General features: G+C 35.1%; 2 protein-coding genes across 2 annotated transcripts; both read right to left on the bottom strand.

Moving 5' to 3' along the window:
• Window positions 1-9,375: 9,375 nt before the first annotated feature.
• On the bottom strand, window positions 9,376-27,835 carry LOC133337332 (kazrin-A). The gene is made up of 7 exons (XM_061545565.1): window positions 27,628-27,835; window positions 14,502-15,425; window positions 13,418-13,478; window positions 13,148-13,341; window positions 12,593-13,087; window positions 12,335-12,496; window positions 9,376-9,524 (listed from the first exon to the last, which is right to left on the bottom strand). Exons 1-7 carry the CDS (start codon window positions 27,833-27,835, stop codon window positions 9,376-9,378), a joined length of 2,193 nt encoding a protein of 730 aa, XP_061401549.1.
• Window positions 27,836-41,396: 13,561 nt separating this feature from the next.
• LOC133337333 (dual specificity protein kinase splA-like) lies at window positions 41,397-48,650 on the bottom strand. The gene is made up of 3 exons (XM_061545566.1): window positions 48,570-48,650; window positions 41,923-42,811; window positions 41,397-41,401 (listed from the first exon to the last, which is right to left on the bottom strand). The coding sequence occupies exons 1-3, from the start codon at window positions 48,648-48,650 to the stop codon at window positions 41,397-41,399; spliced, it is 975 nt and encodes a 324-aa protein (XP_061401550.1).
• Between the last annotated feature and the right edge of the window lie 21,028 nt (window positions 48,651-69,678).

The following is a 69,678-nucleotide window of genomic DNA, read 5'->3' as shown; positions in this document are numbered from 1 at the left end:
TTTAATGTTAAACCTTTGGTCCACAAAAACAGTTATACAAAACGGGAAGTTTTATCAACTATCGCAAAATTGTTTGACCCCATAGGCTGGTTAAGCCCCGTAATTGTAGTGGCAAAAATTATCATGCAACGCATATGGTTAGATAAGATTGATTGGGATGCTTATCAGGGAGTCAATTTAATTCAAATACCTCGTTGGGTTAATTATACTCCTGATGTGGAAGCCGAACTTCATATCTTTTCTGATGCCTCTGAAAAGGCATATGCGGGGGTAGTATACATCCGTATCATTACTCCAAATGGTGAAATTTTTACAAATATTTTATCTAGCAAAACCAAGGTAGCACCCATAAAATCAATTTCGCTCCCTCGACTAGAATTGTGCGGTGCAGTTTTAGCCTCGGAATTATACAAAGCCATTGCAGCTGAAATTAATATTGTTTTTAAAAAGGTTTATTGTTGGACTGATTCTACGATCGTCCTTTCCTGGCTAAAGAAAACCCCTTCTACTTGGTCCACTTTTGTTGCAAATAGGGTTTGTAGGATTCATGAAAATGTTGGTCAGAGTAATTGGTATCATGTTCGATCGGAAGACAATCCTGCTGACTTAGGCAGTCGAGGGCTTTCGCCTTCAGAGCTTTCTTCGTCACAAATTTGGTGGCATGGGCCACAGTGGCTTCGTAAGGATAGTTCCACATGGGTTATTCAAGACTCGTCTGAACTCGATACAGACATTGAAAAACGCGCTATCAAGTGCCATGTATCATTCTTTTCGCAATATCAGGATGTTTTAGAAGATTTTTCTAACTTGGATAAAGCGTTACGCGTTATAGCGATGGTCTATCGCTTCTTTTATAAAACTCATCCATCCCATAAAGGTCGACATACATTCCAAGAAAAATATCCAACGACCTCTGAAATAAATATGGTTAGGTTACGCCTTGCTATGATAGCGCAGAAGGTTCACTACGCGGAAGAATATGATTGCTTATTGAATGGTAGGTCGATAGATTCCAAAAGTTCACTCTTATCATTGAATCCTTTTATAGACAATAAAGGAGTTATGCGACTCAATGGCCGATTATCTCAATCGCAAACTCTGTCTTATTCCGAAAGACATCCTATTTTGTTACCTTACCATTGCAAATTTTCTACTCTTTTGGTACAACAGTTGCACAGTATTTCCATTCACGGTGGAATTCAGTTAGTTTTGCGCATGTTACGCATGCAATATTGGCTACCTCGAGCAACTTCCTTAATTCGTAAAGTTGTAAGACAATGTAAACCTTGCATTTTAGAGAAAAAAAGAACTTGTTCCCAAATTATGGCATCTCTACCTCCGGAGAGAACAGCCATTACAAGACCATTCGCCACTACAGGCATAGATTTCGCTGGTCCCTTTGATATTAAGTCATTTACAGGTCGATGTTGTAAAATTACAAAGGGTTATGTGTGTGTATTTGTTTGCTTTTCTACAAAAGCAGTGCATTTGGAAGCCACCTCAGATTTATCAACGGCAACGTTTTTGGCCGCCTTTAATAGATTTATTTCTCGTCGTGGTTGCCCTAAGACTATATTTTCGGATAATGGTACCAATTTTGTTGGCGCATCCAGAGAGTTAGGGCGTGAGTTAAAAATGGTACTTCGTGAAAGTCAAGATAAGGTTTGTTTACAATATAGTTACCAAGGACTTTCATGGAAATTTATTCCAGCTGGAGCTCCACATATGGGTGGTCTCTGGGAAGCTGCGGTTAAAAGCTTCAAGCTCCACTTTAGAAAACACGCAACTAGCTGTAAATATACATTTGAAGAGTTATCTACGATACTCTCTCGAATTGAAGCGTGCTTAAATTCTAGGCCTCTTTGTCCAATGAATGACGGTCCCGAAAATATTGTAGCGTTGACACCAGGTCATTTTTTAATTGGGTCTCCTATCCTTGCTCCTCCAGAGCCAATAATTGATGAATCTCCCTTGCATATCGTGAATCGGTATCGTAAAGTTAAAGCGCTTACTCAACAATTCTGCTTACGGTGGAAAGATGAGTATCTCAAAAGTCTCCATAAAAGATATAAATGGAAGTATCCCGAGCGCGATATGCAAACGGACGATATTGTAGTAATTCGCCATGAGCAATTACCTCCTACAGCGTGGAAATTAGGTCGCGTAATAAAAGTTTATCCCGGAATCGACGGTCGCGTTCGTGTCGCCGATTTACAAACGGAAAACGGTATTGTAAGACGACCAGTAGTCAAATTGGTCATTTTGACCAATTAAAATTGCACTTCCTCTCTTAAATTCGTAGCCTCTCTATTTTTTCACAGAATGGAAAATCTAAGTAAGATGGCTGCATCTCTTCCTGATGTTGAGGATGATGTCCCCATGTCAGATGAGGAAAGAGGAGTAACTGACCAGCCAGAGGAATTCATGAAGGATGCGATTCCCAATACAAACGATGCTCCATCCACTTCGCATACCACTATTGAAGTGGTCAACGCTGCCGCTCCAGTACAGGAGACTATGTCAGCATCACCAAATAAACTTAATGAAGATAGTAACGGGAGCACGGTTTCTGACGCTCCTCCAATGGAGATTGCACCGTCAGGTTCCGTCGCCAAACCTATAAGCGGCAGTCAATTGGTTTCGCCGGGCTCACAAGCGACAAAAGGAAGCACGGGCTCGAAAAGTGTAAGCAAATCTTGCATTTTGTGTCGACGGTGGCATCCGCTACACAAATGCAAGCGCTTCATCGCCATGTCGCTGGGGAAGAAGATGCGCATGTTGGAAAAGCGCAATAGCTGCACGAATTGCCTTTCCGCAACTCACACTCTGCGAGAGTGCAAAATTAAGTCCACATGTCAAGAGTGCAAGCAGCGACACCACACCCTTCTGCACCCCTACCCATCACGTGCTGAATCCCAACAACTCCAAGTCCGTCCGTTTAGGTCAAATAGTCGGTCCGCTGTTTCACGTCCGATCGGTCCGTCTGTTCCAATTCACAATCCCATACCTATGCTCGCCATTCAGCCCATTGTGACACTAGGGCCCACTCTAGTTGCACAACTGGTCCTGGGTGAGCGACGCATTCCAATTCGAGCCCTATTGGATAATTGTGCTGGCAATAGTCGCATATGCCAATCATTTGTCCGATCTCTGCGCCTGACTCCCTTAAATGTGGGGCCAGATCAATATTGTCAAATCACTTTGGAGTCAATATACGACCGCACACAACGACTTCTCTTATCGGCTCGTGTAATGGATTTACGGCATGTTGTCTCTCCATCCGAGTCCGCGGCCGAAACCATAAAGGATCACTATGGTGGGATGATGTTGGCTGATCCACAATTTTTCCGATCCGGTCCTATTATAATGGTACTCGGCCCTGATGTGTACCCGAGAATCATGAAGTCCCAAACATACTCGAGCCCGGGTTTCCCATGGGCCCAGCTCACCATATTTGGATGGGTAATTTCCGGTTCATGTCCAATGTGAGCCTTTGACAACCGCTATACGGTACCCCGGCTTTCACTAACCCCTTTTTTATTTTGTATTGGTCTCGAGGGCAATCTTCAATTGCCTTCGCAGCTTTACGAGCGCCAATTTTTTTATTATTAACTATAAATTGTTTTTGAAAAAAATGAATTAAATATATATACATTGAAATTAATTTCTATCATTTATATTGCATTAAATTTTAATTTACTTTTTTTTGCAACATAGCTATATGTTGCAACGCTGGCGGCAATGTTTAATTTCAAAACACATATTTCATTGGATTCCTATCCAATTAATTTTAAGCTAATTGTTGTACAATTTGTCTACGTTAGAATTTGTTACTACCCTTAAGTACAGCTTTGTGCTTGAAGGACTGTCAAATTCTAACGAGTTTTTAGCGCCGCTTTGCATCATATATGCTAGTTACATTGTAACTATTGTTAATTCGCTATCTTGGATTACGTCCACACAACACCACTACAACAAAGGTAATATTATTTCCGATAATATTATAAACAATAAATAAAACCCCACAAGTCAATATTGACAAAAATTTTAAAACCATTTGTTTTTATTTCTTCTCTTTTTTTTATTATTTACGTTGCTACGCAATCAATGGCTCCTTTTGAGAATATGCATAGAATCACTTTCTGAGTCGATTTACACATGTCCGTCTGTCCGTCCGTCCGTCCATGTATTTTTGTGAACAAAGTACAGGTCGCATTTATGATCCGATTTGGATGAAATTTGGCATAGGTATTTTTTCAAGGACTTTTTGGCCAAAAGCGTGAAGTTTCTCAATGGCTATAAGACCCATCGAGCGTAAAATCTTCTGGAAATCTTATAAGGCAGGATAACTACAGGGTCATTTCTAAGCCACTCGTCCGAAAGCTGTTAAAATTTTTCCAGTGACAACTGATTAAAGTTCCGTTCTAGAACCTAAAATAATCTACTAATTTTACATGTTTTGCAACTTTTTACTCGAAAACTGCTGCTCAACCCACAAAACTGGTAAAACATTGACTCAAATTTAAGAGAGCACAAAACAAAATGGCGTTCTCTTTGTAAACTTTTTACTCGAGAAATTTGGTCGAGTAAAAATGATAAACAGGAATACCTACTTCTGATTGGCTGTTATGTTGATTTTGAAGTACTGCCATCTAATTCTGGCATATTTACTAGATTTGTGTTTCCGAACTTTTCAAATTATTTTGTACTCGATGAGAAAACATTCGTTGTCCAGCAGTTTGTAAACAAACAAAATGATCGTATTTACTTGCCAAAGAGGTCAACTGAAAATGTGAACCTTCGGTTGGCCACCAAATCTCAAGCGCCGGCCATGGTAATGGTGTGGGCCGCCATAACAGCCCATGGTAGCTCTTCGCTCGTATTATTCGAATATCATCAGAATAAATGCTGAACATTATCGCGAAAATATTCTGGAGGTTGTATTAAAACCTTGGGCATGCAAACATTTCAACAGGAATGTGGACGCGCCACCCAAGAATGGTTACAAAATGACGTTCCTCGCTTCATTTCCAGCGCACAATGGCCACCAACATTCCCTGATACAAATCCGTTGGACTATTGTGTCTGGAGTATTATGGAAAGCAAGTTTGACACTAAAAAAATACCAAAGTGTCGATCACCTCTACCAAGCGCTTCGCCGGGAATTGGCCAAAATACCGCAAAACAACATTCGGGCAGCGTGTGATGGTTTCATTGGTTTTTATGGCCTTCAACATAATTCGCACCAATGTTGACCAATTCGAACAAGTCTAAACTTATTCTAAAATGTTACGCTATTTCCGACATTTTTGCAATAAAATTTGAAAAAATGTGTAATAATTATGGCGCTTGACTTTGTTGCAGTTTTTTTATCTCACCCCATAGGACTTCTGTAGATATAAGATCTCCTATAAAACGAAGAATTTTAAGAGACAGAATATCTTCTGTAGACTGTCTATTATCGAAAAATCGTCAAAGGTCTGTTATATACCAATAATTGTCCTTCTACTGGAATTTTATATACAGAAGAATTTCTATATGTCCTCTATAGGCAGTATATCATGGTGCAGGTCTTCTACAAACAGAGAACATTGGATAGATCTTTCATGGACTTAAGATCTTCTAGAATTTTTATATTCTTCTTCAGGATTTTTACAATTAGTTTTATAGACATTAGAATATATTTTTCGTAAAAATCTGCGTCTGTTTTTTTTAATCCACACTTGTTTGATTCCTTGAAAAAATATTCTTTAAAAAAAACACGCCTTATGTGAGTCCTTGAAAAAATATTCTTTAAAAAAACCACACGTGGGAATGGTCATTGAAAAAATATTCTTTAAAAAATCCACACGTGTTTGATTCCTCGAAAAAATATTCTTTAAAAAACCCACGTCTAGAAAAGGTCCTTGAAAAAATATTCTTTAAAAAATCCACACGTGTTTGATTCCTCGAAAAAATATTCTTTAAAAAATCCACGTCTTGAAAAGGTCCTTGAAAAAATCCAAACGTGTTTGATTCCTCGAAAAAATATTCTTTAAAAAATCCACGTCTAGAAAAGGTCCTTGAAAAAATCCAAACGTGTTTGATTCCTCGAAAAAATATTCTTTAAAAAATCCACGTCTAGAAAAGGTCCTTGAAAAAATACTGTTTGTCCTCGAAAAAATATTCTTTAAAACATCCACGTCTAGAAAAGGTCCTTGAAAAAATCCAAAAGTGTTTGATTCCTCGAAAAAATATTCTTTAAAAAATCCACGTCTAGAAAAGGTCCTTGAACAAATATTCTTTAAAAAATCCACGTCTAGAAAAGGTCCTTGAACAAATATTCTTTAAAAAATCCACGCCTAGAAAAGATCCTTGAAAAAATATTCTTTAAAAAATCCACGCCTAGAAAAGATCCTTGAAAAAATATTCTTAAAAAAAGCCACGCCTAGAAAAGGTCCTTGAAAAGATATTCTTTAAAAAATCCACGCCTAGAAAAGGTCCTTGAAAAAATATTCTTTAAAAAATCCACGCCTAGAAAAGGTCCTTGAAAAAATATTCTTAAAAAATATTCTTTAAAAATCCACGCTTGAAACAAAAATTCTCTTTGAAAGTTCCCCCATTTAATGATCCGTGATTTTATATTTTAAAAAATCGAGTTTTATCGGATATGCATAGAATTACTTTCTGAGTCGATTTAAACATGTCCGTCCGTCCATGTATTTTTATGACCAAAGTACAGGTCGAATTTATGATCCGATTTGGATGAAATTTGGCACAGCTCACTTATTTGGCTCAAGGACGAACCCTATTAAAATCGGTTCAGATTTAGAATAGCTCCAATATATAGTTTCGTCCGATTTTAGGTAAATGGTGCACCAAACTCCCAATATTGGTCCGAGTGAGACAAAATTTTGCACAGAGTACTGAATTAAGTCCAGAATGATGTGTGCTAAGTGTGTTAAGTTTCTACAATATCGGTTCAGATTTAGATATAAATCCCATATATAGTTTCGTCCGATTTTATGTAAATGGAACTCCAAAGGGTCAAATTTCTGCCGATTGGAACAAAATTTTGCACAGCGTACTGAATTAGGTCCGAAGTTATGTCTGCGAAGTTTTGTTGGAATCGGTTTAGATTTAGATATAGCTCCCATATATTGTTGCTCAAAAACATCCATTTATATATATGTCTTATACATATTTTTTTCTCGATAATTGACATTAAATTTTTTCATTAATTTCAGAGTTTCAATTTAGCTGTTTCAATTTAGTTCAAATATGTATGTACTTCACGCAGTTATTTTCGTACGATCCCATTTCAATGGTACTCTAAAGATGCTATGTCTATTCCAGGTAAAGGATATTGTACATATGAACATCTGTTGTATATACCCAAAAGTGGTGAAGGGTATACTAAAGTCAGTCCCGTCCGACTTTTGTACTTTCCTACTGGTTAAAAATACATTCTTGTGATAATATGTTTTCTTAAAGATGCAAGTGTTATAGTTTTTAATGGTACTTTTAAAATGATTTTGTTATCGTCTTTTAATAAATATTTTTTTAATAAATTTCGGCTTACAAATATTTTAAATAAGCTTGTGATAGTCCATACAAATATGCAAAATAGATACGCTTGTGAAAAAATTAAAATATCAGCCATTATGAAAACAACTTTTCACAAAAACGGATATTAGGATATTCCTTGAAAAATATTTTTAGGAAAGTTTTTGGTTTCTAGAGAGTTCTCCGTATATATAAGACCTTTGTATTGAAAACCAGTGAGCGGAGCAGTATAGTCGGACGGGGCCGACCATATGATACCCTACACAACTTCCACGAAAATCTAATTTTCTATGGTTCGATAGTCTGAGATTGGGCAATATTTAGCGATATTTGTACCCCCTTGACCGACTAGACGTCTACAAATATTACTAATATTCAGTACAGCTCTTCTAATTACTTTTACTTGTCCAGATCCCCTTCATCGTGGGTTGTGTTGCGATGTCCGGCTTTCAAAGCGATCTGCGATATATTTCCGCCCTCTAGTGTGGTAATGCGTTACTAAATAATATATGAATACGAAAGGACCTGTAAATATTTAAGTGTAACTCCCACATCCGAGTACACACGATAATGCAATTGGTATCAATGTAAAGGTAAACCACTCCTCTTGGATATACTATCAACTTCTCGGGTCTATGTGCTTTAGAAATAAATATATACGCCATAGAATAAGAATTTTGTCATTTTCCACACAAAAGTCTGGGTCCATTTGACCCGCTAAATATTGACCAATCTTTATCAAAATAGGCATGCTTATTCTTTGGCCCGATCCCCTTCTCCATGTAAACATTCGCGAAGTTCGGGCCATAATTGCGGCCTCTGGAGCGACCAGAAAACCTGACAAAAATAAAGTTTTTGGTCCATTTCATCCCCTTAATATTAACCGATCTTTTCCAAAAACAATAGGGGCCTTCATTAGCCAGATTGGTTCATAACTGTGGCCTGTATCGTGTTTACAAATTATAATGGACAGGCGGACGGACACACATGTCTAGATCGACTCTGCTAGTCGAGATATGACGATCGGTATACTTAAAGGTGGGTCTAGGACCAATATTTCGCGGCGTTACAAACTTTTGGGGCTGCACAAAGCTATAATACCCTGACAACATAGTTGTGTAGGGTATAATAACCTTCTGTATTGAAAAACTCTGGAAAACCTCTTCTATATATTGAAAATCTCTTAAAGCTTCCCGTTTCTTCAGCTCCATTCTAGAAATCCTCTATTGAATGAAGAATTTAAATAGGTCAAATATATTTGGAATTGCCCATTACGTTATGAAATTATGAGTATTAGATATAATTATTACTACTCACATCTTGACTAAGAATGAATACAAACACAATTCCTTTCATACACTCGTACACGCATACTAACACACACACCCACATTCGCACCACACACAATCATCCAACTAGACACAGATGAATAATTATGGATGGAGCACGGATTTCATTTATTCCCCATGGTAACCATACAAACATTCATTCCTTTCATTCACCCACTCACATACACACTCACACACACGCACAAAATTATGAAATACACATATATACGTACAATTATTATACATATTTATGAACATGAAAATAACAAAAACAAAAAGAGAAACGGTTAGTAGTAACTTATGTGCAATTACAAAACAGAAAAAGGAGGGAGAGAAAAATTCGGGTTGAGTTTCACAATAATACATACAGATAATAATAATACAAAAACCTATACATAATCCTACATACATATTGATAATTTAATATTTTTTGGTATGATGTTTTTATTTCATTACTACTAGTAGCATTATTATTATTATTTTGATTGTTATGTAGTTTCGCTTACCTGGCGGGTAAAATTAATGCATCAAATTCCGTTGATAAATGTCGTCGTATGATATTCTTTGAGGGCGGAATACCCAATGCTGTGGCCATTGTATCGCCCGAAAACGATGGTTCCAATACAACTAAGCCCCCATGTACGCCGCTATCTGTAAAAGCGGATAATAACAATCAGTATAGTAATAATAATGGAAATAAATAATAACAATTCAGTTTTGGGTGTGATGATGCCTGTTGTTGTCGATGTTGCTGTGGTTATTGCCTGTAAAACTGGACATTTTACATGTGTGTGTGTGTATGTGTTCACGAATAATACATAATTAGACATAATTACGATGACAGCAATTATGTCAGATTATATGATTGAGGTATTGCATTACAATTATCATTATACGTCATGATATTGGATAGGTTCGACAGTTTGTGGAGAACAAAAAAGGGGGCTGAAGGGTGTTATTGACGTGATGTCACTAGTCAGCATATATACGTTAATGATGTATAATTGAATGTTGGATTCATATTGTTGGCAATTGGCACTTTAAACGGGAGACAGAAAATTTAATTTGGGAAAATTATTCCTCATGGTATAATAATAAATATTGCAGGGAACCTTTGACATTTGGGAGAGAAAATCTACTGTGTGAACCAATGAAATAATCTCCAAAATTGGGATAACCCAAATTGTCTGTAATTTTTGGTCCTTAAAATATGTATAATACGCGAAGCACATAAGCGGGGATATATGAAACTATTTTTTTTTGTTCAAAGTCAATACTCTTAAGTTTTAAAATCCCATGTGATAGATATAGTCTCGACTGAAACATGGAGTGTGTTGTTCATTTCGTTTGTAACAATTCAAATTATTTGTCGTAGACGAAAAGTATTCTTTCCTTTCAACTCCTTGGAATGGAATTATTCTTTAAAAAATCCTTAACTTGAAATTATCCTTTTTTAAATCCTCCCCTTGGAATGGTCCTTGAAAAAATTCTTTATTTTGACATTTCGGGTTCTCCGAAACGACGTTATCGCAGAAAATTTCGAGTTCTTATTTAGATGTAGCCCTCATATACGAATATATCCCCATTTAATGCACTATTTTAAGGCATTTAAGTTTCTTGGAGGGTCAAATAACTCCTGGCGGAACATTCTCTGGTTCTCTCGAAAAAAAAACTTCTTTGCTAGGTGTATTGAAGGCCATAGGAATAATAGGAAATGACATAGCAAATATACTCGCCAGAAGTGCTACAAACCAACCTGACGGAATGTAAATAATGTCAAACCTTTTAGTGCAACGTATGTAAAACTGAGAAGCCCACGGGACGGAAACCCAAGGGGATTGGGGAAAACACAAACATTCAAATGAGGATATGACACATCGGATCTTAATGCTAAACAAAAAAAGAAATCAGCAGACTGACAGGACATAAAAGCTTTCAGGCCCACTTACACAAGATTGGGTGCGAGGGAAGCGTCTGTTGTAGAGCTTTCGGACCCAATTGACATCTTTCGTGAAATAACATACCTAAGGGGGTGTGAGTGAGAGTCAAATCCTAACATGACTTTTTCCAACATCCTTTCTTTTCTAGACCGCACAGTAAGTTCCATAACAGGTTTAAGTGTATGTCCTAATATTGGACATGTGATGGTACAACAAACCCTCATTTCAACCTAACCTAAGGCCCTAGAGGCAGCATGCGAAGTTCTCGAAGGCTAAAATACTGTCCTAATATTGGACATGTGATGGTAAACCAACCCTCTTTTCAAGCTAACCTAAGGCCCTAGAGGCAGCATGCGATGTTTTGGAACGCTAAAATACTGTCCAGCCCCTGATTTTACATTGGCCCCCAAATACACCCTTATTTTTTGATTTTCAGGGGCTAAAAAATCGCATCGCGGAAAATATGGTATTTTTACATAGTTTTCGAATAAAGGTTTCGGTTCATTTTAGGTGTTGTAAGGGTCCTAGTCTTGTGTGCTTACATCTGTGGCTGTAATTTGTAAAGTTCATATAGGTCCATGTTTTCACAGAGCCCTCATATATAAAAACCGTTTTTTTAGTTTTATTAAAGGCCTTACTCCGATTTTCTTTCCGACGCATGACGTGACAAAATACCAAATACCTTCTAGAGGTGTTCCATAAGGGGAAAACCTTATACAGGTCTCATAAGAAGGTCTTTTAGAGTATGAGGTTATTTGAGAAGCTTGCTATAGAAGATAAATCTTCGATATACTATTTATAGACCGAAGATCTTCGCAGGGATTTCAATTTGCAGAATTTATTCCAGAGATCTCTCCGAAGAACCTATTGAGATTTTCTAAGAAGACCTTCAATAGGTTTTGACACTATATCTTATTTTTACCTTCTATATCGGGATGATTTTCAAAAAGTCTAAGTAGACAGAAGTTCTTTTAGAGATCACAATAATATAGAATACCTCTACAGAGATATTTTGTGTGTCGGAGACATTTTGAAGATCACACATGTGTCGAATAAAGTCTGGAAATATATATGTTAAACGTGATTGAAAATCTACTCAAAAAACAACTACGTTTTTCGATTGACAGAGAATTTGATATGTTGGCTTAAAGTCGGTATCGATTTAGCTGTAGCTTCCATATTAATATTTTTTCGTACCGTTTTATGTAAATGATGCCCCAAAGCATTGCATATTCTTCCAACGTGGCCTAGAATGACATTATTTTGCATATTAATGGTGCTACGTCCACCCGATTGGGACAACATTTTGCAAAGAGTGCCGAATGGAGTCTGAAATTACTATGTCAAGTTTGCTTCAAATTGATTTAGATATTTATTATTCAATTCCAAGGCACTTTTTAACCTAAATAACCAACAACACCGATTAAAAAATCCTATCTTAAATAAATATGTGGACCTTAATTTATAAAAAAACAAGCATTTTTCATGGAGAAAGGCTGTTTAGTTATGGCTATAACTTACCTTTAAGATTATCGGCATATTCGCCCAAATCAATGGAGCGTGCCCAACGTATGAAACGTTGATTGGTCCATACTATTGGATCGGTATCCACATTTTCCGATTGGACTCGGCGCATGGCCAAATTTTGACGATCATATTTTACAATGCGCAAGACATGAATACCTTAAAAGAAAACAACAACAACAAACCAAAAAAATATTAAATAAATTTCGTTACATTTTGAGACAATTTTCTACCCTTATCCTCCCTCCTCCTTACCATGCACAATACTGGCCTGATGAAATTTCCTTGTTACACCCAAAAACTTTTCCAACTCCTTTTTCGATAGGGTATCCAACATGCGGGCATCAACCAGGGAATGCAGGAACGATTCAGCATACTGGGGTAAACCAATATCGGGTAGCCATTCGGAGGCAACCCATGTATGACCCAATTGGGTTATCATTGGATAGCGTACCATTTCAGGGCGACGTTGTTCTTCAATGGCCAGTCGTAGTTTTTTACGATGCATTGGGTGGGCCAAACCTAAGCCAGCTTCTAACTCCATATCGTTAAGTTCCAATAGTACCTTACCGCTTTTAACATTTTCAGCACAACGTGAACTGTATTGAGGCATACCAAGTGCAACCTCCAACCATGCTAGGACCTGAGAGGCACGCCATCTTTCCATGGGTAGTTGGGAGGCTTCACGCAATAGGCGTAGCTTTTCTGCATAACCCTCTTCGGAGAGGGGACTCCAAGCGTAATCATTAACTGTAAATATTTTATTTTTCAATTATTTTGTTCAGTTTTAGTGTTCCTTTCTTCACTTACATTCATTGGCCCCATCTGAGGATAAAGCCTTGTTTTTATTCCTTGATCTGGCGAAGACCCTTGATATACTACCCCAAGTGCCACCACGACCATTGCGGGCACCCAATGTTGTACCCGAAGTTTTGGGAGGATATTTACGAGCCACCGCTCCTGGTCCCTCGGAATCAACTGGTGATCCTAATTGTTCCACCGATCTTTATGGGTGTGATGCCAAATTCGGAAATGTGAGATTAAAAAATTGAGAATAAGACATAAATCATTTTTATTTACCTGGAATATGCTGCCGAATTCAGGGGAGATAAAGTTGGACTTCTTTCTTTGGGTGTACCATCTGTGGGAGGAAATAAAAAAGGTAATGGATTAAATTTCCGACGCAAGGTTAAAAGAGCTATCTGAATTTTAAACAATTTAATATATTATAATCAACCAGTGAGCGGAGCAGGTTACTAATAATCAGTACAGCCCCTCTAATTACTTGTCCAGATTCCCTTCACCGTAGGTTGTGTTGTGATGTTCGGCTTTCGACTCGAAAAGTACAAATAATTAAGTTTCGGCCCACTTCAACATTTTAGGCGTTGTCGTTGCCCATAACTGGAACCTCATGGAACATTTCAAAGCGATCAGGCTATATATCTGCCCTAAAGTGTGATAATAGGTTACTAAATAATATATGAATACGTAAGCAACTGTAAATATTTAAGAGTAACTCCCGCATCCGAGTACCTACCACAATATGATTTGTATCAATTTAAAGGTCAAACACTCCTCTTGGATATACTATCAACTTCTCGGGTCTATGTCCTTCAGGACGCCATTGTTCACAAAAAACTCAGGGTCCATTTGACCCGCTAAATATTGACCGATCCTTATAAAAACAGGTATGTTTATTCTTTGGCCCGACCCCCTTCTCCATGTGAAAATTCGCGTAGTTCGGGCCATAATTGCGGCCTCTGGAGCGACCAGAAAATGGGACAAAAATAAAGTATTTGATCCATTTCATCCCCTAAATATTAACCGATCTTTATCAAAAACAATAGGGGTCTTCATTGGCCAGAACCCATCCTACATGCAAAATTTCGTGAAGATTGGTCCATAACTGTGGCCTGTATCGTGTTTACAAATTATAATGGACAGACGGACGGACACACATGTCTAGATCGACTCAGCTAGTCGAGATATGACGATCGGTATACATAAAGGTGGGTCTAGGACCAATATTTCGTGGCTTTACAAACTTTTGGGGCTGCACAAAGCTTTAATACCCTGACAACATAGTTGTGTAGGATATAAAATAAAAATAAAAAACTGACCAAATTTTTATAAAAAAAATTACAAAAAAAAAACTATCACTTACATTGATACATATTTTGACTAGACACTAGCGATATACTATCCGGATCGACGGTAATGCATGGTCCATTATCCGACACACCATCGCTGAAATTCATATCACCACCGGTACTTTCACGATCACTGTTATTACGCAAGGCGGAATCATTTGAACAGGAATTACGATCACCCGCAGTATTACCCGAACTATTACTGAACGCGGATAGGGAATTTGAATTACCACGCCCACTGTCATCGTTACGATATGTGGCCATATTGGAACCACCACTACCCGGACCTCCACTACTACCGGCACCACTATTCATTTGTGCATTCATTAGGCCCGATGTTGCTGAGGGTGGGGTGAGTGGGGCAAATGACAACAAACTCTCCTGATCGGACATACAACCTTGGCCAGCCATTTGCCTTTGCAGTTGTTCCTGCAACTTCTGCAACTGCATATCTCGGGCACTCAACTGCTGGGCCAAGGACAACGATCTTTCTGCCTCATCTCTGGCCTGTTTCAATAGCTGCCAACGTTCACGTTCACGATCACCCGACAGCTTGGCATTATTCGATTCGGATTCTCGTACCCGCTCTTGATAGTTACGTATGAAATCTCTCAGTTCTTGTTCTTTTTCTTGTAATGAGGCACATAACTGCTTCACCTGACCGACTAGTTCATTTTTATCACTTCGCAGTTTTTTCCTTTCGATGCGTAAATTCATTAATTGATTTTTAGCCGATCGTAATTCTTGTTCCAAACGATCGATACGTTGTTGGGTATTTGAACTACTGCCATCTGTTGATTGTCCATCGCCACAACTATTCGAATCGGAGAGATCAATACCGCCGACAGCACCCTCGGGAGAGGTTTCGAGTAGCTTTCGCAGTCTGTGGAGTTCGGCATTTAGTCGTTCGTTTTCCTCACGTAATTTTGTTGGGGAATCTGTAATGGAAGAAAATTCAGAGGGAATTTAAAATTAAAGTCTTAATTAGCAGTTTGATATATTTATTTTCTTCAATATTTGTAATCTATTTAATTTTTTATTATATGCACATAAAATATAAAATGAAAAATAAAAATTAAAATTCCATGCAAGGTATCAAAATGAGTTACAAATAAAAGAACAAGCTAGCCAATCCCTGGTGGAGAAGGTAATAAATTTGACCATCCCATCTATTTATATCTTTCCTCGTGATGAACAAAAAATAAAAATTCAGGAGGAAGGACTATATGTACATTAGTTAAAGATTCGTATATAACTGTGAGGACCTATGACCCCATATTGAAAATTGTCTTTAGAGAGTACATCTGACAAAATAACAATAACAAATCGGAAGGGAAAAATATCTTTGGTCCCACCGTTGGAAAATTCAGCCTTCATGAAGAAACATCCGACAACGACATGATTTTGATTGACTTCGCGGCAGCAAAAAACATGGTAGTTAGCAGCATCAGATTCAAGCATATCGATATACACGAAGCCACCTGGATTTCTCCTGATAAAGCAACGAGAAATCAAACTGATCATGTTGTGATAGACGGAAGGCATTCATGCAGCGTATTAGATGTTCGATCGATACAAGGAGCGGAGCACTACCATGCACCAGCTGCTTAGTATAATTCGGCTAGAGGAATGCATGCCCAATGATTGGAACCTCAGCAGCGTGAACAAAAAAGGAGACAAGACGATATGTGCCAACTATAGAGGAATAAGTCTCCTTCCCATCGCATATAAAGTGCTATCCAGCGTGCTGTGTGAACGACTGAAGCCAATGGTCAATGACGTTATTGGACTATACCAATGCGGCTTCAGACCTGGCAAATCCACACGTACCACCTATTCGGCGACTATAAAACAGCATTCGACAGTCCTATCCGTTCAGAGGTGTTTAAGGCAATTCCTGCAAAATTAATACGGCTATGCAGGACAACTTTAAGTGGCACAAGATCAGCAGTTAAAGTAGGAAAGGACCTACCGGAGCCCTTCAATACCGAACGAGGATTCAGACAAGGTGACAGTTTGTCGTGTGATGTTTTTTAATATCCTACTGGAAAAGTCCTACGAGACGCAAAGATGAACAGAAATGGTACTCTGCACACCAAACAACACAAGGTACTCGCCTACGCCGATGACAGCGATATAATGGGTCGAACATTGCGAGCGGTAACAGCCACCTTTGAACAAATTGAAAAGGAGTCTGCCACAGTGGGTCTGGCAGTAAACGGCGAGAAGACAAAAGCGCAAGGCTAGTCTTCTGTAGCTTCGAGGTAGTTAAAGACTTTATATACCTTGGTACCGCCATAAATAAAACGAATGACATCAGTTTTGAAATTCGGAGAAGTATGGTGATGGCCAACAGATGCTACTATGGTCTAAGTAAGCAGTTTAGAAACAAGGCCACTACCCGCCAAACTAAACTCATACTTTACATGATGCTGATACTACACGTGATGTTTTATGGATCTAAAGCATGGGTACATGCGCAAGCAGATGAGGCAGCTTTTGGGGTGTTTGAATGAAAAATTCTCCGAAAGATGTACGGGCCAATCAGCGTCAACGGTGAATATCGGCGTCGTATGAACTACGTGGTTTACAATTTATACGCGGACATGGACAAAGGCAGTTTCATGTTGTGCGACTGAATGAGAATGCCCCAGCTCAAAAGGCATATAAAACGAGCTTAGAAGGGAAAGGCCACGAATTAGATGGAAAGACCAAGTAGAAAACAACATCTTGGAACGTGGTCTTTCAAATTGAAGGAGATGCGCACAAGACCGACGGGCTTGAATATCTTTTTTAAGCTCGGCTTGTGGAACAACCGTTTTGTAACAAGCCAGCTAAGTAAGTACTCCAAACTCCCACAGTTTGTCCGATTGAGACGAAATTTCTCAACACTTTTATGTGGTTAGTTTCTTTGGAATCGGTTCAGATTTAGATATAGCTCACATATAAACAGGGTGGTGCATTTAGTGGTTTCAAAATATAAGAAAAGTATACATTTGTCAAACTAAGTTGATAAATCAATTTTTCCTTTAAGTTGAAGGTCTTATTTTGACAAAAAGGGTCGCTTAACTATTTCACAATGAATAAAAATGATCAGACCCTACTATAAAAACGTCGATGGTGTGGAGAATGTTTCGATTGCTCTTTGTTCTCAGTGAGACAGGCATCTGTCCCTGTGGGTATGTTAATAAATAAAATTGTCGTAATTGTGGTTCTGAGAATCCTCAATTAATAGAAAAATCATAAAATTCAGAAATAGTCAATGTTTGCTGTGCTTTGTGGTCCGAAGGCGTGATTGGGCCTACATTTTTCGAAAATGAAGATGTCACTGTCACCGTTAGTTCGGATCGTTGTGATAATATGATTACCGAATACTTTATTGCCTGCTGTTGAAGGATACGACATGGAGAATATATGGTTTCAACAAGACGGAGACACATAACTCGAACGAATATGGCTTTATTGTAAGAGACATTTCCTGGACGCTTAATTTCTCATCGTGGCGATATCAAGTGGCCACCGAGATCATGTGATTGACACCATTAAACTTGTTTAAAGGTCTACTAATAATCCTTCAGCTCTTAAGGACTTAGAAACATTCGTCAAGTTTACGGAGGTTTTCTGAATTACACAGAGGTTTCATAAAGTATATCTATATATATAAAAGAGCTTAGTGTTAAGTGAGTGAGTGACTGACTGACAGATCATCGCCCAGACGAAACGGCTAAAGCTAGAAGCTTGAAATTTTGAGTGTGGGTTGGTGTTGGTGTGTAGGCGTGAGATAAGGCTGGGTTTTTGGAAATTCGAACTAGAAGGGTACGAAAAGTACTTAAATGTACCAAATATGGTACCCTTTGTATTAGGCGAACGGGAAGAGCTAGAATTCTGAAATTTGGAATGTGGGTCACTGATGAAAAGTTGGGAAGATGTACAAAAGCGTTTTTGGAAATTCGTACTAGAACGGTACGAAAAGTACTAAAAAGTACTAAATGTGATACCATTTGTATTTGGCGAACCGGTAGAGCTAGAACTCTGAAATTTGGATTGGTGGTCGCTGAGTGTAGGATAGATGTACCAACGGGTTTTTGGAAATTCGAACTATAAATATCCGAAAAGTACTAAAATGTACTTAATTTTGTACAATTTCGTAGCATGTGAATTGATAGAGCTAAAAACTTGAAATTTGGAATGCGAATTAGGGATGAGATGTAGAGTCCATTTAAGGAGATGGTTTTGGAAGCGTGGACTCATGTGTACGAAAAGTACTATATGGTACTATATTTGGTACAAATTTAATTTGGAGCTGGAATCCTGAAATTTGAAATTAACATTACCGTCGGAGTGTAGGATTGGTAATGTACGTAGTTTTGGAATTTTTTTCAGTAATTTATATTCATGGGTACTAAATGGTACTAAATTTGGTACAATTTGAATTTTATGCGAACCAATAGAGCTAGAATCGTGAAATTTGGAGTCAGGATCACTGTTGGGGTGTAAGATCGAGATATGTAGGAAGTTTTAAAAATTTTTACTAATGTGTACTAAATTTGGTACAATTTGAATTGGAATCTTGGATTTAGGATTACTCTGGGGGTGAAAGTTTGGGTTAAGTGGGACGTTTTGGAAATTCGTACTACTGTGTACTAAATTTGGTACAATTTGAATTGTAAGTGAACCGAAAGAGTTGTAATCCTAAAACTTGGATTTAGGATCACTGTGGGGGTGTAGGATTGGGGTATTTAGGAAGTTTTGGAAATTGGTACTACTATGTACTAAATTTGGTACAATTTGAATTGTGGGTGAACCAATAGAGCTGGAATCCTGAAACTTTGTGTTAGGATCACTGTAGTTGTGTAGGATTGGGGTATGTAGGAAGTTTTGGAAATTCGTACTATTTATGTTAATGATTGAGCTATACCGAGAGACATATTTGGAAATTCGTATTTATGTGTACGAAAAGTACTAAACGGTACTAGATTTGGTACAATTTGGATTTGGGTGAACGGGGAGAGCTGGAAACCTTAAATTTGAAACAATGGTTGCTGTTAAAATATATAATTGAGATATGGAAGCATAGTACTAATGTGTTCTTAATGGTACTATATTTGGTACAACTTGATTATTTATGAACGGATAGAGCAGTGTACTAAATTTGGTACACATTGAATTGTGGATGAACCGATAGAGCTGGAATCCTGAAACTTGGATTTAGGATCACTGTGGGGGTGTAGGATTGGGGTATGTAGGAAGTTTTGGAAATTGGTACTACTATGTACTAAATTTGGTACAATTTGGATTGTGAGTGAACCGATAGCGTTGGAATTCTGAAACTTGGAATTAGGATCACTGTGGAGTGTAGGTTTAGGTTAAGTAGGAAGTTTTGGAAATTCGTACTACAGTGTACTAAATTTGGTACAAATTGAATTGTGGATGAACCGATAGAGTTGGAATTCTAAAACTTGGATTTAGGATAACTGTGGGTTTAGTAAGAAGTATTGGAAATTCGTACTACTCTGTACTAAATTTGGTACATTTAAATTTGAATTTGAAATCATTATGAGGGTGTAGGATCGGGGTATGCAGGAAGTTTTGTTGGAAGTAGAAGGGTACGAAAAGTACTAAAATGTACCAAATATGGTACCCTTTTTATTAGCGAACGTGAAGACCTAGAAATGGAATGTTGGTCACTAATGGAAAGTTAGAAATATGTGCAAAAGGGTTTTTGGAAATTCGACCTATAAGTGTACTAAAGGTACTAAACTTTACTGAATTTAGTTCAGGTTGGGAAGTGGTGTTGATGTACGGAAATGGTTTAAGACATTCGTACTTATGTGTATAAAAGTGTAAAATTGTACTAAATTCCGTACTAATTACTCTCAGTTGAGTGTGTAGAGATGGAATCGTGATAATCGGAATTAGCTTTAAAAAATAGTACTTATTTGTACGAAAAGTACTAAATGGTACTAAATTTGGTGGAAGTTGGATTTAGGTGAACAGATTGAGCTGAAGTCTTCAAATTGGGAATTAAAATGACTGTTGGAGTGTAGGACTGAGGTAGATTATGAAATTCGTACTTATTGGTACGAAAGGTATATATGGTACTAAATTTAGTACAATTTGGATGTTGCTTGAAAGGATAGAACTGAAAACCTGAAATTTGGAATTAAGATTTCTGTTGAAGATTGAGCTATAGAGACATCTTTGGAAACTCGTATTTATGTGTACGAAAAGTACTAAACGGCACTAGATGGATTTGGGTGAACGGAGAGAGCTGGAAACCCATAATTTGGACTGATGGTTGATGTTTGAATATAGAATTGATATATGGAAGCATATTACCTATGTGTACTAAATAGTACTTTATTTGGTAAAACTTGATTACGTGTGAACGGATAGAGCTGGACTCCCGAATTTTTTAATTAAAATTACTGTTCAAGTGTAGTATTGAGCTATGGAGACAACTTTGGAAACTCGAATTTATGTGTACCAATAGTAAATAGAATAGAAAATTCACTAAATTTGGAATAATTTGAATTTGGGTAACGGAGAGAGCTGGAAACCTAAAATTTAGAATGTTGGTCATTGACAGAGAGTTAGAAAGAAGGACCAAAGGGTTTTTGGTACTAAATTTAGTGGAGGTGACGGTATAGAGGTAGTCTTGAAAATGTATAATTATGTGTTCCAAAAGTTCTAAATGGAATTACATGTGCAACCTGTACGTTTTTGCTAATGTGTGAATTTCGGAAAATAGTGCTTATGTGTATGAAGAGTACTTAATGGTAATAAACTTGATATTAAATATACGAATAGAGGTGGAATTCAGAACTATAGTACAACGATTTCCATATGAAATATTTTTTTATTCCTGTTCCGCATACGAAGTAGCGGGTACTTTGCTAGTATATATATATATATATATAAAGTATATGTGTTTATGAAAGAGATTTCGGATTTAAAGTTCAAATGAAATTTAAAAGTTTCTAAAAAATATTGACACTCTTTTGGAGTTACCAAAAGGAGAGAACCCATGGGTCCCACCTTTGAACTTGATCTAGTTTTGGTAAAGCTAATAGGTCGTGCAAAGATTGGTTAAAATCGTTCGCATGATTTTATAAAATTAATTTTTTACTGGAGGGGATTAATGGATTCGAGCTTAATCTAAGTCAGGAAAGAAATGTGCAAAGCTTGGACTAAAACGTTCCCTTCGTTCTCATCCCAACTGTACCCAATATTTTGATGAGTCCCATTTTCGATCATATTAAACTGTATATACTTTTATTCGCCTTAGAGCGATAATTTAAAACGTCATCGTTGCATGATGTTGACTTAAACAAACACAGGAAATGTGTTTCATTATTTACAATTGTTTTAATATATGTGCACTACATTTCATTTGTAATATTCTACGTGAAATTCATATACAAACATATATTCCTTAATATAACTACTTTTTATACCCTTCACCACACTGTGGTACAGAGTATTATGTCTTTGTGCATATGTTTGTAACAGGCAAAAGGAATTGAGATAGACACATGGCTCCTTTTGATAATATGCATAGATGCATAGAATCACTTTCTAAGTCGATTTACGCATGTCCGTCCGTCCGTCCGTCTGTCCATGTTAAATTGTAAACAATGTACAGGTCGCATTTATTATTCGAATTGGATGAAATTTGGTACAGCTCATTCATTTGGCCCAAGGACGAACCCTATTGAAATTGGGAAAAATCGGTTCAGATTTAGATATAGCTCCCATATCTAGTTTAGTCCGATTTCATGTAAATGGTGCACCAAAGACCCTATATATCTTTCGATTTGCACGAAATTTGTCATAGCGCACTGAATTAACTCTAGAATGGTGTGTGCAAAGTTTCATAAAAATCGGTTCAGGTTTAGATATAGCTCCCATATATAGTATCCTACGATTTCATGTAAATGGTGCACCAAAGTCCCTATATATCTGCCGATTTGCACGAAATTTGGCATAACGTACTGAATTGAGCGTAGATGTCTGATGTTTGCCAAGTTTCGTGAAAATCGGTGCAGATTTAGATATAGCTCCAATATATAGTATCATCCGATTTCATGTAAATGGTGCACCAAAGTCCCTATATATCTTTCGATTTGCACGAAATTTGGCATAATGTACTGAATTGAGCGTAGAGTATTGTCTGCCAAGTTTCGAGAAAATCGCTCCAGATTTAGATATAGCTCCCATACATAGTTTCGTCCGAGTTTATATATAGTGTGCACCAAAGTCCCTATATATCATTCGATTTGCACGAAATTTGGCGTAGCGTATTGAATTAAGTCTAGACTGATGTGTGCCAAGTTTCGTGAAAATCGGTCTAGATTTAGATATAGCTCCCATATATAGTTTCGTCCGCTTTCATGTAAATGGTGCACCAAAGTCCCTATATATCCTTCGATTTGCACGAAATTCGGCATAACGTACTGAATTGAGCGTAAAGTGATGTCTGCCAAGTTTCGTGAAAATCGGTCCAGATTTAGATATAGCTCCCATATATAGTTTCGTCAGATTTTTCCAAATTTCGATTTGCACCGAATATGGCATAGCGTACTGAATTTAGTCCAGACTGATGTCTGCCAAGTTTCGGTTGAGATTTAGATATAGCTCAGTTATATTATAGATTGATTTTAAGTAATTCGCGCACCAAGGATCCAATATATGGCTGATAGAAACAAAACGTACTGAAATAAGCATTACCAAAGCTGTGACAATTTTCGTTGAAATCGGTTCATATTACGATATAACTTCCATATGTATTTTCGCCCGATTTTAAGTAAATTAGACATCAGACTCCTCATGTTTGTCAGATTGACACCAAATTTTACACAACGTACAAAATTGAGCATAGAATTACTTTGTTGCGTTTTCTAGAAGCACAGACCTATTGATGACCTATTGAAATTTGTTTGAAGTCGATTTACATACTTTTGTCCGATTATAATAATCGAATGACATGTTTATAGATAGATCTAAGTCGATTCACATACTGGTTTTTAAATATATAGTTTATTACAAATGTGTTTAGCCGGAAGTCATACAAAAACTACGGTTTTTATATATTCCATCTGGTGTTTTTAATTGTATGGCATAATTGTTTTTATCTTGATTTTTTTGCTTCACCCCAATTTTCTTGTTTGCCTACTCCATGTGGTGCGTATGATTTATATTGATTTCCTGCTCAGCTTTGCTCTCAATAATATTCATACGCCACAGGGTCATTACGAATGCATAACTTCAATTGCAACAGAAATCCTTGCAATGTTTCTTTTTTTTTAAATTTCACAGTTTATGTGAATGCACAGAAGTATGGAATTATCGAAATAAAAAAAATATGTATATTCCGAACTAATAATCCTGACGTTTTTTGCTGCACAACATAAATATTTAATTAAAAACTTTATTTATTTTATGTGAACAGAAAAAAAGCGAAACTAGTGATGGAAAACAAAAACACGAACATACACACAAACAAAGTGCAATGAAATGGACAATAGAGCAATAATAAAAAAAAAACACCCAGCAAAACAAAAACATCATTCACAACCAGCACAATAGACAACGAGAGACACGTACAGAAAATTTAATAAAACTCTTTACATTTCATGGCAAAATAAACATCAGCATTGTAATTAGAGGCAAGGAAACGCAATGCTGGATTTTTTTTCGGTTCCTCGCTGAATAAAAACAAAAAACCAAATGAAAATCCAACAAAAAACCACACAAAGTGAAAAAATTAAGCAGCAAAAAATGAATATAACAATAATTATAAAAAACTACAACAACAGCAGTAACAACTAAAACAAGTACAGAAAGTAATTAACAATTTGTAGAATAATGAAAGTTTCGTAGGAAGTGTAAAGGAATTCCAGGAACAACAACAGAAACAAAGTGTGTCGCAACAAGTTCGAAATTTTGTTATTTCGTAAGTTTTGTCGGTTTATTTAACTAATTACTGAGTAATTATTTGTAGAAGCGAAGACAGTGGAACTGGAACTTCTGCGAAATAATAACTAAGCAATTGAAGATAACTAAATGTAATATTTTCGGGGAAAAAAGTTTAATTGTGTAAACTTTTGTCAAATTAAAACGATCACATTGTGACAGTAACTAGAAAAATTGCTTAAAGGGCAATAGAAAGTTGAGGTTAAGTGATGGGACGTAGTACAAAGACAAAACTTTACTAATTTTATTCTAACATGAGCTTTTATGTTTTATCGAAATTGCAAATTAAAAAAGAGAGAAGGAAGGAATTAAAGTAAAACCAGTAAGGAAAGTCGTAAAATCGGACGGGACCGACTATATGATACCCTTCACCACTATGGGTATATTAAACAGGACCATTAACATGAAATTGGATGAACTAAAATATGTAATAATTATGGAAATGTGAATCGACTAAGATCAATCCATAAACATGTCATCCGTTTGTTACGCTATTCTATGCTAAGTTTTGTACGATGTGCAAAATTTCTTGTCAATCTGAAAAACATGAGGAGTTTAATGCACCATTTACCTAAAATCGGACGAAAATATATATCACTTGTCACAGGTTAGGTTATACTAATTATGTTTCTATCAGCCATATATTGGTTCCTTGGTGCGTCAATTACATAAAATCAATCGATAATATATAAGGGAGCTATATCTAAAAGTCCTATATATCTTTTGATTTGCACGAAATTTGGCACAGCGTACTTAATTAAGCCTAGAATGGTGTGTGCTAAGTTTCATAAAAATCGGTTCAGATTTATATATAGCTCCCATATAAATTTTCGTCCGATTTAAGGTAAATGGTGCACCAATGTCCCTAAATATATTTCGATTTGCACGAAATTTGGCACAGCGTACTGAATTAAGCCTAGAATGATGTGTGCTAAGTTTCGTGAAAATCGGTTCAGATTTAGATATAACTCCCATATATATTTTCGTCCGATTTAAGGAAAATGGTGTATCAAAGTCTCTGTATATCTTTCGATTTGTACGAAATTTGGTACAACGTACTGAATAAAGTCTAGAATGATGTGTGTTAAGTTTCGTGAAAATCAAAAATGCGACGTCTGTTAAGATTCATCTGTTGAATTTACCCAAAATGGTGAAGGGTATCATATAGTCGGCCCCGTCCGACTTTACCTCTTTCCTTACTGGTTTTTAAACTTGGGTTTTGGTAATAAATCGGTGATTTTCCAAAAATATTTTTTCAATGGTCCACCATTTTGTTAATTTTAGAGCGAAGTCAATAATCCTAGTTCATACGAGAGCCAGATATGTACTCTTTCTAACACCGTTGGAATTTTCGGATTCCGATATTCCAGTGAGGAGTTATCATGCCCGCCATCAAAAATAAGAACTTTTCTTTAATTACAAAAAACAACAACAAAATTTTTTTGTAAATTACACTGTGCTACAAAATAACAAAAAAAAATTTTTAACGGTTCTAATGTACCAATTCTGTTTAGTTGGAGTCCCTGGATCACGAAAATACCTTTGGTTTTTCTGGGTCACTTCGAAAATTAATTTTATAACGGTAAATATAGAGAAAAACGTGGTTTCATGGATTTTCCATTTTAAACTTGAATAACTTATTGACTTTATAACGGATTTATATTATTCTTTTTTTATTTCGAAGAGTACAATTTTTCCTTTCAAACAAGATATATATTTGGTAAATCGGTTGAGGATTGGCTGAGTTACAGCGGTTGAAATGTGAAAAAATACGCATAAAATGACAAAATTTATTTTTCTTCGGACTGTACGATGAAATTATGATATCAAGCCATATAAATTTTATTATATTACGGGGAAGAAAATTAAGTTAGCTTTCGAAAATGATAAAAATCAAAAAAATCGGTTAAAAAATGGATGACTTATACACATTTTTGTATTGAATCTATGCATATTCTCTAAAGGAAATATGTGTCTGTATCGTTTCCTGTTACAAACCGTTATGATTGTAACAGGCAAAAGGAGACGAAATAGAACCATATTTCCTTTAGAGAATATGCATATAATCAATACAAAAATGCGTATAAGTCATCCATTTTTTAACCGATTTTTTTGATTTTTATCATTTTCGAAAGCTAATTTAATTTTCTTCTCCGTAATATAAAAAAATTTATATGGCTTGATATCATAATTTCATCGTACAGTCCGAAGAAAAATAAATTTTGTCATTTTATGCGTATTTTTTCACATTTCAACCGCTGTAACTCAGCCAATCCTCAACCGATTTACCAAATATATATCTTGTTTGAAAGGAAAAATTGTACTCTTCGAAATAAAAAAAAGAATAATATAAATCCGTTATAAAGTAAATAAGTTATTCAAGTTTCAAATGGAAAATCCATGAAACCACGTTTTTCTCTATATTTACCGTTATAAAATTAATTTTCGAAGTGACCCAGAAAAATCAAAGGTATTTTCGTGGTCCAGGGACTCCAACTAAACAGAATTGGTACATTAGAACCCCTGAAAAATGTTCGTGTCGCACAGTGTTATTTTTCTTCTCTTTTAAATTTTCAAATATATATGGGCGAAGTTGCAAACCTTAACAAGCATTGGTATTGATTTACCAGCCCATTGAAAATCTTGAAAAATTAAAATCGAGAATGGTTGGGGTTCACTTAAATCGGACGAAAATATATATGGGTCCTATATCTAAATCTGAACCGATTTTTCCCAATTTCAATAGAGTTTGTCCTTGGGCCAAACAAATGAGCTGTGCTAAATTTCATCCAATTGTGATCATAAATGCGACCTGTACTTTGTTTACAATTTAACATGGACAGACAGACGGACATATATAAATCGATTTAGAAAGTGATTCTATGCATATTCTCAAAAGGAACCATGGGTCTATCTCGATTATTATTGCCTGTTACAAACATATGTACAAAGACATAATACCCTGTACCACAGTATGGTGAAGGGTATACAAATTAATAAACGCAAACAATATGTTATTTTCATTAGTGAAATCTCAGCAACAAATAAAATACAAAGCGGTAGCCAAATAAAAAAATTCTATATCCTTTTATTATGTTACATATTGTTGTTTTGTTCAAATGGCCTCTACCCCGACTCTACTCGCCATCCATCTATATCTCTTACCTGGATGTTGTTGAACCGACTTCATCATATCATTATTTTGATTGCCATCACAATAGTTGTGTTTGTTAAAATTCGAAAATGTCGATGAGGAGGATGACGATGATAATGATACTGTTGCTGTCATTGTCTGTGACACAGTTGGTGAAGTGGTTGCTGCTGCTGCTGCAGCCGCTGTTGTTGATACCTTTGTCATAGGTCCAGTTGCCATTTTGGTTTCTATGGTTTTTATGACAGCACGTGTGTCTTTTGTTGGCGGCAGTGGCGGTGGCTGATGCTGTCCCGAGTTATATGATGACAATGAACAAATATTGTTGGCGTTCCTTTTGTCGACTATTTAAAAATCAATTTGAATATGGTTCAGTTTTGTGCTCAGAACATGTGTGTGTGTGGTATCATCAGTTCTCTGTCTACTCGTTTGTTTGTTTATTTGTTTGTTATTGAACGAAATTTCATTTAAGTTTATCTTTTTGTTTTTTTTTTATTAAATTTTTGTTGGATTGTTCACATGAGTGTGCATTGTGCTGTATATATTTGATTTTTTTGGCGAATCTATTTGTTTTTCCCAATTTATATTTAACAAAAAATAATAGTTGAGCTGAATTCCGCACAACTTTTGAGGTTTGTTATTTTGTTTATTTGTGTACTAAAATCCTAGCATAACTTTAATATCGTGAAAGTGGCAGATTTATATTTAAATTTCATATTTATAAACACACACAACGTTGATTTAAAGCTTTAATCGTTAGTTTAAATATAGAATTAAACAATTTGGTGTTAGTAAAATTTAACTGGTGTCATTTTAATCCAGTGAAGCTATTACCTTATTATTTGTATAAAGATCACTAAAGATCACCGAAGTTTAACATTAACCAGTGAGCGGAGCAGTATAGACCATACGATACCCTACACAACTACTACGGAACTATTACTTTCTCCGGAGGTTTATTACGAGCCTGGGCAATATTTCGTGATATTTGCAACATCTTGCCCGATGAGAGGTCAACTGCACCTCTCCCTTACACTGACATATTTTCGGAATATTACTAATATTCAGTACAGCCCTTCTAATTTTTTGTCCGTTCGGTTCCCTTCAACGAGGGATGTGTTGTGATGTTCGACTTATAATTGTGGCCTATAAATCGACTCGAAAACACAAAAAATTAAGTTTTCGGTCCACTTCATCTCAAAATTTGTATCAGATCATCACCAAAAATTGTCCCTAACCATAACCGGAACCTTATGGAAAATTTCAAAGCTATCAGCGCTGTAGGTCCACCCTCTATTGTAAATATTGAAGTGTAACTCTCATATCAGAGTAGATACATCATTATATTTGATATCAACTTAAAGTCTACCTACTCCTCTTGGATATACCATCAATTTCTCGGGTCAATATCCTTCAGGAATAAATAAATACGCCATAGAATAAACATTTTGTCATTTTTCACACGAAAGTCAGGGTCCATTTGACCTGCTAAATATTCACCGATCTTTATCAGAAGAGGCATGCTCATGCTTTGGCCCGATCCCCTACTCCATGTAAAATTTCACGATGTTCGGACCATAATTGCGGCCTCTGGAGCGACTAGAAAAACCGACAAAAATTTAGTATTTGATCCATGTCATCCCCTAAATATTAACCGATCTTTACCAAAAACAATAGGGGTCTTCATTGGCGAGAACCCATCCTACATGCAAAATTTCGTGAAGATCGGTCCATAACTGTGGCCTGTATCGTGTTTACAAATTATAATGGACAGACGGACGGACACACATGTCTAGATCGACTTAGCTAGTCGAGATGAGACGATCGGTATAGTTAAAGGTGGGTCTAGGACCAATATTTCGCGGCGTTGCAAACTCTTGGGGTTGCACAAAGCTATAATACCCTGACAACATAGATGTGTAGGGTATAATAATTCCGTATCTCAGTCAGTTCAATAATTCCGTATCTTCTCGAAGAAAATACATTTATTTAAGTTAGAGCTTCTGGAGGTACCAGAAGGAGTGGATCGGTATTCCCCAATTTTCGAAGAAAAATATTATATTGTGCAAAAATTGGTTGAAATCGGTTACTCCCTTCAAGAGCTATCGTGCGCACCAGGCGAAAAGACAGACGGACGGCCCAAATGGCTTGGTCCAAAGAAACATGGGGTCTAAAATCAATATTTCGATGAGGCACATTTTTGCCGTATCAAAGTATATATATCCTCATTAGCCATAAGGCTGAGGGTATAAATTCCGAACATTGGGGCGTTCAGTATTATTGGTATTTTATCGTCTGAGAATGCGAAATTTTAGTCCATAACCACTCAAAAAACATAACAGGTGAGTAGGAGACGGGACAATTATTATATATATTCAAGATAAGGTCTTTCACATTAATTGGGGGTACATTCGGGGTAGTTCCGGTATAGTGGTACATCAGTATTTGGAGCTTTTGGTCACATATTTAACCAAATCACCTTTGATTTGGTATTTCGGTATCTCACTAAGTGGAAAGTCTACCAATTAAAACTGGTCCACTTTTTAGGTTAGCTCCCATATAAAACGCCATCCTGAATTTCGGTATTTTGGGGAGTTTGAACACGTGTTTCAACTATAAAATTGCTATAATTTAATATTTTGAATTCTCGTTGTAAAAGAAAACAACCCTTTCAAAGACAAGTAAGGGAAGTTCAAAAGTAGGTCGGACCGACAATATGATATGAGTATATACAGGAGCTGCTCATATATGCGATGATTCGCATAGCATATTATCAAAAACAGAAATAACACGTACCAAAGATCATTCTAGATTCAATTTGATATGCTATGCGCAATTTCGTGTCAATCGAATGAAATATTGGGGCATTGGTGTTTAATTTTCTTAAAATCGGATGAAAATATATACATAGGAGCTATATCTAAATTTTTATCGATTTCAATGATAAAATTTCAATGATGAATTTCCATCTGCGAAGCCTTGAGATGACTAGATATGAGAAATGGATCACATAAGATAACCCTGAGCGAAAACGGTGGCCAAACCAGGACAAACGACCACGAAGGTTCTGGTATGCATTTGTAAACAAAGTACAGGTCGTATTTATGATCCGAATTGGATGAAATTTGGCACAGGTCACTTATTTGGCCCAAGGACGAACCCGAATCAACTCTATTTCATTTTACTGGTCCTTCAAAAATGGGATGTATGTTAGGATTCATCTGTTGAATATACCCAAAGTGGTGAAGGGTATCATATAGTCGGCCCCGTCCGACTTTACTGCTTTCCGTACTAGTTTATTATGAGTTGCTTCCATATGGGCAAACACTATATTCTGATCGGACAGAAATGGCCAACAGGAGAGGTGTCGTGTTCCACCAGGACAACGCTAGGCCACACACATCTACAGTGACTCGCCAGAAACTACGGGAGCTTGGTTGGGAAGTTTTAATGCATACGCCATACAGTCTGGATTAAATTTTCTGTAGCCCCCATATAAGGATATCCTCTTTTTCCTGCATTGCAAAATTTCTTTAATGATAAAAAATTTGTATCTAGGGAGGGATTGTGAAAATCGGATATTAGAGTTTTTTTGTAAGTGGAGAGCAGGACTTCTATGTGAGAGGTATTATGAAGTTACCTTTAAAGTGACAAGAAATCATACAACAAAACGGTGCAAATCGGACATTTCGAAGCATGTTAAAAAAATTCCTATAGTACATATAAAAATAATAGATTTTTTCCCCAACCTAATATATTAATTATTATACCCTCCACCATAGTATGGAGGTTATATTAATTTTGTTTTTCCGTTTGTAACTCATCGAAATAATCATAAGGATTATTTCGATGAGTTACATATAATGAGTTAATATAAGGACATATATTCTTGATCAGCGTAAAATTCTATAACAATATAGCCATGTCCGTCTGCCTGTTCGTCTGTCTGTTGTAATCACTCTAGCGTCTAAACGAATTAAGATAGCAGGTCAAGTTGGAAGAAGGGTTTTATCGGTCCACGTTTAGGCATAGCTCCCATATAAGGGTACCCCCCCCCCCCCCAAATTTTCGGTATTTTGAGGTTCTTGAGCTGGGTTTTAACTGAATTCGCTGAAATTTGGTACATTGAGTTCTTATCGGGGTAGCAAATCTCTCCACTAAAAATTATAAATTTGGGTCCATATTTACGGGTAGCCCATTTGGGGAGTTTGATCGCATTTTTCGACCGAATTCGCAGAAATTCGGTACTTTGAGTTCTTGTTGGGTAGGAAATCTCTATACTAAAAATTATAAATATAGGTCAATTTTTTCGGGTAGCCCCCATATAAGGGTACCCCCCAATTTTCAGTATTTTTGGGTTCTTGAGCGCGGTTTTCAACCGAATTCGCTGAAAAATGGTACATTGGATTCTTATTATGTACCAAATTTCCCCACTAAAAATTATAAATATAGGCCCACTTTTTCTGGTAGCCTCCATATAAGAGTACCTCCCACTTTCCAGTTTTTGGGGGGTTTTGACCGGATTTTTTTTACCGAATTGGCTGTAATTTAGTAATTTCAGTTATTATTGGGTAGAAAATGTCTCCACAAAAAATTATAAATATAGGTCAATTTTTTCGGGTAGCCCCCATATAAGGGTACCCCCAATTTTCTATATTTTGAGGTTCTTTAGCGCGATTTTTAACCGCTGAAATTCACTGAAATTTGGTATTTTGTAGTCGTATATGGTAGCAAATCTCCCCAAAATTATTAATATTCACCCCTTTTTAGGGGTACTCCCCATATAACCCCCTTTTTTATATTAAAATAGTTATCTGATTTGTTCCGTGTGTTGCGGTTGGGTAGTCGTTACGTCAATTTTTACCCTACAAAGACTATAAAGATATTGTGATAAAAGAAAACTCAAACATGATGATAATGAAATATATTGACAGACATTTAAGCATCTCCTCAATATAGTGATACCTCCTGAAGGAAAGAATTGAGATAAACAATTAAAATATTGCGTTCAAAATTAGCATATACGGGTCATTAATTAGGCATAGCCCTCATATAATGATATCCCGAAATATTCACTATTTCCTACACTATGTAATCAATATTGGTCCCCCTTTAGGCATACCCTCATATAACTTTGTAATCTAAATTACAGTAGTTTGAGGATTTTATACTCTACCATGCGTTATCAGTATCAGTCCACTTTTTGGATCTTACAGATTTTAGGAAAAATCCCCATTAAAAATTGCTGAAGATTGTATTTGGTGCACATAATGGTTTACATAAATCGGTTTGTAGAATTATCGATATATGCCCACTTTTTGATATGTTCCCTATATTTTCATTGAATGTATTTGTCAGTACAATTATGGTGGAGGGTATCCAAAGTTCGGCCCGGCCGAACTTAACGCTTTTTCTCTTGTTGTTCTTTAGATTGGTATGAACTATATAGAAATTTTGTCCGGATTCTGCAATTAACTCTGCGTAAAGTTAAAGTCCAGTGATTGTTGTGTACGTTTTGATAGGTTCGGTTCATCCCACTATAACGATTGGTGTATAAAGTGATCTAACTTTGCGTGTTTTAACACCTTTTGTACTAACAAAAAAAGGACATTTGTTATTTGACGTCAATCAGCTTCGACGTAAACTTCAATTGAACTTCAAAATACAACCAGCGATATTCAATTTACACATAAATGAATTTTAAATCTATGATATAATCAATATACTTTCATTACTGCCAATTTTATAATTCCCTGATATATAAATTTACATTATAATTTAAAAATAATTTGAACCTAATTTAAAATAAAATTTAATTTATTATGTAAATATTTTCATAACCACACATACGTTCATATACAAATTAGTATCAGAGAAATCAGTTTGATCAGTTTTGCCACACATATCGTATACCTATGTAATACATCCTTTCACTTATTTCCCCATTGATTACAAAATTCCTAATTGATTAACATTACGTTTTGGGTAATTGCTGCAATCGTCGACGAAGAAGAAGAAGACGAGTAACTTAATACAGCTTAATTTATTGACTCAAAACTTTCTATGAAAATTAATTGACCACAATTGTGTTGTGTTCAACAAACTGCTGACAGCAAAAATGCATTTGAAATTATTTATTGAGAAGTGTTTGACTGTAAAATAGGATTTGTGGTGGCATTGTGGGAGTTAATGGCAAAATGGGAATTTTAATTATGTTTGATTATTCACATAGATATTTTTGTTGGGAATGAAGTTAGAAGGAAGTCATTATTATATATATATATATATATATATATATAGAGAGAGAGGGAAAAATAAGAAAAAATATGTTGAATTCTAAAAAAAATGTCGTAACTTTTTTTATTTCTTTCCCTCTCATATTCATCTTCTGCATAACTCGCTTCATATCTTCCAAAGCCGTTTTTCTTCCTCTTATTAATTAGTCTGAATGCTGTCATACTGTCATTTGGATGCCATCCCCTTTTCAACTGATTATGTGTGTATGTATAGTTGTCATGTCATCCCTCTTTTTTGTCTCTATCTTGTTTTTCTTTCTACTCATAATTATTTTCTTTGGTTGATAATTTGTAATAATTATGTTTGCTATTCATATGAACTTGATTCCGGGAAATCCGAAATCTATTCAAGTGAATAGATTTATATCATGAAAATCTGAAAAAATAATACTTCAGGAATTTTGAGTGGAAATTAAAGCAAACAGTTTACTAAAATAAGGAAAAACAAATAAAAATTTCGTTAAGTTCGGTCGTATCGAACTTTTTGTATATTTCGCCATGTGGTGGTCACTTAAATTTCCTTAAATCGATCATTGCTTTTATACTCGTATGAGGGGTATGATATAATGCTCTGAGAAGTTAATGTTCTAAATTACAGACACTTAGATTGGAAAAATGGGGTACCGATATATGGGAGCTATCGTAAAAAGTTGATCAATATTGAAATTCTTTATAAGAGGATGTGTCAGAAAAGTGACAAAGATCTCCAAAATACCAAATAATGGGGAGTAATGTTATATGGGGGCTGTTGGATTAGGGAACCCCACCCATTCTCGATTTTAATTTTTCAAGATTTTAAATGGGAGAAGAAAAATAATTTACCAAAAATTTTTGTTATTGCTTTGTTGTTTTTTGTAATTAAAGAAAAGTCCTTATTTTTGATGGCGGGCATGATAACTCTTCACTGAAACATCGGAATCCGAAAATTCCAACGGTGTTAGAAAGAGTACATATCTGGCTCTCGTATGAACTAGGATTATTGACTTCGCTCTAAATTCCAACGGTGTTAGAAAGAGTACATATCTGGCTCTCGTATGAACTAGGATTATCGACTTCGCTCTAAAATAAACAAAATGGCGGACCTTTGAAAAAATAGTTTTGGAAAATCGCCGATTTTTGACCAAAAACCAAGTTAAAAAATAAGGAAGATCTTCACCGATTGGCTTTATCCTAGTTCATACGATAGCTATACACTCACAGAGAAACGTGTAAAAATTTGGAATCGATTGGGTTATTAGGTTTTGAGTTATCCTACCCGCCATTCGCAAAAAAATGTTTAGAGAAAAACGCGTTTAAAGTTTGAGAAGCCCTTTAGCCGTCACTTGATGCTGACACAATATCTTCAAGAGTTCTTGAGATTTTCACTTGGAATTTTGTAGAGACATTCTTGAATTAGTGTAGAATCGAATTAAATAAAAAAAAATTGACCCCGAGAATGGGGGGGTCCCCTTAAGCTCATTTTTATACCCTTAACCACACTGTGGTACAGGGTATTATGTCTTTGTGCATATGTTTGTAACAGGCAAAAGAAACCGATATAGGCACACGGTTCCTTTTGAGAATATGCATAGAATCACCTTCTGAGTCGATTTACGCATGTCCGTCTGTCCGTGCATGTATTTTTGTGAAAAAAGTACAGGTCGCATTTATGATCCGATTTGGATGAAATTTGGCATATGTCTCTTATTTGGCGCAAGGACGAACCCTATTGAAATTGGGAAAAAATCGGTTCAGATTTAGATATAGCTCCCATATATATTTTCGTCCGATTTAATGTAAATGGTCCGCCAAAGTCCCTATATATCTTTTGATTTGCACGAAATTTGGCACAGCGTAATGAATTAGGCCTAGAATGATGTGTGTTAAGTTTCGAGAAAATCGGTTCAGATTTATATCTAGCTCCCATATATATTTTCGTCCGATTTAACGTAAATGGTCCACCAAAGTCCCTATATATCTTTCGATTTGCATGAAACTTGGCACAGCGTAATGAATTAGGCCTAGAATGATGTGTATTAAGTTTCCTGAAAATCGGTTCAGATTTAGATATAGCTCCCATATATATTTTCGTCCGATTTAATGTAAATGGTCCACCAAAGTCCCTATGTATCTTTCGAGTTGCATGAAATTTGGCACAACGTAATGAATTAGGCCTAGAATGATGTGTGTTAAGTTTCGAGAAAATCGGTTCAGATTTATATCTAGCTCCCATATATATTTTCGTCCGATTTAACGTAAATGGTCCACCAAAGTCCCTATATATCTTTCGATTTGCATGAAACTTGGCACAGCGTAATGAATTAGGCCTAGAATGATGCGTGTTTAGTTTCCTAAAAATCGGTTCAGATTTAGATATATCTCCCATATATATTTTCGTCCGATTTAATTTAAATGGCCCACCAAAGTCCCTATATATCTTTCAATTTTCACGAAATTTGGCACAGCGAAATGAATAAGGCCTAGAATGATGTGTGTTAAGTTTCCTCAGATCGGTTCAGATTTAGATATAGCTTATGTATCTGACCAAATGAAAAATGTAGGATCGGTTGCAGAATGACATTCTTTTCGATCCAATTTCATGTTACTGGTTCTTTAAAAATGTGACGTCTATTAGTATTCATCGGTTGAATATACCCAAAGTGGTGAAGGGTATCATATAGTCAGCCCCGTCCGACTTTATTACTTTCCTTACTGGTTTCCTTCTTAAAATTCTTTTTATTTACTCGGATTTTACGTTAAATTAAAAGGTATCTTCTGGATGAATATATATTGATTATATTGATTTAATCATTTCATATTTATTTTTTTATAATTTATTATTGAACCCAAAAAGCCCCATAACTTCACACAAAATATTCTAATTAATTTCAAATTAAATTTCAATACAGTTTTATATATAAACGAATACAAACACAAAAACATTATACATATTTAAAAAGGGCTTAATTACGAACAATAAACAAAAAATACACATATACATAGAAATTATTATATGGACAATTATGAAAATATAGCAGGTAATAAGAGACAGATAAATTGGACACGTACGCACATAAAATTAAATTAAACACACACACACACGCACAGACATATCAATCAAATACATATTGTAAACAAATAAATTCGCGAACGAAATCATCCATTTGATTATATTTAGATTAAGTTTTGAATAAAATATAATTACTATAACAATTTGTAATAAACAATTAAAACGCACAGATAACATAATAAATAATTTAAATATGTAGTTTATGATTGTTATTGAAAATTCTGGATTAGATGTAATCAAAATTAAATACATACACAACGAAATACAGTATATATACACAGACACACACACGCACATGAACATGAATAGACATTTATTGAAAGTTATTCCGAAAAAAATTAAGGGAAACAAATATTATGTTAGAATATAGATAGGGATTAGTTTCAATTCAATTAACCAACAAACAAACAAACGAACGAACAAATTACCAAATTCCGAAAATGTGTTGTTAGTGACAGGATTTGGTATTTAGTTTATGTACATACAACAAATGATTCATGTTTATAAAGCTTACTTTCGTTAATAGGAAATTAATGTGAAATTTATTAATTTTGTTATTCTTAAGGATTTACGAAAAGTATCCAGGGAACAAAAAAATCTATATGAGTAATTAATAAGATGAGAGCTATGGTAAGTTCAGCCGGATCCTAATGCCTTCATGTAATTTTATTCAGTCAAATTTCATCTGGTTGTTTTTGTTATAAATATTATTCCCTTCTAAAAAATTACCATTAAAACTACAAAAGGAATTTACAGTCATTTCCCTTCCCCGAAAACGTGGATCATTATTGATTTTGTTAGTTAGGTCTCAATGAGAACATAAAATATCAATTCACAGTCAATTCGGTTGAGAATGTACCAAAAGACTTCAATATACCAAAAATAATGAGATACCCTTTATATGGGAACTATGCGTACCCATGGACCTATTTTAACAATTTAAGTCCAAAATTGTTTCTAAAAACAATTTTGGTAATATAGTTAAATTCCATTTTACTATCTTTTATTATAGCTTTGTGCAGCCCCAAAAGTTTGTAACGCCGTGAAATATTGGTCCTAGACCCACCTTTAAGTATACCGATCGTCATATCTCGACTAGTTGTGTCGATCTAGACATGTGTGTCCGTCCGTCCGTCCGTCTGTCCATTATAATTTGTAAACACGATAGAAGCCACAGTTATGGACCAATCTTCACGAAATTTTGCATGTAGGATGGGTTCTGGCCAATGAAGACCCCTATTGTTTTTGGAAAAGATCGGTTAATATTTAGGGGATGAAATGGACCAAATACTAAATTTTTGTCGGTTTTTCTGGTCGCTCCAGAAGCCGCAATTATGACCCAAACACCGCGTGGAGAAGGGGATCGGGCCAGAGAATAAGCATGCATGTTTTGATAAAGATCGGTCAATATTTAGCGGGTCAAATTGACCCTGACTTTTGTGTGAAAAATGAGAAAATTTGTATTCTATAGCGTATATATTTACTCCTGAAGGATATAGACCCGAGGAGTTGATAGTATATCCAAGAGGAGTGGTTAACCTTTAAATTTTTACCAAATATAGTGATGTATCTACTCAGGTGTGGGAGTTACACTCCAATATTTACAGGTGCTTACGTACTCAGATATTATTTTGTAACCCATTACCACATCAGAGGGCGGAAATATAGCGCTGATCGCTTTGAAATTTTCCATGAACTTCCAGTTATGGTCAAGGACAACGCCTACAATTTTCGTTGATGATCAGATTAAACTTTTGGGATGAAATGGATCGAAAACTTATTTTTTTTGTGTGTTTTCAAGTCGAATTTAGTCCGAACATCAGAACACAACCCATCGTGAAGGGAATCTGAACAAGCAATTTGAAGGACTGAATATTCGAAAATGTAAGAAAGATGTGCTGTTGACCTCTAATCGGGCAAGAGGGGGCAATTATTACGAAATATTACGCAGACTCGGAATAAACATCCGCAGAAAGTTAGAGTTCCGTGGTAGTTGTGTAGGGTATCGTATGGTCGGCCCCGTCCGACTATACTGCTTCGCTCACTGGTTTTTTTATATTGAGATATTTAAAGATTTGGGTTTGATATTGTTAAGTAATATTAATTATATTTGTGGCTCTGTGCCCTTAAACATGATTTAATGCAAATCTCAATGGGACACCCATTGATTATTCGGAGTCCAATTACATGGAGTGGGTCGAATATATATATATATATATATATATATATTGGCTGTGTCTGTACAAAAAGCAATCTGATAAACATTAGGAGTTTGGTGCACCATTTATAGAAATCGGGCGAAAGTATATATCGAAGCTATATCCAAACCCGAACCGATTTCAACGATTTTTGATGCGTCATTTACTTAAAATCGGACGAAAATATATATGGAGATATATCCAAATCTGAGCCGATTTCAACGAAACTTGCCACACGTTAGGTTATACTAACATCAGTACGTTGTGCGAAATCATCTTTATTTTCGGTCTTTGGTGCACCATTAACTTAAAGTCGGATAAAACTATATATGGGAGCTATATCTAAATCTGAACTGATGTCATTAAAACTTGGCACACGTTTGTTATAATAACTTCAGTACGTTGTGCAAAATTGTGTGTTAATCGGCCATCTTTTGGGGATTTGGCACACCATTTACTGAAAATCAGACGAAACTATATATGGGAGCTATATGAAAATATGAACCGATTTTTCCCAAATTTAATAGGGTTCGTCCTTGGGCCAAACAAATGAGCTGTGCCTGTGCTTTGTTTACAATTTAACATGGACAGACGGACGGACATGCATAAATCGACTATGCATATTCTCGAAAGGAACCATGGGTCTTTCTCGTTTCCTTTTGCCTGTTACAAACATATGCACAAAGACATAATATCCTCTACCACAGTGTGGTGAAGGGTATAAAAACTACTGTTATAGAAATGATTATAAATTAAATTTGCCTTAACAAAATATTCTTCAAAAATTCGATTAAAAACACATTAAAACATATTCCTGAAAATGCAAGTTTAGGTCCTTAAAAATATCCTTAACAAATCACCATTGGATCCTTGAAATTATCCTTAAAAAATCCATGCATTTATTCAAAAATCCACTCCAAAGTCCATTAAAATATAATAATTAATAATAAAATTAATAATTAATCGGTTGGGCCGAACTTTTGATACACTCCCTTATGGTGGCGGATATAAATTAATTAAAAATACTAGTTATCTTTCGGGAGATATAACGAGTTATACCATGGCAAATTTTTGGTAGGAAAATTTGACACCCAATGGGAATCAAATAAGAGTCCATTTGTAAAAAAAACAATCCCCAAAGGGGGTACCGTCATGTGTAGCTATCCAAAAAAAAAAAAAAAAAAAAAAAAAAAAATACTCAATACTGAGCAAAGCTTTCGATTGGTTTAAAATCCACGTTTATATTTGCGGTGGCCTTTAAAATATCGTATTTTGAAATGTTGAACCATATCTAGAAATCGAAAGAATCATATTTAGAAATCTTAAATGGCGAAAACATATTTGCAGGACATTTGCCACAACCCCATAAAAGGTCCAAATTCATTTTAAATATTTATTCATTTAAATAGCCCTCCATAGGAAGGTCCCATTTTTTGGTATTTCCATGGTTTTTAGGACATTTCCCAATTGAAGTGGCTTTAAGGGGACCCCCCCCCCATTCTCGGGGTCAAAATTTTTGTTGATATAATTCGAATCTACACTGATTAAAGAATGTCTCTACAAAATTTCAAGTGAAAATCTCAAGAACTCTTGAAGATATAGCCGATTTATTGTGTCAGCATCAAGTGACGGCTGAAGGGCTTCTCAAACTTTTAACGCGTTTTTCTCAAAACATTTTTTTGCGAATGGCTCAAAAACTAATAGTCCAATCGGTTTCAAATTTTGCAACGTTTCTCTGGGAGTGTATAGCGCTCGTATGAACTAGGATAAAGCCAATCGGTGAAGATCTTCCTTATTTTTTAACTTGGTTTTTGTTAAAAAATCGGCGATTTTCCAAAAATATTTTTTCAAAGGTCCACCATTTTGTTAATTTTAGAGCGAAGTCAATAATCCTAGTTCATACGAGAGCCAGACATGTACTCTTTCTAACACCGTTGCAATTTTCGGATTCCGATGTTCCAGTGTGGAGTTATCATGCCCGCCATCAAAAATAAGGACTTGTCTTTAATTACAAAAAAAAAACAACAAAACAATAACAAAAAATTTTTGTAAATTATTTTTCTTCTCTTTTAAATCTTCAAATATATATGTGCAAAGTTACAAACCTTAACAAGCATTGGTATTGATTTATCAGCCCATTGAAATTCTTGAAAAATTAAAATCGAGAATGGGTGGGGTTCCCTTAAATTGGCATAGTTCCCATATGAAGTTCACAACATTTTTACGGTATGTTTAAGGTCCTAATCTGCAAGAATAGGGAATATGTTCCTGATAAACATTTTACAATGTTGTTCCATATTCTGATATAATCCAAATATAAGGGTCTCAAGCGATTTTAGGTAGGTCTGAGTGTCCATCTTATGGTGAAGGGAGAAATATATTCGGTACTGTCAAACTTATCGACTTCTTAACTTTTCATTAAATAGCTAGCTAATTTAATTCATGGGAATTTGACGATTAATAAAATAAAATATGGGTATTTTTCCAATACAGTGCCCTAGGCCCTACATAAAATTATTACATAACTATTTAGAGTATAAATAATGTTCTCATCGGCTCCATAATATTTATTTTTTAACAGACCCAAAATAAATTCACCATAGAAAAAATAAAATCAATAGAAATCATCGTCAATCGCTTGTCACACAACACATCATCACGATTTTTCGGAATTTGGTCTATCAACATTTTCTTTACTTATTTTTTTCTGAGAAATTACTTAAACGAAGAGGATAACAACATCGACAATTGTCTGGCATTACTTACCTAATGTTGGATGAATATTTGATCCCGACGCTGGTGAATTGTTGCTGTTAATGTTATTGGAATTGTAAACGTTGGCAGCATTCAGACTTGTGTTACTGTGATTGCTGTTGGTCGATGATGCAGAACCGGCACTGACACTACCTCCACTACTGGTACTGCCATTGGCTAGATGATGATTCTGTTGTTGTTGCTGCTGCTGTTGTTGTTCGTTTAGAAGGCCACCAACGCCACTACGCTGGCTGCCACCATTCAATTGTTGGGTCATATGGTGTGGTATAGCTGTAGTGGTATCTGTACCACCACCACCACAACTGTTGCTATTATTGCTGCTGCTATTATTACCTTTCGCAGGAGGATAGGGGAAATTGAGACGATGTTGCTGCTGTTGTTGTTGTTGCTGCTGATTATCAATAGTCATTGGTGATGTTAGAGTATGGCTGCTACCATTTGAGCTTAAAGGCGATGTGATACTTTCACCACTCGGTGTTAAATCATTGTGTGGTGGTGGCTGTTGTTGTTGTTGCTGCTGCTGTTGCTTTTGTTGCTGATTTTTATGTTTATTATAGAAAAGTGCTGAGGCGGCTGCTGTGGCCGATGAGGGTGATTGGGCGTTATTGGAGCTGGCAGCAAATTTGTTTGTTTCACCAACCGTAGTTGTAGTTGTCGTTGAAGATGCCACAGATGTTGTTGCAATGAATGCCGCGCCAGCTGTCGTTGTCGTACTTGTTACTATCGTTGTGGCTGCCACAGCCACTGTTTGCGCGTTTCCTGCTACTGCCGCTGCTGCTGTTGTTGTTGTATTATCCAATGACAATATCGTTTTCAAAGGTTTATTATTATTGACGGTTTTGTCATTGAGTGCACTGGAATCTAATGACTTGATATTTTTCTGTAAGACACAATGGAGAAGGACGAAAAGAGAAAGAAATGTGAAGAAGGATAAGAAAAATGCAGAAAATCAGTGAACAAATATTTTATGGATGGCAAAGACATCGAAACACGGTGGGTTATTTTTGTTGTTTTTTTTTTACTTTTATAATGAGATGAAATTGTAGTGGAGAGAAAAGTAACACAAGTGCATGGCCCAAAGTACATAAGAACAGAACAACTACATTTTATGACAAGCAATTCAGGTGTGTAATGAGGGAAAAATGAACCCATCCACTTCCCGTTAATAATTCACAAAAGGACCTTAAGAGAATGTCGGAAAACCCCATTGGAATATATAAATGTCTGTTTTTGATACATTTAATAGTAATTTGTTGACAAAGTATTCTGAAGAATTATGAAAACTATGCAATTTTGTTGAAACTGAAAATTCTGAGAAATTATGAATAATTTATTATTATATCTCATCAGGTATTGAATCATCAGGCATAAGAATTTAACATTTTCTGTGAACGAGGAACAAATTTATACACTGCACAACTATGTTATAGAGGTATTGTAGTATTGTGTGGCTCCAATAATATGTAACGTCATGTAATATTGGTCCTGGACCCACCTTTTACTAATAGCTGAGTCGATCTAACTACGTGTGTCTGTTAGTCCGTATTTTATTTTATAAGCAAAGTACAGGCCACAGTTATGGACAAATCGTCAAGTCAGTGCGTTTCTGGCCAAAGAAGACATCCAATATTTTTGATAATCATCAGTCAATATTTTAGAGATGAATGGAGTTCATAGAATAACTGTATGTAGGGATTCTTAATGGGCAAGTTGAAGAAGGAAATCTTCACATGCGAAGGAATGCATTCTTTACAGACGGGCTGATTCAAAGAGTCATTCATAAACGAAGTGAAGAACACGATGAAGAAGAACGAGGGTGTATTTCGGGGAGAGTGCAGTTTCCATAGACGAGCTAAAGAAGGCAGTATTTATAGTACAGATTATTTAAAGGCGTTTATAGATGATTTGAATTTGAAGAAGAGAGTTGGACAGATATATGAAGAAGGGATTTTTCAAATACCAACAGAAGCAGGGAGTCTTTAATAGACTCATAGAAGGAAGTATATTTTTCAAAGATGAACCGAAAACTTTCACATAAGAGATGAAGCAAAAATAGGTTTTTATAGACGATTATTTAAAAGATGAACTGATTAGTTTGCCCGAGGAGAGTCTATTATATAAAAAATAAGGCAGGAATTAGTTATAGGCGTATTGAAGGCTACTCCAATATAATGTATTATGTTTGTCATTTCGTTTTCATCACCTTGAAATACTCTTTGAAGTAATAACATGAGTTTAGTTATGCCATATTGGCGGTCAGTCCGGACCAATCGACTATCATCATTTTCTTGCATTGCAAAATTTCTTTAATGATAAAAAATTGGTATCTAGGGAGGAGTGTGAAAATCGACTACTAGAGTTTTTTGCAAATAGAGAGCAGGACTTATATGAGAAAACATTTAAAATGGCAAAAAAACGATGCATATTTGGCCGAAATCGGACATTCCGAAGCATCTTGAATAAAGTTCTATAGTTCATAAAAAAATAATGGATTTATTTTTCCTCAACCCAATATTTTTACTAAGCCGATGTTTGGACCTTCTGGTACCTCTTTTACGAAGTGTCAAATTTTTCGATATTTATTAATCCAATATTTAGTGAATGTCTCCACTACTCATGGAACCTCCCCAACAAAGGGTCTAAATTTAGAAAATTATAAATCCAATATCAAGCAAACAGAAAATTCCATCAGGATTAGAATGAATACATTCTCGGCCAATTTCCGACATTTGAAATAGTGTTCCAAATTATAGACAGTCCAGTTGGAAAATTTAAACGGAACTTTTTTAAATCCATCACCATTCTGTGGTACAGGGTGTTATATTTTTGTGCATATGTTTGTAACAGGAAAAAGTAAACGAGATACACATATGGTTCCTTTTGAGAATATGCATAGAATCACTTTCTGAGTCGAATTATGCATGCCCGTCCGTCCGTTTGTCCATGTTAAATTTTAAACAAGATATAGTTCGAATTTATAATCCGATTCGAATGATATTTGGCACAGATTACTTATTTGGTCCAAGGACGTACTCTATTGAAATTAGAGAATTTCGGTTCCCATTTTATTTAAATGGTGCACCAAACTTCCAATACTGAATTAGGTCCAGATTTATGTATGTGAAGTTTTGTTGAAGTTGGTTCAGATTTAGATATAGCTCCCATATATAGTTTTGTCCGATTTTATTCAAATGGCGCACCAAACGAATATTTTTCCGATTGAGACAACATTTTCCAGATCCTACTGAATTGGGTCCATATAGATGCATGATATAATATTTGTCCGAATGATACGTAATTTGCATAGCGTATTGAATTGAGTTTAGAGAGATGTGTATTAAGTTTTGTAAAAATCGCTTCAGATTTAGATATATCCCGTTTATATTTTCGTACTATTTTATATCACTGGTGCACCGAAGAGCCTACTGTGTTGATATAGCTCATATACCTATTTCCGTCCGATTATATGCAACTGGAGGAGCCTATGTTTGTTCGCCTAACATAAAATATTGGATAGCGTATTGGATTGAAATTGGTTTCGATTTAGCTTCAATGTATGTTTTTATCCGTTTGTCCGAGATAAATTTTGGACAGCGCACTGCAGCGTACTAAATTGTAGATGCCGAAGTTGCTCAACCATGTCCATATAGTTCCCATACATAATTTTGATCGAATTCATACAAATGGTACACTAAAGAAACTAAGTCTGTCCGATTGATATGCAATTTTTCATAAATTTTTATGGGTTGTTTTAAATTAATTGAACTATCATGTAGTCCACACATCTAATTTCGTCCGATTCTATTTCAATGGTCCTCCCAAGATGCTATGTCTGTTATGTCTACAAGAAATTGTACATACGAGCATCTTTTGTACATATCCAAACTCGTGAAGGGCGACCTTTGAACTTTCAAGGAATTCGATATGTCAAATTATAGCCACTCCAATGAAAAACCAAAAGAAAAGCGGAAACCCCACAACCCTAAAATACCGAATAATATAACAAATATAAAATACCGAAATTTGATGTATATTGAGGATTCCCTAAAAAATGAAAAAATATTGATCTGAAACCCCATGAAAACTTGAAAAATCAAATTAAAGCCAGGAAATATGGACCAATATTGATAATTTTTCGTAGGCACATTTTCTTCTCAAAAAGAATCCAACATATTAAATTGGTCCTAAATTAGTTGAAACACATGCTAAAGCTCTGTGATGTAGCGTTATACGGGGGCTCCCTAAAAGGTGTGCCACTACTCAAAATAACAAATTACAACCAATTAACATGTGCCCATAGGATTGTGACATAGGATTTTATTCTGATCAAGAATCTATATACTTTCCGAATCAATATACTTTAATACACGCTGATGGAGGGTATACAAATAAAGAAGGTCTTTTTATACCCTCCACCATAGTATGGAGGGTATATTAATTTTGTTTTTCCGTTTGTAACTCATCGAAATAATCATTTCCGATCCTATATAGTATATATATTCTTGATCAGCGTAAAATTCTATGACGATATAGCGTCTAAACGAATTGAGATATATCGCCAAAATTTTGCATAGAGTCATCTTTTGTCTGCAGGCAGGTCAAGTTCGAAGATGGGCTTTATCGATCCACGTTTAGGCATAGCTCCCATATAAGGGTACCCCCAATTTTCGCTATTTTGAGGTTCTTGAGCGCGTTTTTTAACTGAATTCGACGAAATTTGGTACCTTGGGTTCTTATTGGGTAGAAAATCTCTCCACTAAAAATTATAAATATGGGTCCATATTTGCGGATAGCCCCCATATAAGGGTACCCCTAATTTTGCGGTATTTTGGGGGTTTGATCGCATTTTTCGACCGAATTCGTTGAAATTCGTTACTTTGAGTTCTTATTGGATAGCAAATCTCTATACTAAAAATTATAAATATAGGTCAATTTTTTCGGGTAGCCCCCATATTAGGGTACCCAACAATTTTCGGTATTTTAGGGTTCTTAAGCGCTGTTTTCAACCGAATTCGCTGAAATTTTGTACATTGGGTTCTTATTGGGTACCAATTTCCGCCAATAAAAATTATAAATATAGGTCCACTTTTTCTGGTAGCCCCCATATAAGAGTACCTCCCAATTTCCAGTTTTTGGGGTTTTTGACCGGATTTTTTCACAGAATTGGCTGTAATTTAATAATTTGAGTTCTTATTGGGAAGCAAATCTCTCCACAAAAAAAATATAAATATAGGTCAATTTTTTCGGGTAGCCCAATATAAGGGTACCCTCAATTTTCGATATTTTGAGGTTCTTGAGGGCTTTTCCAACCGAATTCGCAGAAATTTGGTATTTTGTAGTCGTATTTGGTAACAAATCTCCCCACCAAATTCACCACTTTTTAGGGGTAGTCCCCATATAACCCCCTTTTTTATATTAAAATAGTTATATGATTTGTTCTGTGTGTTGCGGTTGGGTAGTGTTACGGGGAATAGTCAATTTTTACCCTATAAAGGCTATTTAACCATCTGTTGTAAGCATTCCGCCTTCTAAAGATATTGTGATAAAAAACACAAACATGACGATAATATCGACAGACATTTAGGCATCTCCTTAATATAGTGATACCTCCTGAAGGAAATAATTGAGATAAACAATTAAAATGTTGGGTTCAAAATTGGCATATACCGGTCATTATTTGGGAGTAGCCCTTTCCTACATAGTGTATCAATATTGGCCCCCTTTAGGCATACCCTCATATAACATTGTAATCTAAATTACAGTAGTTTGAGGATTTTATACTCTACCATGCATTATCAGTATAAGTCCACTTTTTGGATCTTACAGATTTTAGGAAAAATCCCCATTAAAAATTGCTAATGTTTGTATTTGGTGTACATAATGGTTTACATAAACCGGTTTGTAGAATTATCGGTATATGCCCACTTTTTGGTGTGTTCCCTACATTTTCATTGCATGTATATGTCAGTGTATTTATGGTGGAAAGTATCAAAGTTCGGCCCGGCCGAACTTAACGCTTTTTCACTTGTTCTTTTTTTTCAATTTAAAACAAAATTTCATTCTGTTGTCTTTAAATGAAAAACTATTGGGTATAGGATTATTTTTTTTTCTAACCCCAACATTTATTATTATTCATTTTCAATTTTGAACTGTCTACATTGCATGCAACACTGATTTTATTTCTATTTTTTCTTTAATATTTTTTTTTCTAACATTTAAAACGGAAAAATAGTGAATAGCAAAAGGTAAATTCTATGGTTGAATGATAATGTAAAGGATTTTGAAAAACACGCTAAAGAGTGGGTACAATTTTTAATTTAAGATTTAAGGCCGATTACAAGTAGAGGGTTTGGTTCAAGAAACAGCAGTCAAAGATCACAAATAGAAGGGAAAGTAAGTAAACATGCAGAAAAAAGACATTAAAAATTCTAATCTAAAGGCAACAGCTGCTTCGGCTTGCCTCTACAAAGGTATGGGTTGGAAGATGGGGCAAGCAGGTCGTAAACAGGAAAAGAATTACATCAAAGGGCGGAAAATGTGATAGTATGAATTAAATGGTAACGAAAAACGAAAACGAACAACAAGAACAAACTATGAAGAAAGTGAAGTGGAAAATTTGCACTATCTGCACTACTTACTGATTCGGCCAACTTGTGTAGTGTGGCATTAATGCGTTCCGGATTACGCGGTGGTGGTTCTGGTGGCTCGGATGCAGCCATTGTGGGACCACTATTTGCAATATTTATTTGCATAATACAGGTGATAGTAGTGGTGGTAGTTGTGCGAAGTGTTTTCTCTTGGCGTTCTCTACTCTCTACAGTTAAGCGTTTCGCTAAATGTTAGTCTGATTTAATTTTAATGCATTTCTCTATGATTATTTCTATGACAACCTTGCGGGTTCGTGTTTGTCGGAAAAAATGCTTAGAAGTTTTTTTCTAGCATTCACACACTCTCATACTGTCCCGTTTTTAGGGAAGAGTTACTTTTCTCTTTACTTGTTATTTTTTTCGAATACATTGGTTAATTAGGTGTAAGCTTGCACGTATTTCATACAGTTTTTGCTGTTGTTGTCAGTTTGAGTACATTACATACCAAAGGACTGGACATTTAATTTGTTTATTGTTTACTTTTGTTGTTGTTGTTGCTGTTGTAGTTTTGCATTACACAAGACAGACGCAGACATTAACACACATGAATCATTTAAAGTGGTAAAACAATAATAACAAATGAAAATTGAAAATTCTTACAGTTACATTCAACCATCATGGCATGATGATGATGAGGATTCATTAAATATTTGTTGTAGAGTTTTGTAAATACATTTATATATATTTGCATGTGTGTGTGTTTATCTGAAAATACAAAGAGATGAAAATATTTGTGTTTTATTTTTATTGCAATTTAAATAGTAATTCTTTAATGGAGGATTCTTTGAAATGATGGAAATGAAAATGTTTTGATTTTTTTTTTTTACTTTTGTTCAGCAGTTTTACTCTACATCGTACTGTGGTACAGGGAATTTTCTTTGTGCATTTGTATTTAACAAGCAGAGGGAATCAAGGTAGAACCATAGATATTTTAGACATTTACTACTAAAATATCATGGAATAAGACTCGGCTGGGTGTTAAGAATGTAAATGCAAATTGGACTAAATTGTAACTTGTAATGAGGAAGAACGCTATTCATTTGAGACATTTGTCGAACGAACTTTAGTTATTTTCGTACATCATTTTGATGAAATCGGATGAAAATATATATGGAAGCTATATCTAAAACTGAGACGTCTTCAATCCCCAAACGCAATATTTCATGTAAAGCAAACAGACATAAATCGGACAAAAATATATGAGGGAGCTATATCTATATCTGAGCTATATCTATATCGGAGCTATATCTATATCTGAGCTATATCTATATGATCTGTGGCGCACCATTTACATAAAATGGGACTATAATATATATGTGAGCTATATTTTTAAATCTGAACCGTTTTCAAACTTAACAAAAAGTATTCTAGCACCCTCTTGACCGATTAGAGATCAACAGCACATTTTCCTTACACTGACATATTTTCCGAATATCCCAATATTCTGTACAGCCCTTCCAATTACTTGTCCAGATTCACTTCACCGTGTGTTCACTTCATCCCAAAATTTTAATCTGATCATCACAGAAAATTAAAGGCGTTGTCCTTGACCATACCTGGATCCTCAAGGAAAATTTCAAAGCGATGAGCGCTATATTTCCCCCCTCTATTGTGGTAATATGTTACAAAATAATATATGTATACGTAAGTTCCTGAAAATATTTACGTGTAACTCCCACATCCGAGTACATACGAACATATAATTGGTATCAATTTAAAGGTGAACCACTCCTCTTAAATATACTATCAACTTCCTGGGTCTATGTCCTTCAGGAGTAAATATATACGACATAGAATACCAAATTTGTCATTTTTCACACAAAAGTCAGGGTCCATTTGACCCCCTAAATATTGACCGACCTTTATCAAAACAGGCATGCTTATTCATTGGCCCGATCCCCTTCTCCATGCAAAAACTTGCGATGTTTGTGCCATAATTGCGGCCTCTGGAGCGTCCAGGAAAACCGACAAAAATTAAGTATTTGGTCCATTTCATCCCCTTAATATTAACCGATCTTTACCAAAGGCAGAACCCATCCTACATGCAAAATTTCGTGAAGATTGGTCCATAACTGTTGCCTGTATCGTGTTTACAAATTATAATGGACAGACGGACGGACGGACGTACATGTCTAGATCGACTCAGCTAGCCGAGATATGCCGATCGTCATATACTTAAAGGTGGGTCTAGGACCAATATTTCGCGGTGTTATAAACTCTTGGGGCTGCACAAAGCTATAATAACCTGACAACATAGTTGTGTAGGGTATAAATAGACTCCTCAGTGCGCCACTTACATAAAATCGCACGAAAATATATATGGGAGCTATAACTAAATTGGATCATATTTCAACAAAACTTCACGGATGGCAACCTGTAGTAACTTCAATACGGTATGCAAAATTTTGTCTCAATCGAAAAACATTGGCTGTATGGTGCTCCATTTACATAAAATCGGAGGAAACTATATATGGGAAATATATATCTAAATATCAATCAATTCTAACAAAACTTCGCATACATCAATCTGGAGCTAATTCAGTACCCTGTGCAAAAATTTGTTTCAATCGGACCAATATTGGAGGTTTGGTCCACCATTTACATAAAATCGGACGCAACTATATATGAAAGCTATATCTAAATCTAAACCGATTTCAACAAAACTTCGCATACATCAGTTTGCATCTGATTCAGTACTCTGTGCAAAATTTTGTCTTGATTTACATTTTATGGGACGAAAATATATATTGCAGCTATATCTAAATCCCAAACGATTTTTCCACTTTTAATAGGGTTTGTCCTTGGGCCAAATAAAAGAGCTGTACCAAGCTGTGTGATCCAAATGTGACCTGTACCTTTTTCACAATTTAACACGGACAGACAGAAGGACTGATATGCATAAATCTACTCAGAAAGTTATTCTATAAATATTCTCAAAATGAACCCTGTGTCAATCTCGTTTCCTTTTGGCTGTTACATGCACATGCACAAAGACATAATACCCGGTACCACAATATGGTAAAGGGAATAAAATGTGTACCAATATTGGAAAACATTTTAGAAATTCAAATAACCAGTCATCTGTCTGTCATCTGTCCACCAATAATTGTGCAATGCCTTTATGTAGCAGTCACACCAAAACATGGACCGATGTTTTAGACCTCAGATAATTTGTATTCGATTTACAAATGTCCATCAGTCCGTCTGGCTGGAACCTCCCTCTCAAAATGGTCACAAATTTAATGAATTATACCCTACACAACTATGTTGTCAGGGTATTACAGCGCCAAGAGTTTGTAACGCCGCGAAGTATTGGCCCAGACCCACCTTTAAGTATACCGATCGCCATATCTTTAACTAACTAACTGTCTAACTGTCAGTTCGTCTGTCCAAGTTGATAGTACATCGAAGAGAAGTGGTTGACATTTAAATTGATATCAATTATATTGTCGTATGTACTCGGATGTGGGAGTTAAACTTAAATATTTATAGGTGCTTACGTATTCAAATATTATTTAGTAACCCATTAGAGAGCAGAAATATAGCGCTGGACGCTTATTGGTACTGAATATTGGTAATAATCGGCAAAATGTTAGCGTAAGGAAAATGTGCTGTTGATCTCTAATCGGTCAAGAGGGTGCATTGTCACGAAATATTGCCCGTGTACGAAATGAACAGAAAGTTACAGTTCCGTGGTAGTTGTGTAGAGTATCGTATGACCGGCCCCGTACGACTATACTGCTCCGCTCACTATTTATACTCTTCACCACACTGTGGTACAGGGTATTATGTCTTTGTGCATATGTTTGTAACAGGCAAAAAGAATCGAGATAGACCCAGGGTTCCTTTTCAAAATATGCATAGAATCATTTTCTGAGTCGATTTATGCTTGTCCGTCCATGTATTTTTGTTAACAAAATACAGGCCGCATTTATGATCCGATTTGGATGAAACTTGGCACAGTTCACATATTTGGCCTAAGGACGAATCCTATTGAAATTGGAGAAAATTGGTTCAAATTTAGATATAGCTCCCATATAAGTTTCGTCTGATTTTATGTAAATGATGCACCAAACTCCCAATATTTTTCCGATTGGGACAAAATTTTGCACATTGCACCGAATCAGGTCCATGCTCATGTGTCCGGAGTTTTATTGGAATCGGTTCAGACTTAGATATAACTCCCAAATATATAGTCGTCCGATTTGATGTGAGTGATGCACGAAACTCCCAATATTTGTCCGATTGGGACAACATTTTGCACAGAGTACTGAATTAGGTCCAGACTGATGTCTGTGAAGTTTAATTAAAATCGGTTTAGATATAGCTTCCATATATAGTTTATTTCCATTTTATGTGAATGATGCACCAAACTCCCAATATTTGTCCGATTGGCACAAAATGTTGCACAGAGTATTGCATTAGATCCAGATTGATGTCTGCATTTTTTTTAAATCGGTTCAGATTTAGATATAGCTCCTATATATAGTTTCGTCCCATTATTTGTGAATGCTACACCAAACTCCCAATATTTGTCTGATTGAGTAAAATTTTGCCTAGCGAATGCTATTGAAAAAAATGATGCGTGATAAGGTTTGTTGAAATCTGCAGATTTTGATATAGTTCTTATATATATGTTTTTTCGTTCGATTTTATGTAAATGGCGGTTACACGAAATTGGTCAGACGGTGTTAAATTGAATATAGTGATTACAAGACAATGGTATGCAACGGTTACTCATTTAGGTCCATGTGTTTATATATAGCTCTCATACATAATTTGACTCGATTTTATATAAATTGTACACCAAAGAATCCAAGTCTGTCCGTTTGACATGCAATTTTTCATTGATTTCAGAGGGGTACTAGTATGGGCTTTTTCAATTGGTTCAAATATTTATCTATATAGCATATTTAATTTTGCCCGATTTCATCTCAATGGTCCTACAAAGATTCTATGATCGTTTTATCTACAGGATATTGTAAATATTAACATGTCTTGCAAGTACCCAAAGTGGTGAAGGGTATCGTATAGTCGGCCCCGTCCGACTTTGGACTTCCCTTACGGGTTTTTTATAATACCATGTCAACGGACTATCCGATTTGAGCCGAACTTTGCGAAACATATTATCTTTGTCAATATTATATATATACCGACTCGCCCACTGCTTCTGGTACATCTTTCACGAAGTGTTCAAATTTGGAAATTTTGTAACCCAAAGTCAGGCAAATGGAGTGGCAGATTTGATACAAAATGTGCACAACGTTATATTTCATTCAAACTTAAATCGACTTCGAAAGTGGGACCAATCGGTGCCCTACTTCTGGTAATCTACCCACAAAATGGTCAACATTTTGCTGAAAATTAATTTTATAATATTATGAAATTCAAATCGGATAGTACCGATTTGAACAAAACTTTGCACAACCTAATATTTATTCCCTCAGCTTTATGGCTAATGATATGGCAAAAATGTGTCCCATCAAAATATTGGTTTTAGACCCCATGTCTCTTAGGACCCAATACGTTTCAGACAATTTGGAATCGATTTGCAAATGTCCGTCCGTCTGCCTGGCCGTCCGATAACTCTCGAAAGGAGTAACTTATATTAACCAAACTTTGAACATTGTAGTATTTCTACCAAACTTAGTTAAAGTTCGAAGATGCGGAATATCGGTTAGTTTTATAATATCGTCCAATTTATTATATTCACCAAGCCTAGACCAAGTCCGAAGGGTGGACTCATCGATTCACTCCTTTTGGTACCTTTCCTAGATATGGTCACATTTTAAATTTTTTATAAATTCAATGTCAGGCTAATAGAATGCCCGATTTAAACAAAACCTTACACAATTTATTACCTTTACCAAGCATTGACCAAGTCCGAAGGTGGGACCCATTGATCTACTTCTGCTGTTATCTTTCCCATAAATGGTGAATATTTTCAATTTTTATAAATCCCGTATCGAAAACAAGCTTTGCACAACATCAAGTCCGAAGGTGGGACAGGCGGGTCCCCTTCCCTTCTCTAATTCCTACTGGTCAATATTTTATAAATTTCTACATTCAATTTGAAGCGAATTGCATAACCGATTTTATCAACATTAAATTGGGAACCTCTTTGACAAAAAACATATTCTTCATATAAAGCGAATACCTGTGTGTTAATGCGAGTACCTACGCAAACGCAAATTAAAATACAAATTTTAACAAAGGCATAATTTTTGCAATTTATTTCTCACTATGTTTTGTTGACCTAAACCCCATTGTTCCCTAATAAATATACCAAGCCTTGATTTATTGACGAGGGGAATACAAATATTTTTCAGTCTTCGTATGTTTATGCGAGTAAAGGGCATTACTTCCAGATTTCCTTTTTTTTCTTTATAGACCATAACCTCCTTTATTTGTTTGCTAAATAACAATAAATTCAACAGCCGCTAGTGTTATTTGCTACTCCCACAAACATTACGTCTTTGCTTTTCATCGGCCCAAAGTGATATTAAAGACACCTACACACAATAAATATTTGTTATGCCATTTTGGCCGCAGCAACTTGAGGAATTAAATAATAGAGCTCATGCCTTTCATTTCACTACGACCAATCAAGCGTTTTACGCAAAAGAAACATGGATAATGAAATTCTATTGCCGAAAAATATATGGAAGAAAGAATGGAAACAATTGTTGTATTTGATAACACAAAATATTACTCTCTCTCCCTCTGGTCCTCCCTGAGGTGTTATGAGTTCTCCAGTTGTTCTGTTTTGCTTTGTTCAGCCTTCATTCAATTGGCCATAGAGCGATAACAAAAATGCTGCCAGTACTTCCTTTCTGGTTTTGAGTGTGAAATGTGAACACAAGAAATGACCCAAATTATATTTTTAAAATTCATGTCAATGGAGCTGTTCTGATGTGGATGGCGTTGTCCTAATGGAATGAGCCAACGCATTTTGACTTTCACAATAAAACCGGAGAAAAAACTTGGTGGCACCACGAAACTTATAACCATGGCAGGAAACACAATCAGCCACAACAGAAAACAAACGAAATGTTCACTCCGACACAACACGCAGTGAGTGTATTTTTTTTTTTTTTTTATTTTAAATATTCATTTAACTTTTAAAAGTACAGCGTTGAAAAAAAAACGCCAGAAAGTTTTCCCGCTACTTAACGCCCAAGGAGGCTTGAATGCATTTCGAAACTCTTGTTTCGTGTAAATTATGAATGAGAAAGAGCCAAAAAACGGAAAAAATACCCAACAAATACACTTCGTCTACCAATGATGGCTTCTTTAATACAAAAACAATTTTTTCGATTTTTTTCTCCAAACCAAAATACACAATTTTATATAATTTATGTACGATGTAATGTTCTGATGTGAACTCGTTATGCAAATTTCGTAACGTTGAAAGAAATTGGAGTAGGCCAATAGTGCGTATAAGTGATGGCTGACAAGGTTTATTTAATTCATCATACGCCACCTTTGTGCATCATAAGCCGGATATATGTATGTAATGTGGATGGTGTAAAGGTGTTTACAGACAAATATTATTGCAATGGGAAAAATATTAACAAAACAGTAAGGAAAGTAGAAAAGTCGGACACGGCCGACTATATGATACCCTATGGGTTTATTAAACAGGACTAATAACATGAAATTGGATGAACTAAAATATGATATTTATCAAAATGTGAATCGACTTAGATCAATCCATAAACATGTCATTCGTTTGTTACAATGGGCCAAAGTAAATAAATCGACTTCAAACTAATATCAATAGGATATCCGTTGGGCTATGTCTGTACTTGTAGAAAACACAACTACTTTATTCTATGCTCAGTTTTGTACGTTGTGCAAAATTTCATGTCAATCTGACAAACATGAGGAGTTTGATGCACCATTTACTTAAAATCCGACAAAAATATATATGGAAGCTATATTCAAATATGAACCGATTTCAACGGTACGTTTTATTCCAATCAGTCATATATTGATTTCTTGGTGTGTCAATTATTTAAAATCCATCAATAATAAATAAGGGAGCTATATTTAAATTTCAAATCGGTGCAAATCATATGATATATAGGGACTATGGTGCACCTTTTACATTAAGTCAGACGGAAATATATATATATATATATATATATATATGGGAGCTATATCTAGATCTCAACCGATTTTCACGAAACTTGGCAGACATCAGTCTAGGATCAATTCAGTACGTTATGTCAAATTTCGTTCAAATCGAAAGATGTATAGGAACTTTGGTGGACCATTTACATTATATCGGACGAATATATATATATATATATATATGGGAGCTATATCAAAATCTGAACCGATTTTCACGAAACTTAACACACATCATTCTAGACATAATTCATTACGCTGTGCCAAATTTCGTGCAAATCGAAAGATATATAGGGACTTTGGTGCACTATTTACATAAAATCGGCCGAAAACATATACGGGATCTATATCTAAATCCCAATTTCAATAGGGTTCGTTCTTGGGCCAAATAAGCGACCTATGCCAAATTTCATCCAAATCGGATTATAAATGCGACATGTACTTTGTTCACAAAAATACATGGACGGACGGACATGCGTAGATCGATTCAGAAAGTGATTCTACGTGATTCTATCTCGTTTCCTGTTGCCTGTTGCAAACATATGTACAAAGACATAATACCCTGTACCACAGTGTGGTGAAGGGTATAAAAACGTCGTAAAGTTCGGACGGGCCAAAATTTCAATCCCAATCAAAATTTCTTAAAATGTCGGGAACTTCATTTGGTGACTCCGTCATTGTAAATTGTCTACTAATAGGATGTTATGGGAGCTATGTCTAACGTCCGGGATTAATATTTTAGTGAGAAGATTTTAGATCCCATGAGAACCCAAAACAACAAATTGGAGTCAATTCGGTTGAAAACAAGCCCAAAGCACCCGAAAATACTGAATAATTTGAGGGTACCATTTTATTTGGAAGATTTTAGAGAACCCAAAACAACAACTTCGGTTGAAAACATGTCCAAAGCCCCCTAAAATACTGAATAATTTGAGGATACTACTTTATGGGGGCTACCCCGAAACATGGGCGAATTTTGGACGAATATTGATATCAAATTTAGCCAATTTGATTGTAAAACGTGCTTATATGATGCTTCACCGTTATATGGGGGCTACTCTTAAAAGTAGTCCGATATATCCCATTTCCAATACCAAACATAATAGGAGTATTAGCGATGTATGTGCAAAATTTCAAAGCACTGTCTTGAATATTGTGATCTCTATCGTGATTTCAGCAGACGGAGAGACATGAATCGAAATAAAATTTTATTCTAATCAAGAATATATATATTTTTTAAGGAGTTTCCGAAGATTATTGTGTCGTGTTGAAACGGATATCCGTGGTCTTTTATATATATATATATATATATATATTGTCACAATAGGACAAATATAGACAATTTGGTGGATCATTTACACAAAAACGGAGGGAAATGTATATGGGAGCAATATCTAAATCTGGACCGATTTTCTCCAAATTCAATAGGTTTTGTCCTTGGGCCAATTAAGTAGTCTGTGCCGAATTTCATTTCTTTCGGAAACATGCCCAAAGACATAATACCCTGTATCTTAGTGTGGTATATAAAACTAGAAAACGTAGTTTTATATACCAACATTTATTTGCTATGGTCAAATGATTCTTGTAATTCCAAAAATAAAAGTGTGCCAAATAAATATATTTTTTAAGAAGGCCCTTTCTCTAAGAACCAAAAAATTTACATTATTTTCTATCTATATTCCTTCAGAAGAAATAACGTGCAAAATAGGGCTTGTTACAAATGTATGTATATGACGACGAGAAAATCCATATTTTATTTCAGTTCTTTTCAAGCACTGAGTTCCAATTACTTTTGATAAAACATCAACATTTTAACACACATCTTATATCCAGAAGAAACAAGAAACAGCATGACTACACAAAAATTTCAGGTTACATTGTATGAATACAGCGCCTCTTTTATTACCAGCATGCATCTTAGCATAATAAACACATAAACAATATTTTAGCTCATATGCGGAGAAAATTATGGCTCAAGGTTTCCGTCATAATATTTTTCTTCCTTTTTTATCTTTTTGATATGTTTACTACTGATATACATTCTATCTATCTATGTGAAATGTAATACATATCCGGGCTTATACGTGTTTAAATTTCCTTAAGCACACACACAGGCACTCACACATATTAATGTTTACATATTCCTGTGTGTGTGTTTGTAAACACAATAAGGCTGAGAAAGAAAACAAAAACAACTCACATTTTAGCTTTACAAACATCCTTAGTAACTAAAATTTATGCTTAAACAAGGATCTCAGCTATGAAAGGGAAAAAATTATGTTGTTTGTAAACATCCTCTCGCCAAGGATAGGCAGATAGACAGACAGACATACAGAAAGCCATATACAATTATATAGTAAGAAGGTTGTTTTTATGCATCGTTTGTTTTCAACGTTAGAAATCACTGACATATCATCTTAACAATGTGTCAAGTAGGTTAGTTGTTGTTGTTTTGCTTTCCATTTTTTTTATCCTATCATTAGGATATGAGAGCTAACCTAACAGTATTAGTGCCAGGAAATGTATGAAAACGTATTATCACTAATTAGAAAATGAAAGCAAAAAGAACGAAAGGAAATAGTGAAAAGAAACCAAAGAGAAAAAAGTAATACTAATATATCTAATGGTTTTCTAAAGAAAGTGTAAATTAAATAGTGTGCATTATCGAAAAACGTGAAACTCTAAATACATGGAATTCCCCCAAAGCACCGCAGACATTCAATAGTTTTTTTTAGAATCTACATCTACAGGATTGAGTATTTCAAAAAAATGAATGTTCAACAAAGATATGCTTGAAGCCCAGAATATCTTCAAAAATATATTTTGAAGTAAATTGAAAAATATATCCTTCAAAATTGCCGCCACCATAGCTTCCATAGTTTTTGAGTTTAAAAATCAAAAAACTATGTAGCACTTTGAAAAAATTCGAAAACCCCTGTCATACTTAAAAATATTAAAAGAAACCCGTCCCTATTAAAAAATACTTAAAAACCTATTGAAACAAGAATTTGGAAACACCAGTTTCGATAGGAAAACCAGTAGGGAAAGTAGTAAAGTCGGACGTAAAGCCGACTATATGATACCCTCCACCACTATGGGTATATTAATCAGCATTATTAACATGAATATGGATGAAATAAAATATGTGATATTTATCTAAATGTGAATCGGACTAGATCTATCCATAAACATGTCATTCGTTTGGCACAAAAGTATGAAAATCGACTTCAAACAAATCGACTTCTAGAAAACGTAACTACGTTATTCTAGACTCAATTTTGTACGTTGTGCAAAATTTGATGTCAATCTGACAAACATGAGGAGTTTGATGTACAATTTACTTAAAATCGGATGAAAATATTTATGGAAGCTATACCCAAATATGAAACGATTTCAACGAAACTTGTCACAGGTTATGTTATACTAATTTCGGTACGTTTAGTTCCTATCAGCCATATATTGGTTTCTTGATGCGTCAATTACTTCATATCAGCTATATCTAAATCTCAACCGATTTTTACCGATACTGGACTAAATTTTCAACCGATTCTGGACTAAATTCACTACGTTATGCAACATAATAACTTTGGCACATTATTTGAATTAAATCGGACGAAAAAATATATATCTAGATCTGAACCGATTTTCACGAAACTCGGCAGACCTCGCTCTAGGCTCAATTCAATACATCATGCCAAATTTCGTGCAAATGGGAAGATATATAGGGACTTTAGTGCACCATTTACATGAAATTGGACGAAACTATATATGGAAGCTATATCTAAATCTGGGCCCATTTTCATGAAACTTGGCAGACATCATTCTAGGCTCAATTCAGTACGTTATGCCAAATTTCGAACAAATCGAGAGATATATATGGACTTTGGTGCACCATTTACATTAAATCGGACGAAAATATATATGGGAGCTATATCTAAATCTGAACCGAATTGCACATGAAAATTGGCACACATCATTCTGGACCTAATACAGTACGCTATGCCAAAACTCGTGCAAATCGAAAGATTTTCAGGGACTTTGGTGCACCATTTACCAAAAATCGGGCGAAACTATATATGGGAGCTATATCTAAATCTGAACCGATTTTCTCGAAACTTGGCACACATCATTCTGGACATATTTCAATACGCTATGCCAAAACTTGTACAAATTGAAAGATTTTCAGGGACTTTGGTGCACCATTTACCAGAAATCGGGCGAAACTATATATGGGAGCTATATCTAAATCTGAACCGATTTTCTCGAAACTTGGCACACATTATTCTGGACCTAATTCAGTACGCTATGCCAAAACTTGTACAAATCGAATCAGGGTCTTTGGTGCATCATTTACCAAAAATCGGACAAAAATATATATGGGAGCTATATCTAAATCTGAACCGATTTTTCCCAATTTCAATAGGGTTCGTCCTTGGGCCAAATAAATGAGCTGTACCAAATTTCAGCCAAATTGGATTAAAAATGCGACAAATTTCAAAATTTCTGAAATTTGTATTATGATTTACATTATGGTTTACATAGTCCATTTTCAGAAATATCGGTATAAGTCCACTTTTTGGTATGTTCCCTATATTTTCATTTCCAGTACCTTTCAGTATATCTATGGTGGAGGGTATCCAAACTTCGGCCCAGCCCGAACTCAACGCTTTTTCACTTGTTTAATTTATGCCTATATGGTTGATGGTCGTTTTTCAAATCTAGGCCCAAAGGAAATCACCCTAAAAACTATTTAAACATCCTCTGATATAGTTCTCACTGAAAAAACATTTCTTAAGAAATCCACGTCTGTTGTGGTCCTTGACTACATATTTCTTAAGAAATATTTCTTAAGAATTTCGCGCCTGTTGTGATCCTTGAAAAAATATTTCCTTAGAAATCCACGCCTTTGAGGCCTTCCACGCCTTGTGTTGGTCCTTGAAAAAATATTTCCTTAGAAATCCACGCCTTTGAGGCCTTCCACGCCTTGTGTTGGTCCTTGAAAAAATATTTCCTTAGAAATCCACGCCTTTGAGGCCTTCCACGCCTTGTATTGGTCCTTGAAAAAATATTTCCTTAGAAATCCACGCCTTTGAGGCCTTCCACGCCTTGTGTTGGTACTTGAAAAAATGTTCTTTAACAAATCCACGCTTTGTGTTGGTCCTTGAATAAATGTTCTTTAACAAATCCACGATTGTGTGAGCCCTTATGAAAATATTCTTTAAAAAATCCACGCTTTGTGTGAGTCCTTATAACAATATTCTTTAAAAAATCCACGCTTTGTGTGAGTCCTTATAAAAATATTCTTAAAATAATCCACGCCTTGTGTTGGCCCTTGAAAAAATATTCTTTAAAAATCCACGCCTTGTGTTGGTCCTTGGAAAAATATTCATTAAAAAATCCACGCCTTGTGTTGGTCCTTGAGAAAATATTCTTTAAAAATCCAAGCCTTGTGTTGGTCCTTGAAAAAATATTCTTTAAAAATCCACGCTTTTTGTGAGTCCTTATAAAAATATTCGTTAAAAAATCCACGCTTTGTGTAAGTCCTTATTAAAATATTCGTTAATTCACGTCTTGTGTTGGTCCTTAAAAAAATATTCTTTAAAAAATCCACGCTTTTTGTGAGTCCTTAAAAAAATATTCTTTAAAAAATCCACGCCTTGTGTTGGTCCTTGAAAAAATATTCTTTAAAAAATCCACGCCTTGTGTTGGTCCTTGAAAAAATATTGTATATAAAAATCCACACTCGATGTATTCCTTGAAAAAAATTCTTTAAAAAATTCCTGCTTGTTGTGGTCCTTCAAAAAGTAGTCTTTAAAAAAAAGATCCACCCCAATATTTCCCCTTAACTTATGTATAGGTTATCCGTGAATTATATTCTATTTAGCTGACATTTCCTTTTTGTGCTCTTTCCATCTTCACTTCAAATAGACTTTATTTATATATTTAATTTCGTATCTTCTATAAGATTTCATATGTTCGTGGTTGGTCTCTACTAGGTTTATTATTATTGTTATTTTTATTATTATAATAATTTGAGAAAGATTGTAATGTTAACAAGCGGAAAAAGCTAACACTAACACACACACACATACAAAAATATATCAACCTCAACGTAATTGGAAGAAGAAAACATTATGAGTTACAAGCGAACAGCAATAAGAGGAAGATGATAATGACGAATTTTGGGCAAAGCAATTGCCTGCATGTAGAAATGTCAGTCAAAAATGAAAGCAAGAATAAAAATACTCAAGGAATTTGTTTTTTTTATTCTAGGCTGTAATGGCATAATGGCTTTTAAGAGATTGGAATTTTACATCTGTGGAATGGAGCTAGAAGTGGTGAAACTCATTAAAACTGGCTTAACTGGGAAGAAATACCAATTGAAATAAAATGGAGAAAAACAAGGGGTATTTTCGATATAACCAATTATTTGATACCCTATTTTGTCCACACCAGTCTCAAAGCCTTGATTAACATTAACATTAGGATATGAGCCCTCTTCATGGAAAATTTAGGGCTCTCGTTTGAATTTTAAATAAATTAAATAAAATGTTGTTAAGAAGATCCGACCTGCCTGACCTTCCTCTTCCTCTTATTTTCAATTTATTTTCAAATAAAAAACTACTTCTTATAATAACTTTGAATTCTTCATTCATTATTTCTTATTAAATTGCAATTGCATTTCTTATGGTAATTTGTTTTTTTTTTCTCTCCTTTCCACTGAAGAAAATACAACTTTAAGATGGCCAGATTTGTAAGGATTGCAGTACACTTATATTTTTGTTAATTGAATTTCATTTGCAGATTATGTGGATTAAACTTTGAAGATCTTATTTCGCAATACAAATCCATTGAATAAATTAGCAAACGGTGTATTTTCTTTATTTATTTCCCCGCCTTCCTTTCTCCTACAATATACATCTGGTAAGTATTATCCCAGCTCATTTGTTGTTTGTACTTGGAGTAAAAGTGAGAAATAAAACTTGTAGTTTATTCCATTCCATCCACTGTAATTTGATGGATTAGTATTATAATCAGATTGTATTTACTGCACAAACTCAGATGGCTGTATGTTATATGTGTGGGTGCGTGTGCACGGTATGTATGTGTATTAGTATGGTAAATAATAAGAAAAGTTTTGCATTTAATTAGGGATTAAAGTATACAGAGGGTATGCATGTAGTTAAATGGGTATGTATGTGAAACAACAAGTGCTTTGGTAGTGTAAGTATATCAGCATACACAGGCAGCTTAATTAAATATATTTTTTTAAAAGAATATTTTTCAAGGACCTGACAAGAACAAACAGAATATGTTTTTTAACCCAAGACGTGGATTTTTAAAGAATATTTTTTCAGGGACCACCACAAGGCGTGGATTTTTTATAGAATATTTTCCCAAGGACCAACACAAGGCGTGGATTTTTTAAAGTATATTGTTCTAAGGACTCACACAAGGCGTGGATTTTTTAAAGAATATTTTCTCAGGGACCGACACAAGGCGTGGATTTTTTAAAGAATATTTTCCCAAGGACCAACACAAGGCGTGGATTTTTTAAAGTATATTGTTATAAGGACTCACACAAGGCGTGGATTTTTTAAAGAATATTTTCTCAGGGACCGAAACAAGGCGTGGATTTTTTAAAGAATATTTTCCCAAGGACCAACACAAGGCGTGGATTTTTTTTAAAGAATATTTTCCCAAGGACCAACTCAAGGCGTGGATTTTTTTAAAGAATATTTTCCCAAGGACAAACACAAGGTGTGGATTTTTTAAAGAATATTTTCTCAAGGACCAACACAAGGCGTGGATTTTTTTAAGAATATTTTTTTCAAGGACCAACACAAGGCATGGATTTCTTAAAGAATATTTTCCCAAGGACCAACACAAGGCGTGAAATTTTTTTATAGAATATTTTCCCAAGGACCAACACAAGGCGTGGATTTTTTGAAGAATATTTTCCCAAGGACCAACACAAGGCATGGATTTCTTAAAGAATATTTTCTCAAGGACCAACACAAGGCGTGGATTTTTTAAAGAATATTTTCCCAAGGACCAACACAAGGCGTGGATTTTTTAAAGAATATTTTCTCAAGGACCAACACAAGGCGTGGATTTTTTAAAGAATATTTTCTCAAGGACCAACACAAGGCGTGGATTTTTTAAAGAATATTTTCTCAAGGACCAACACAAGGCGTGGATTTTTTAAAGAATATTTTCTCAAGGACCAACACAAGGTGTGGATTTTTTAAAGAATATTTTCTCAAGGACCAACAAAAGGCGTGGGTTTTTTAAAGAACATTTTCTCAAGGACCAACACAAGCCGTGGATTTTTTAAAGAATATTTTCTCAAGGACCAACACAAGCCGTGGATTTTTTAAAGAATATTTTCTCAAGGACCAACACAAGCCGTGGATTTTTTAAAGAATATTTTTTCAAGGACCAACACAAGCCGTGGATTTTTTAAAGAATATTTTCTCAAGGACCAACACAAGCCGTGGATTTTTTAAAGAATATTTTCTCAAGGACCAACACAAGCCGTGGATTTTTTAAAGAATATTTTCTCAAGGACCAACACAAGCCGTGGATTTTTTAAAGAATATTTTCTCAAGGACCAACACAAAGCATGGATTTTTTTGAAGAATACTGTTTTAAGGAGAAATCATAATCTTGTTAAAGAGTATTTTTAAAAGGATCTGCAGAAGCGCACATTTATTAAATAGTATTTATGCAAGAACCTGCAGAAGCGTAAATTTGTTGAAGAATATTTTTCAAGAACATGCAGAAGTGTACATTTGTTTAAGAATATTTTTCAAGGACCTGCAGAAGTGTAAATTTGTTTAAGAATATTTTTCGAGGTCCTGTAGAAGCGTAAATTTGTTAAAGAGTATTTTTTCAAGGAGCTCCAGAAGCGTAAATTTGTTAAGAGTATTTCTTCAAGGACGTGCAGATGGGTATTTTGTTAAAGAATATTTTTTAGAGACCAAAACAAATTGTGATTTTTTAAATAGTCTGCAGAAGCTTAAGTTTGTTAAATAAAATTTTTTGGAGACCAAAACAAGTGGGGATTTTTAAAGGGATATTTTTTTAGGACCTACAGAAGCATAAATTTTTTAATTTTTTTTTCAAGGACCTGTAGAAGTGTAAATTGATTAAGCATAATTTACATATTTTTTTTAAGAGACTAAATGAAGTGGGGATTTTTAAGAATATTTTTTTCAAGAAGTGAATAAATGGATTTGGTGAAGAAAATTTTTTAATGGACCACTCTAATAAATCTCAAATTCCAGCTACTGTCAAATTCCTTGACGACATTATAATGAAACATAATTGTAAAATGATTTCGTTAGCCTCCCAATGAGGCATTGTGGTAGGACACAATATCTACAAATGTCACACACTTCTAACTGTGATTGTGTTGAGTTGAGTGTGTGTGCGTATAAATGCCAGCATTTGAAACAAACTCAAATTATTACACACATATACACATGTATGTGTATATAATGTCAGTAATATACAAATTATCGCTTTGTCACTTGTCATTGTCATCGGCATGGCAAAATCCAACAGGACATTTAGTTACGCAAAAATATTTCCTCCAAAAAATGAAAAAAAACTTATCAAAAGAATAATTGGAACATTTGTATTTCGGTCATTGATGAACGAATTTTTGTTAACGTTTTTGTTTCCTGTCGTTGTTGTTGTTGTACGGTTTTTGTTTGAGCAAGATTATTGTCCTTTTTTTTGTTTTAACTGTGATATGATGATTCTGGTGGAGCGACAACACACCAGTATATGGTAAGATGAGACTCTGTCCCTTCCATCAATGTTGGTCATATAAAAATCTATTTGATATTTGGGTCAGTTTGTGGCCATGTTTGGCGCAGTGGGCGGTTGGTTGGAATTGCATTGGTGTGGTATGGTATGGCGTAGCATAGCACGACTGTGTTATGTTTTCTACTGAAAATATTGCGGCATAGACAAGTGCGACATACGAAGGACTGTCAGCTTGCCTGCTTGCTTGCCATGGCTATGTCAAAGTGAAGATATTAAATATTCCATTTGTAGCAATCAAGAGATGGGTATAAAGGATGTCTTTGCCATATACATATGCATTAAAATTAAGGATAGTATTTTTTCGTTTTTATTTTTTGGTTCGCAGTTGATTTGTCTGTCGAGTGAAATTGTAGTTTTCGTGTCATATGGAGGGCAAAAAAAATTTAAAAAGGATATTTCTAGATGATTGCATATTTTTTCATTTAAGAGGAAATTTTAAATTAAGGTATTGGTTGAAAAATAAAATCCGCTACATTGATGGACAGCTAAAGAGCCAAACAACTGTCATTTGTAAAGAAATACTAAGAATTATTTGAAGAGAATGGTAATTTTTTGAGGACCATTTATTTAAATATATTTTAAAGGACACATCATGTGCTCAAGGACTATCATAGACAATTAAATGATTTTTTTAAATATTATTTTTTTCAAGAACTATCAGTCGTGGATTTTTTAAATACTATTTTTTGGGGACTATGCGACGTGTATTGTTTTTCAAGGAATGTTCTTGTTTTTAAGAATTTTTTACTCAAAGACTATTAGGCGTGACATTTTTTAAAGAATTTTTTAATCAAAGACTATCAGGCGTGGCTTTTTAAAAATATATTTTTCAAGGACTATAAAGGCGTGGATTTTGTATAGAATTAAAGAATATATTTTCCGGGACTATCAAGGCGTGGATTTTTGAAGAATATTTTTTCTGGGAGTATGAAGATGAAGATTTTTTGAAGTATATTTTTTCTGGGACGAAGACGAAGATTTTTTGAAGTATATTTTTTGTGGGAGTATGAAGACGAAGATTTTTCAAAGAACTTTTTTCGTGGATTTAAAAAAAAATCAAGGAATCTCAGGCATGCATTTAAAAAAAATATTTTTAAAGGAATCTCTGGCGTGGATTTTTCAAAGAATTTTTTTGAAGGACTATCAAGCGTAATTTTAAAAGAATGTTTTTAGAAGGATTATCAAGCGTAATTAAAAAGTATTTTTTTAACGGACTATTAGGCGTGCATGTTTTAAAGAATATTTTTTCAATGACTACCAGGAGTGTATGTTTTAAAGAATATTTGTTTAAAGAATTTTTTTTTTTTCAAGGATTTAGAAGAAAGAATATTTATAAAGAATATTTTTTTTTTCTAGGACTATCATTCTTGTATATTTTAAAGAACATTTTTTCAAGGCGTTGATTTGTTACAGACTATTTTTTTCAGGGCGTTGATTTTTTAAAGACAAATTTTTCCAAGGAGTTCATGTTTTAAAATTTTTATACCCTTCACCACACTGTGTGTCTTTGTGCATATGTTTGTAACTGGCAAAAGGTATCGAGATAGATCCATGGTTCCTTTTGAGAATATGCATAAAATCACTTTCTGAGTCGATTTGCGCATGTCCGTCTGTCCGTCCGTCCATGTATTATTATGAACAAAGTACAGATCGCATTTATGATCCGATTTGGCGCAGCTCATTTGTTGGTCCTAAGGACGAACCCTATTGAAATTGAAGAAAATCGGTTCAGATTTTAGATATAGCTCCCATATATAGTTTCGTCCGATTTTAGGTAAATTGTGCACCAAACTCCCATTATTTGTCCGATTGAGACAACATTTTGCAAAGAGTACTGACTTGGGTCTAGACTGATACATGCCAAGTTTTGTGGAAATCGGTTCAGATTTAGATATAGCTTCCATATATAATTTCGTCCGATTTTTAGTTAATTGCGCACCAAACTCCCTATATTTGTCCGATTGAGACAAAATTTTGCACAGAGTACTGAATTAGCTCTAGATTTATACATGCCAAGTTTTGTTCAAATCGGTTCAGATTCATATATAGTTTCGTCCGATATTAGGTAAATGGAAAATCATACTGTCAATATTGGTCCGATTGAGACAAAATTTTGCACAGGGTATTGAATAAGGCCCAGATTGATGTATGCGAAATTTTGTTGAAATCGGTTCAGATTTAGATAAAGCTCCCATATATAATTTCGTCCGATTTTTTGTGAATGATGCGTCAATCTCCCAATATTTGACAGACTGAGAAAAAATTTTGTACAGAGTATTGAATTAGGCTCAGATTGAAGTTTGGTTGAAATTGGTTTAGATTTATATATAGCTCCCATACATAATTTCGTCCGATTTTATTTACATGGTGCACCAAACTCCCAATATTTGTCTGACTAAGACAAAATTTTGAACAGACTACTGAATTAGGTCTAGATTAATACATGCCAAGTTTTGTTGAAATCGGTTGAGATTTAGATATAGCTCCCATATAGTTTCATCCGATTTTATGTAAATGGAAAACCATACTGTCAATATTGGTTCGATTGAGACACAATTTTGCACAGCGCACTGAATTGGGCCCAAATTTATGTATGCGATTTTTTTAACTTTTTTAAGATAAATGTTGGGTAGCGCACTGTGTTGCAGCAAATGGTGGATGCCACTGTTGCTCAAATACGTCCACTTATAAAAAGATCAATTTACATGTTTTGCTCAATGATTGACATTCAATTTTTCATAAATTTCAGAGTGGTACCCAAAGTGTTGAAAGGTATCATATAGTCGGTTCCGTTTGACTTTTGAACATTCCTTACTAGTTTTTTCATGTCGTTAATTTTTTTAAAGAACATTTTTTTCACGAAACTGGTGTGGATTTTTAATTTTTTTAATATATCCATGTATTTTTTGAAAAAAAATTACATATTATTATTTTTTAATTAATTGTACCCTCAATACACTTCCGCTTTTTAAAATCTTTTACCTTGTCCACCTTTTGCCATAAACTGTAATATCTACTTTAATACAGAACAATAGTCGAAACTCAGTATCAGATTTATTCGCCCCAAAAAAACTGTGTTAATCCGCTTATTTTTATGCACTGTTAACAATTATTAATTTGTATGTAAATT

Source organism: Musca vetustissima, unplaced genomic scaffold (assembly GCF_032173495.1).
Source record: "Musca vetustissima isolate MV318-11 ecotype Yass unplaced genomic scaffold, APGP_CSIRO_Mvet_v1 utg5974, whole genome shotgun sequence".
Lineage (NCBI taxonomy): Eukaryota > Metazoa > Arthropoda > Insecta > Diptera > Muscidae > Musca > Musca vetustissima.
Note: the sequence above shows the minus strand (reverse complement) of the source record. Positions and strands in the feature narration are given on the sequence as shown.

What these genes read in the sequence shown, in the direction of transcription:
- LOC133337332 (XM_061545565.1), bottom strand. Translation starts at nt 27,835, where the DNA reads ATGGCAACTGGACCTATGACAAAGGTATCAACAACAGCGGCTGCAGCA. An exon ending in TAGTCAAAATATGTATCAAT is followed by an intron (nt 13,479 to 14,501) that starts GTAAGTGATAGT and finishes TTCCTCCCACAG; the next exon opens with ATGGTACACCCAAAGAAAGA. An exon ending in CTCAGATGGGGCCAATGAAT is followed by an intron (nt 13,088 to 13,147) that starts GTAAGTGAAGAA and finishes AAATATTTACAG; the next exon opens with TTAATGATTACGCTTGGAGT.
- LOC133337333 (XM_061545566.1), bottom strand. Translation starts at nt 48,650, where the DNA reads ATGGCTGCATCCGAGCCACCAGAACCACCACCGCGTAATCCGGAACGC. An exon ending in TACACAAGTTGGCCGAATCA is followed by an intron (nt 42,812 to 48,569) that starts GTAAGTAGTGCA and finishes TGTGTCTTACAG; the next exon opens with AAAAATATCAAGTCATTAGA.